Source organism: Aplidium turbinatum, chromosome 16 (genome assembly GCF_918807975.1).
Source record: "Aplidium turbinatum chromosome 16, kaAplTurb1.1, whole genome shotgun sequence".
In the NCBI taxonomy this organism is placed as follows: Eukaryota; Metazoa; Chordata; class Ascidiacea; order Aplousobranchia; family Polyclinidae; genus Aplidium; species Aplidium turbinatum.
In genome coordinates, this window is record NC_137487.1 from 6,322,720 (window position 1) to 6,394,808 (window position 72,089).

The window sequence follows — 72,089 nt, forward strand, 5'->3', positions numbered from 1 at the left end:
TTGAGATTCTTGCTTGATAACGAGAAGCGCGACAACGTCTCCTCACACGATCACGGGACATGGCATCACTTACAAAAAGTGTTGGTGATTTTGTAGGCGCTTTTCATTCCACAGAATTTGCTACTCGGATTCAGTTCAAAGATCACTGCTAAGCGTTTTCATATCTGCTTAAATAAACATTCAGGTGTTGCCAATAATATTTTTATTAATGGCCTGTCAACTTTCCGTATAAATAAACTCGCAGGTGCAATGACGGTTACGTTACCTAAATGTCTAAAGCTTTCACGATCAAAAATAAACAATATTCTGCATCAATGAAAAAAAGTGGCAAAAAAGGATATACGGTAAGTACACCCATTCCCAGACAGTACACATCGTCATTTTTACATCGATTCAACGTCTGCAGGCGTAAGTGACGTGTAAAAATGAACGTGATAATGTAAAAATGACGGATTTTGCTATTTAGGTAGTTTTAAAAAAGTTACTGGTAGGCCTACGTCTAGTTTAAAAATGGCATGTCTATGATCTATTCAAACTGGATTCTTCTGGAATGTTCTAGACTAGAGCAGCTATTTAAGTCCAAATTGAATTCTTTTCGATTAAATAAGCCATGTTGTTGTTTTGCTAGTTCATGTCAAAGACAGCGATTAGGACTAAATTTTCTTTGTGTGTTTCTTTTATTATTCTTGGCTGTCTACACAATTGATTCATGAGGTTTTTCAATTTCTTCCATTGTTAAACTCCGATTAAAAACAGCCCAACAATCGTAATTTGAAATTTGTGACGCACACTAAATAGGCTACCATTAGAATTTCGAAGATTTGTCAAACCAGTTTTAAAAGGAGTTTTAAATCACATTGTAAACCTGTGCCGAAACTTTTTTATAATTATTAACTCGACAACAATTTCTAGAACTGTAAATGCTTTTTCTATCTTTGTTTAAATGTGGACGTGCACTTATTGCAGATTAGATTAAATTTGTTCTTTATCATGCCAATCTACAAAAACAACACTACATTATTTTTAGTGCTACTTCAGTGAATTGACAAACCAATTTATGTTGCGTAGATTTGATGTTCGACAATATAAACTTGTTGCAAAGTTTTCAGCCATTGCAGTTTCAGGTTTTCTTGGCATGCGACGTCGGACTGTTACTTTATTCGTCCGGCTTTTTAGCTGCAGGCGAACCTGATCACGTGACTGCAAGCAGTTTCAAACTAAATTTATAATTCAAAAATCGTTGCAATGTTTTCCCGCGATTTGGAGCTTTTGGTATCAGAATCGCTTTCAAACGAAAAAAAGTTCTCTCGATTGGACGAATTTAAATTATTCTTCATCTTGCACCAAGCTCTCAAACGCAAATGAGCGAAGACTCTGTAGGACCCAGAATACAGATTAAAAAGATGCAGAACTTTGCGTCATTGATATTTCTTTGTCATTTTGGCGTAATCTTTTAAACAAGGCAGCTCAGTTATGAGTTTTCTGATATGTTGAGATTCGGAGGTATTCGTACAGGCATAAAATCAATATTTCATAACATTAATTACTAAATATACATCGCTGTTTTATGCTCATAACTTAAACGAATTAATGCTGAGGTTTGCTTCTAGTAAGATTACAGTAATAGCTCAGAAAACGTCAAAATTTTGTGAAAGATTGTATTGAAATTAAATTTAAGCCGAAACACCATTTGACTGAGAGTGATCTATCCTAAGCGATCGATTAAATTAAACAATACTTAAAATATTGTAAAACTGGAAGTTTTGTCAGCAAACCGTAGTAATAACTCCCAAAGCTACACTGAAACTAAACCAACCTCACCACTTTGAAAAACAGCCGCTAAATGCTATCCATCAGTGAATGGCGATTATAGGCCTAATGATAGCTTATATGTTACATTTGAAATTATAAAACACAAAAAGAATTTCATTTTGGACTGCTGTGGTCGAACTTGCAATGTGGTTATAAGAATGGTTTAATACCCTGACTGCAAAAACTTCGTTGTTTCAACATCAGGTATCGTATGTAGGCTACCGTCTGCTGTAGGTTTACATGTATTTTTGAATCTACCATGACAGGCCCATGTTGGTGTCGGTTTGATGACACCAAGCTGGCAATCTCACGATTCATGCTCTAACTTTAGCAGCACTAACTTAGATTTTATGCATTCATGCAATATTACGCTACGTTGTTATGGGACTATGTTATTTTAGTTCAATATATGTTATTTAACTTTTTTATAGATCAAAATTTTGCAAGCAGAAAAAAAAATATCAATTTACACTTGTTGTTTTTTTCCAAATATTGCACGGTTTTTGACTTTGTCTTTTCAAAGATATATGTTTTTTGGTTCATTTTGAGTAGAGTAAGCTATAGCTTTGTTAATTTGATCATCTGAAAGGCAATTTGATTTTAGTGATAATTTTAGCAAACAAAATGTTTTGAGACCAGTAATTGGGTTACAATAATTTATCCAAGGTGCAAGTTTATCACGAATAAAAACTTTGATATTTTATAATATGGTAAATTACAGCCTACTATTGGTTTTACATTGTTAGTTATTTGCGAAATATTTGTCTGAAATATTTTCACAAGAGCTGAGACAATCAAAACTTTGACGTTTCGGTAGGTTGACATGAATGATAAAATCTTGATTTAACAGCTCAAATAACACAAGATTACATCTTACGAAATTATCACCAACCGAGGACATGTTTACGAGTTAGATTTTAACTGATACAAAGATTGTCTCTGTGAAAAAGCACAAAGCATTTGGTTTGTAAATTCTGCAATTTATTTTTGGACTTTTGATACATTTTTATAAACTAGGCCAGTGGTTCTTAAACTGGGGGGCGTGAAGATTTTCCAAAGGGGGTGCGAAGATTGTAGGCTGTTGCACGAGTATTTTACTGTATTGTACAAGTGGTAAACCGAAATTTCGGTAACACATCTAACCTTGCGTCACAATTATTGACTGGATATGTGTCTCATGTGATCTAGTTTGACTTTATTTTCAATCACTTCTCTCGCAGTTGTTGTTCAATCTATTGTTCGACAACAATGGCTGTTTGTTACGTATATGTATGAAAGTTGCTTTTCTTCACTTGCAAGTGTGAAGTAGGGTTGCCAGATTGGGCGCTTTTACGCCCAATTGGGCTACTTTTGATTTCTCCAGGCGCCAAAAATTCGCGTTGGGCGCGCTTTTTTGGTTGGCGCCCAATTGGGCTACTTTTTTTACAAATATAATATAACTTTTTATGTAAAAATTGTATTATGTTTAGGATTTTTACCTAATTCATAGTTATTTCATTGAGGAGTAGCGTTTTTGGAGGCCTCGGTCAGGCAGGGTTACCAATTTGGTAAGTATAAAGATGCTAATTTTTAAAAATGTGCATGTTTAAGCTTTAATATCTGGCAATCCTGGCAACTTAAAGTGATCCAGATTTTCATGAAAATGCAGTGGACATCAGTTCAGCTTGTTTTTATTTCTGACGATCACAACGAAAAACAATATATTTCAAACATAGCAAGGTCTAGAAAAAGGTAGAAGCAACAAAACACGGACGCTATAACGTGCATGACGCCAAAGCAAGACAATCAGTTATGGCATGGTCGCAACACCTTAATAAAGTTTTTACAAATGTAGAAAGATGAGAAAAGAAAGGCTAGTGAATTTTTTTTAACAATTTATATGAGTAAAAAAAAAGATAGTTTCTATGGTAATCGACCAAGGTGGGTTATCAGAACTGTTGATGGTCTTGAGGGGAACACTCTTGATGCGTTAGCTCATCACAAAAAGCAATTAAACCATTTTTTGTGTTGCTTGGTGTGGAAGTTGGAACCGGTACTTGTTTGTAGCTATTTTAACAAACAAGTTGAGTGAATGCATGGTTGCCAATCTGTCTGAAAGATGTGAAGAACTGGAAAAACACTTATAATTTGGGACTGATGATCAAGCGTTCTTGAAGAATTTTGTATAATAGCCTATTTTTTTGCTTGGGCTCCAATTTGGGCTCTATTTTAGAACCCCAAAAAAAAATTGGGCTACTTTTGGGCTACTTTTTGCATAAGCTTGGGCTCTTTTTTATATTAACCTCTGGCAACCCTAGTGTGAAGACACAAGCTCGAAACAAACTTAACTATGAACGTGGCATGCGATGAGCACTGTCTTCAACTAAGCCACGAAACTGCTGGCTTCGAAAAAGCTGCTACATCTCCATCTCACTAAATGCGAGGAAAAGTAGGCCTACATTGTGATCCACTTGATCTTTTGATTTATGTATGATGGAAAATAAAAAATAAACTTTGTTTGCTTTAAAATCCAAAAATTTATGTATTTTGACTTTGATTTATAACTTAAACAAGCAAGGGGGTACAGCCCAAAAAGTTTAAGAACCTCTAAACTAGGCTGTTCTTGTAGCTTCTTTCAATTATAAATATAGAGTTCTTCCTCAAAATAAGCCAAAGTATCCAATCTCTAAAATTAAATAACTCTGGTTGCAAGTGCAATTTCTAGACTGCTACGCTGTTGAACAGCATTGGCTTGTACATTAAGTTAGTCATAGCTTGTAATCTAGTTTTATGTAACTTATTGCAGGCACAAAATGTGTTTTGATGCAAACTTAACTTTTCTGCCAGTAAAATTTATTTTGTTTGTTGCTCAACTTTACTTTTGTGCAGGTAAGTTACAAAAAGAAATTTAAAAAAAGAAGATTTTTTCAAACTTTGTTGATTTACTGCATTACGTAACGTCTCTTAGTTTTTGTTGAAGACCTAGTTAAAACATTGGTTGACTATTCAAGATAACTGTGATAAAGATAAGATTACTCTACAAGGCGTATATAGTTGCATTGCAGCGAAATCATTAAACTACTCTCTCTACCCAATACAACTTTAGTGTGAATATATATTTTGAAAGCCATTTTTGTAAAAGACTGGAAAAGCACAATGCAGTGACATGACGTTAACCTCTGCTTTTGGTTTCAGGTTTTCAAAAAGAGCGGGATGGCTTTTTCAAATGTTTAAACTCACGAAACACCACTTTAATGAGTGATCAAATATGTGATGGCAAGTTTGATTGCAAGGATCTTTCAGACGAATTTCTTTGCCCAGATAAAAGGCTGAAATACGATTCACGTCTTCAATACGCTCTAGCTAGCCTTCACAGTGGTGAAAACATGCTCAAAAGAGATTCAGCAGTCGAGTTTGTGCATCGCATGTGTATTCCACACTGTGTTGTCCGTTCGCATCTCAAAGCATGCGAATACTGTGATCCCGGTCAATTTCCTTGTTCTCCTTTAGACTCTACCCACCTGAACCAAACTTGCGTGATAAAGCCACAAATTTGTGATGGAACCTTAGATTGTCCGAACGGAGAAGACGAAAACTTTTGTGGACAAGGTATGATTATTCAATCAGTTCTACAATCTTTATGGTGTTTTGTAGGCTTTGATTTACAAAAACTAGTACAACCTGTTTCTGAAAAGTAAGCTAATATTAACAGTAACAGAAGCGTTCACATAAATTATGTTGGTTACTAACTTACTATACAGTAGTAGCCAGTAGACTCTTTAATCTTTAGCATAAGCCAAGGGAGGGCAAAGGATTTCTTACAGCTTAAGGAGCTGATTGACTATTTTTATGCTGAAGGGAGTGATGGCATATTTTCGACATCATCCAGAGCAGCAACCAACAATTAATTTATGAATTATTTTACGTTTGTTTATACGTTACAGACAGAATTTCAGCAATTTTAACGTAAAAACGTTTTCAAATATGGTTCGTTCACTTTGCTTATGGTAGAGACTTTATTGGTAGCCTATCTTCATTTGCTCCACTTTTCTTGTTTTAGGAATGAAATTAGAAAAGAAGCTACGAAAACCTTCAAGAAAAGCGAGTTCCAGTGAAAATAGCTTGACAAACCACACTCAAGAGGCAAGCAATGCAATTCCTTCAGAAGACGGTGATCTTGTAGAAGAAGACATTAAGTTTCTAGCTAACACAAAAATCCGCTGTGACGTGTTAGATAGTTTGACCCCTCCGTTTAGGAAACCAGGGGGCGCAAGAAACTTTAGAAGACAATCAAAGTGGGCAAAGAGTAATCCAGATGCTGTCATAGCAGAAATTATATTTGGAAACACTCCTAATGTTTCTATTCTTCTAAACTGGGTTAGTCATAGCCGTCGTGGCGAACCAGCTCCCTTACAAAAATACGCGAGTAGATTTCTGAAAAGTAATCAACATAACTTATCGGATAGTTTACTTTTCAATCGAGGCAAAAAAATCCCAGATGGAATTGAAGCTGTAAAATTTGATGAGCTGTGTGACGGTGTGATAGGTTGTGGCAGTTTTTCTGACGAGATTTTATGTCCAGGTAAATTCTATTGTGAAAATGGAGATCCTCTTCACATTGATAAATTGCGCGTCATGGATGGAGAAGCTGACTGCTCTGACAGCAGCGATGAATGGCCAATAACCAAAGGTCATCACACGATAGCATCTAGGTATAACTTAATTGGTAACTGGACACTTCAGGTTCTAGTGTGGGTGATGGCAATTACAGCCTTGGTTGGTAATATTGTCGTTATATCTAGCACTTTAGTAGAGTTGATTCGCAATAATCGAGTAGCCACAGCTTCAGCAATTATGCAAAAACGCAAAACCTCTTTCAAAGAATCTCTCACTGGCGCCTTTGTGCGAACCATCTCTGGTGTAGCAACTGCTGGATATTCTGGTGGAAGTAGTCGTTTCCGTTTTAAAGCTGGTTTAGCTGGTCATCGACGACTGGTCAAAACCTGGAATGGTGTTTTGGTATTGAATCTTGCAACTGCTGATCTGCTTATGGGTATATATCTCATGTGGCTTGCCACGATGTCTGCTTTGTATGCAGGTCAGAATGACGTAAAAGAACAGTACTGGACCTTTGAGCGTGAGTGGAGAACCAGCAGCACATGCAATATGTTAGGGACCATTTTGGTGGTGTCTTCGCAAACCTCGGTTTATACATTAGTGGCTCTTACTTCTTTGAGGTTATATACAGTTATAAAACCATTTACCAGCTATCATTTAAAATTTCGATATCTTTTTGGAATTTGCATTTTGACCTGGTTTTTATCTATTTGCTTAGCTGTAGTGCCAATTTTATCAAGCACAGAAGAGTACTTTGTAACGCACGCCTGGGTTCCTTTCCCACAATTTCATCCTCCAAACATCAACAAGACGGTAGCTGACAACCTGGCTCGAGGTATAGCCTACCTTACAAACACAACAATCCCTGGTGACACTCAAGATCAGCAAGAAAATCTCACCTGGAGAAAAATCGTAGATTTCATGAAAATAGTTGCCCCAGATCACAGTGATTGGAAGTTTTATGGATACTACAGTGAAGATGGGGTGTGCATGCCTAAAATGTTTGTTAATCCTGAAGTAGATCCATTTTGGAAACACACTGCTGCAATTGTTAGTCTGAACTTAATTTCCGTGTTATACATTGCAATAGCTTATTTTTTGATTTATTACAAGTCTGCGATAGGACAGATTTCAATTAGCAATCAAAAAACTGCAGCCTGTGACAACGATGACAGTAAACTCCCTAACTTTCCAAGTAAACCTGGTTCCAAGAGAACTTCTGTCAAAACTTGGGATAAAAAGAAAGTCATCACCCACAGAGAGAACAAACCAAGACTAAAAGTTGGGGACAGCTTACGAAAGAAATACCGAGATTCAAAAAAACGACTTCGTAAGCGAGGTAGTGCTCAAAGCTTGAGGCCATCTCGAAACAGCTCAGTTGAAATGCAGCGGCGAATCGCTTTGCTAATAGCTACGGATTGTGCTTGCTGGATACCAATTTGCATTATGGGGTTTATCAGTATGGCAGGTGGAACGATACCAGACACTGCCTATGCAATAACAGCAATCGGTCTTCTTCCTATCAATAGCGCTCTGAATCCTCTTCTTTATTCTCGTTTCATGAGAACTTTGTGGGCTCGTGGTTGGTCATCTGTTCGATCACGTGCTTCGACGTCATTCCTGTCATCAAGCGTCATATCTGAAAGATCAAGCTCCATACAGACTCCAAAGAAAGACAACAACGGTTGTGATGAGATGGATTCTGAAAAAAATAAGAAAGACTCCAACAGTAATGAAAACGCGCCAGTTTCAGAGTAAAGTGATTCAAGGACAGGTCCTAAGATATTCTTGTCAGTTTTTTTTTTCTTTTGCTATGACAGCAATAAAGAAGCTAGCTTTAAAATAAAATTTTCTTTGCTTGGATGTCGTCAAACTGACTACACTATAGGTTATCCCTTTTGTAAGTGGCAGGTGAGGCTAACAATCAAGCAATCTGGTGAAAAATCAACTCTGGACAGCTACCAGAACAAGGTAAAGGCTGCAATGGCTAATACTCATCAAAGCGACAATACTGCAATTGCAATATACTTTCCAAGATAAGTGCTCAGTAACATTCATACCACAAGACGTTGTTAGGTGTGCTGCAGAGAAACTGTAAAGATGAACGGGTCTGGTTAGGCTGTCACTTTTTTACTTGAGCGGAAACATTTTGTTTAGCCTTCTGCCTCTAAAACTATCCAAGGCTTTTAGCAGTATGTTCAGAATAGGTTGAAAAGATATGGTGACAATATACATTATACATCCTTGTTTTTGATGGTCATAGTTAAAAGCAGCATACATTTTTGGTAGTTAAAACTTAAGAGTAAAAAAAATAGATGCACACGAATTACTTTCAGAGTTCCACCAACTAAACCAAACCATTAAAGTGAAAGTTTCGAGAAACTATGAGTTTAAAACTTTCATAATATGATGATTTCAACTTTCGAAACATAATTATGAACTCTTTATCAATTCTATTGACTTGAATGTTTTGATATCGTTTGCACTTTATATTTCTCATTATCTAGCAATGAACACTTGAAAAAGAACAAAAGCTACAAAAATATTTTTCGGTCGACGCTATACAAAATGGCAGCAGCTGATTGTTGTCAATACAAAACTAAGTCGTCGTTGGAAAGATAGTCCCAGATAAGACGTGGGCAAAAAAGACCATGCAAAAAGAAAGACTTAATTTTGAGTAAGAAACAAAATTGGTATTTATTTAGAAAATCAAATAATTGTGAGTTTTGTGTAAATAATTTATATCAGCAAATCATTGTTTGCAGAAGAGCTAAGCCCATCTAACAACAAACTAAATTAATTTTAACACGTCAAAACGAATTACACAAGTGTTGCGTAACAATCCAGCTGGAAAATTAAGCCTTGATTGTTTAATAGTTCATCAATAAAATATATTTCTGTGTTTGAATAGTCTCTGTATTTCATGAGTAGAATTATTTAAGTCATTAGCTTTGTCATTATACTTTTATAACATCACAGCTATCTCAGTATCACAATTAAGAGACCATTGGATTTGTATATTCAGTCTAACTATTGTGTTTATTTGTTTTATAAATTAAATGTCTTTATGTAAATTATAGTTAGCATTTTGACTCTTGATCGCCTCCTAATGACTATATAAATTAGTCTGATCACCACTTTTATTTATGGCCTTCACCTGTAAAGTGTAGCAGATTTGTACAAAATAGGCTATATATTTGTTGGTAAAAAAGAAAGTTTATAGAACTTTTTGGACAGTCACAAAATATCAAACATTAATCACAAAATCTTCGAATTTGCATCAATTTGTTTTTTCAATAACTAAACGCCGTGTTTTCATCACTGACTGTTAGGTCTAACGTTGGCGGTAACTGAAACTGTGCATATAGTGCTATATTACTTTTGATATTGACTTAAAATGTTTTAAATATTTGCACAAGTTTTGTTTTTTCTCATCATGCCATCGTACATAATAAACAAAAATGTCTTTAAATGCTTTTTGTTTTTGTTGTGAGAATAAAGAAGGACTTGGTGATGATGATGTTTGCTGTTTACAAGAGCATCTATTCGACATCTTATGCCTTTCCTTTAAACCGGGATTTGTTAGACTGGCTTATCAACATTGCTGAGAACAAGGATGCAAGTACAGAAAAAGCTAATAACTTAGTTGAGTCAGATCTAAAGTGTAGGCCTACTTTCGTAACAATACTGCCACTTAGGCTTATAGACAATCTTGTCACCAAGTTGCAACGCCAACCATCACTCACAGAAGCCATCTTTGTTTGCATATTCAATAAACAAGACGTTTTTCAATTGAGTGGTAGTCTATTATAATTATGTTGTATTTTGTAAGTTTTGTTTGTTATTGCGCCGACATAAATGTTCTGCACACAGAATGCCTTAATGAAAACTTTTGAAAATGAGTCGTTTGGTTACATTGGATTTCTAAACTGAGTCGCGGTATAAAAAAAAGTTGAAAACCACTGATCTAGTAAGTGAACTTAAATTCTAAAGTGACCTTGATCTATTGATTTTTAGATCAAAATAACACAAAAAAAAAACGTGATCATCATCACTAAAGTCCTATAAGTGATCTTCAGGATCAGATCACGATAATCAGTAATATAGCCTGCTATAGTAGCTTATCCTATTGTATGCAGGATTTTCTTGAAGAGAGGGGCACTTTAGCACATGTCAAGAAAGTTGTCTATTTATTGATATTAGCCAGCACAGTACTGTCAGTTTGTCATGAATCCATTCTTCTACACACTAGTCATAGCCTAAGTTACTAATTTTTGAATTCAAATTGTAGAAATCATAAGTTTTGTTTAGCCTAGCCTATATAGCTTAGTTAGCCTGTCTTTCTATTGCTTTGTAATTATAGCTTTGCATGATTTAAGTTAGTTGTTGAATATCGTGCTTTTAGCCTATTTGTTGAATATTCTTGGGTTAAAAAGCGAGAAAAATATTAACAGACCAAAAGGAGTACTGGCTCCCTAAGCAGCCCTTTCTACCCGGTCTGGGCACCGGAGCGGTAAACATAGCCCTGGGCAGTGGCATAGCCTAGCCTACTGTGACCATTTTATTCAGTTTCACATTTTTCAAAAAGGAATGCTTGATGTGCACAGTAACTTTTTATACATTGGAATATCACATCAGTTTTCTTTGATATGATATGAACTATTGGGCAAACTGCAAGCCTCAAACACAAGCTCCGAGAAAAAACGTAGGCTATAGCCTATCTAGAACTCCTGCAATGTCGATTTCGACATTGTCTTATTTTCCGGAATTCAACAAAAACAGCGTTTTTACCACAAGTCATTTGTAGCATGTGAAACACGACATTTGAAGCAACGCTTGATTGGACAAGTGTTCCATCCAAGAACCAAAGCCAGCCTTTGGGAATCGATCATGCATTACAAAGGCTAGTGTCGAAAGAAAGGTCTGATGACATACTAGTCAGAGGTCTCGGTATAATAGTCCAGTCGTTGAAGGGTTTTACCTTGACTTAATTGGTGTAAAGCTGAAATTTTGCACATTGGTTCTGTTCATTGTGTAGGCTACAATGAACAAAAAAATCCCCGTGAAGATTTTTTGGTGAAAAAAAGTTATCCGCTATTTTCGAAATTCCGCCATTTTTTTCAACATGGCGGATGTACAAATACTGAATTATTCAATTTTTATAAAATTATTGTTAGTGTTGGTGCTCATTTAAAAGTAAATTTCATACTGCAATAATTTCACATTGGCAAAGTTTTGGTCCACCGTGATTGCCGGAGGAAGTTTACGGATACACGGAAAAGGGTTCAGGGGAAAATGCCTGCAAAGAAATTACGATCTGTGACAAGGAAATTCAAGCTTCTGAAGCCTGCAGTATACTGCGTCAAAAGGGTGCTGATGGGATTAATGCTGCCAGTACTAATAGAGGGGACAACACTGTTGCGACAGCTGGTCGAAAAGTACACATAGACTGTCGTAGGCCTAAACGTTACACCAACCCAATCGATATACAGCTTAAGAAGAACAGAGAGGAAAGTGGGTCCTGCGTCACAAAGAAATGAAGTGTTCGAATTATTGATGGCAATTTCGGCAGTAAGACTCATTGTTTGTTTTGTGGGACTCGAGTTCTCACGGACAGACCTGGCTTTAGTTTTGTTAAAACAGATATTTTTGCAAGGACTAGCCTATATTAGAGTGTTATGAGAGACGTTCTGACAATTGGTCATTCGCCGTGAAAGGTCTTATTGAATATTACGGTGGCGATTTGCATGCTGCAGACTGTTTATACCATCATTCTTGTAGTGTTAATTTTATATATGGATTTAACGTAATCTTGTAATGCGGCAGAGTATTGAGGCAAAACGTCGAAAATGTGGGCGACCGAAGGATGAGGAACAGGACCAGGCATCTCTAAAGATGTGTTCACATCTTGAACAGAATGATGAAGAACTGTTAACGATATCAGACCTCAGATCTAAAATGAAGGAGTTTTTAGCAAATGATGATTGCCTTCCTTATGGATCAAAATATCTGAAGACCCAATTATAGAAACAGTATACGGTGAATCTATTTATATAGCTGAAGGTCAGGGCCTTCATGACATTGTCACTATGGGAGAGAAAACATCCAAAATCCTCCGATCTCATTACCTAAAAACAAGGCATGAGGATGATGAAGAGTCACAAAAGAGAGAAATAATTAAAACTGCGGCAAGGCTCATCAAAAATGATGTTCTATCTGTTAATGATTATTATCCAAGCACAGACGCACTCAGTAATAATAATAGTAATCGTGTTTTATGTGCGCCCATTGCGATACATAACATACAGTAACACTGCGATCACAGATGCGATACAACAGACGACAGGAAGCAGCGAAGTGACATATAGTCTTCGAGTCAGCTACTCCCCTTATTTTGGCTTGCCGTGTCTTTGCCGAGACACAGCCGCGTGCTCTGGAGCGGTGTCGAACCCACGTCCTTTCGAACGTCGCGCAGACGTTCTCACCACTCGGCTACGCAACCGACACTCAATCTCGGTCCTGCTCTAATGTAGCCCACTTTCCTGAAACTTTGCGAACACTGTTGGGTTCCTTATTTGTAGGAAAAGACAAAGCAAAAGGTTGCAAGTATTGGCCAAGCTGTCGTTCTCACCACTCGACCGACCAGATCGTCAGACCAGGAGCGGTGATTGCACCCTTGCAAATTGGTCTTGCTGTTCAAGGACATCATTTGTACAGGTCGAGATTTCTTGTTGATACTTTACAGTTTACACAATATGGGATATTGTTCTTCTTACGCAGAAGTCCTCAGGTTTAAAAAGAATGCAGCTGATTGTGTAGCGTCAGAATCCATTGTTCTAGAGAACATAGACCTACCGGAACTCGAAAGTACAATGTTATTTGCAGCTGACAATGTTGATCATAATATTATCACCCTGGATGGGAAGGGGACTTTCCACGGGATGGGAATGATTGCTGCCTTGACACCGGGTCAGAAAGCAAACCATATGATTCTAAGGCACAACATATCACAACTCAACATCACAGAGAAGACTAGGATTGAAATCATGCAACTCCGTTTTGCCAATGAAGCGCAGAAGACATCACTGGCTGGTTAGGTAGGCTACCTTTTTCTCAAGATCAAACCCTGAGGAATATTGTGAATGGTGTTGTGGCCGAGGATAACGTTAATGTACATGAACAAACAAAAAAATGATCGACCTAATCGATCAGTAAAACACTTCGGGGTAGTCTAAAGGCTGCGAAGTGATCAATGCCCCAAGAAATGATGATGTTCCGATTGTGAAGGCTGCTGTTCTTAATGCAGTGTCACACTCGACAACGTTGATTGGAGAAGACACAGATCTGTTGGTCCTGCTTCTTCCTTGTGCCCAACAAGTAGGCTAAACAAAGATCTATATTTCCGTTCCGACAAGGAAAATGCTGACAAAGTATATCATATAAACGAACTGAAGGTGGTGATGGGTGAAGGATTATGTTCCCAGTTACTTTTTCTACATGCCTACACTGGATGTGACACAACATCAAGAATCTTTGGTGTGGGTAAGAAAATCTGTCTTTCACAAGCTGGTAAAGGGTAATGCTACTATGAAAGACTGTGCCAATTACTTCCTTCTTCCAAAGCAGACAGAAGCATCCATTGTGAACAAAGATTGTCAAGCGATGGCTGTGTTTTTGGGGGCACGCGGACGGATTTTCTCTCGTCATTGCACTACAGAGTAGCCTACTAAGAAAAAAAGTACTCTCTTCCCAATCATTTGTGACGCCAGAACGCCTACCACCTACTGAGTCATCAACAAAATTTCACTGTTTAAAGGTTTACTACGAAATAATGGTCTGGCTAGGACAGGAGAGTGATATGGAAACTTGCGGGTGGGGTTGGAAACTGGAAGGCAGTCAGTTTGTGACAACAGAGTCGGACATGAATGCGGACTCAGATTCCCTCTTATAGATTATCCACTGCAACTGCACAACTGCCTGTAGCAATGCCAGGTGTAGCTGTAGGCAGAATAATCTACCCTGTAGGCTACCTCAGCATGTGGACAGTGCAACTTGATGCTTGTGATAATACGTACAATCAGTCATTACTGGATGAAGATGATGACCAGGACTTATAAGCAACTGAATGTAAATAACTTAATAAGCGGTCTGCGATTCTTGTACTGCCAGTGTTTCACTATTGATTTTGTTTCATATAGGCTAAGTCTTTCCATTAAACTAATTAGTTAATTTCATTTTGAATTGTTTTAATGAATTCCTTACCACCTTAAACCTAGGGATTGACGCCAGAATTAGAGCCCTAGCATGAATATTAAGTGAATTATTGTCATTATAGGCCAACTGTTTTGGCGGCCATCTTGAAAATGACAACTTTCTGGTGCTCTGATTCTCCTAGATTTTAATATATTATTCTTGATGACAAATACTAGAAAAAACCGTTGGAAAACCTTTTGTAAGAATTTTTTTGGGTCAAACCATATATTGACCTGACTATAAGTGAACAAAATTATCGTTTTTGGAACTATTATAGGCAACATTAGCGTAGACCATTATATAATATTTTGTTAATGTCACTTCGTTTAAAGTCAAATATAGTTGTTACTGAGTACCTACTTGCTTATTAATTGTGACAATGGTAATATCATATTTTAAAGAAGCCGTAGTATGACGATACTGTACTTCGGAAAAATATTCAAATTTTGTTTATCCGCCAATTTGAGAAAAAAATGGCGGATTTTCAAAAAAGGCAGATAACATTTTTTCACCTGTGGCGCCCGAGAGCTAATTTTCTCTGACGCAAAGCGCGTCACCGTGACGTCATGTCGAATTCCAGAATCTTCCAGTCCCATTAACAAATACCGCGTACTTTCGAAATACAGTCTTGTAATCAATCTTTGCATTGTGCCTGAATCGCAGTACCACTGTATTTCATCGACTAGTGAATCCACCGTTGTATTACGTTAGATGATCGCACGTAGAATTGGCAATGCCTGTGGATCAAGGATGCCAGAGCTTGGTTTTTCCACCTAGATCTGGGGTTTTTTGACCACATCTGGGTTTTAAGTTTTTTTATTTCAAATTTAGGCAAATCTAGGTTTTTTTGGTTTTTAACTTTGTACAAAGCTTGCACGGTATTAAGACACTGGGATCTTCAATAAATGGTCCATACTGCAACACAAAAATGATGGTTGTTTGTGGTATTCAGGCTTAGGCTACACCTGGTGGTTGAAGATTTGGCGGTGTCGAACCGGCGCTCTTTCGATTGCCGTTTCAGGGCCCTCACCACTCGACTATGCAGCCGACACAAAAATGATAAGGTACCGGTAATGTTTTTTGCATCAGCTACTGCAGTTAGTGAGGCACATGATGGAAGGAAGGAAGAAATGATCCAACTTTATGAAAATGTGGATGACTAATATTGGAGTAGTATTTGTTTAGGTTTTTTTAACCGCTTTACTACATATTTTCTGGACCTGGGTTTTTTTGCCTCATCTGGGTTTTTTTTAGCACACAATCTAAGTTTATTGGAAATTTGTCGCTGGCATCCCTGCTGCTCACTGCTATTCAACTATACTATACTATTCTATTTGAATACAAGTTGGTTGTTTGATTTATGCGGCTTCTAGAATGTTAAATGGTAAAATGTAATATGCAGAATTTTGTTCTCTGGAAGGTGCAGTCGTAGACGCCGTTTCCTTTACCCAAAGTTGAAGTTCTTTTTGTTATTTAAAAAAAGGGGCGATTACTTTAAACCCGTATCAACGTAAAGTCAATCGGGGATCCGCGTAAAGCAGATACAAAAGCATCAAAAATTTAAGAAAAATCTTTTTGTTATGATGGAGTTTCTATTTGTAATCAAGTCAAGTACGCCAGCATGCTAGTATTTTGGTAGTGGGATTGTCAATAGTTCGGTGTTCTCCTTTCGCTATATTTGGATTCTGTTCTTCTGAAACTAGCAGTCAAGTTAATAAACAACGCAGTCGTAAAGAATTCTATCTCGTGGTCAAATTCTGTTCCGTCAAGCCAGTCGATAGCTAAGACAGTGAAGAAGACTATCGTGTCCTGGTCATTCCTCGCCAGTTCTGATCTCGGTTCTGCCCATGAATGTCGCCGTCAGTTCGGACGGCTGTATATGAGCGCGCGAGCTAAACTTCCGCGTCCGCTACACACCAAAAGATTTTCACGGGGATTTTTTTTTGGTCAATGTACATAATCAACTGAAACAATGTGCAAAGTTTCAGCTTTACACCAATTAAGTCAAGGTTCGGCCCTTTTTTTCGCTTCAACGACTGGACTATAGCCTAATTTATTCCAGGTCAATACGTTTTACGCTTAGACTATAAGTCAAAATGAATTTTGCTAAAAACATTTTCTTTTTAATGATTGTACTGAAAACTTCACAAAAATTTATTCGAAAGCGCAAAATCTAAAATTCGTGAGCGAACAGCAACGGTCAAAAATAACGAATTAAACTTGGAAAAATGTTGAAATCGACACTGTTGAAGTTCTAATATTAAAACAAGAAGCCTCCTGAAAAAAGGTAAATACCTCAAAAAAATGGTCACCGTACGCAGAACCGTTGAGAAGATATTTTGGGCCCATACTAATGAGATCTTTGGGCCCCAAATCAAGATATTTGCAAGAAAAACGCACTGCATCCAAAGAACACCTGTAGTCTTTTCCTGTTTCCGAACCCCTTGAAAAGGTGCCAGACCTCTAAAATTATTTCGGTTCCAGGTCCAAAAGTTAAACCTGTTAACGCTACCGACCGTACGACACTGGCCTTGACCGTGTCCAGCATACCCGTTTAAAAAGCACTAACTCTTTTTCCATTCTTTATCAGTAGCCTACAGTATTTTAGATAATATGAAACTAAGGAACTTTTAGAAATAATTAATTAAACTACCATTCAACGTTTCATAGGCCTATAAAACGTTGAATGGTAGTTTAATTAATTACAGTATTTTAATTTCGCAATGGAAGCACTGCAGAAAAAGCAAATTCAAATCAAAAATTTGATAAAATCGCATAAAATGAGATTGGTGGCTTAGCCTGACTGCTCTGTGAGTCTGTGGTTTTAACTTTTAACAACACCGCCTTTGGTCCTGAGGAGAAAAAAACATTTATTGGAATGAATGGTACAAATCTATATGTTTATAAAGCAACAGCTTCAAGTGAACATTTACTCCAATGTATGCATGTCATCTGTGGGAAAATTATCATCAACGTGACATTAATCGTCTGCGTGTTGCCTTCAATAATGCGTTTAGAATTATACATAATTTGCCTAAACACTATAGCGTACGTGAACATCAAGTCTTGTGTAACATCATAACATTTGATGCATTACTTCGTAAATATGTTTTTTCTTTTGTTGGAAGATGCGAAGTATCGTCTAACTCTATTGTTGCCTCCCTGATGAGGTCTGATTGCCATCGTATATCAAATTACCGTCTTCATTATAATAATTCTATGTATGCTATTAACTAGTTTTGATGGCTGCCATGTCATCTGATTGTTTTTATCGTTCTCAATACTTTCAGTTCTAACTTGTAACGCTACCGTACCATTGTCTGTAAACTTGTAACAGTAGATAGCCTATTTATTGAGATTTTGTGCATTTGCAGTTTGTGTATTATTTTGTTATTTTTTGATGTTATTTCGTTGTTGTTGTTCGTTATTTGTGCATTTGCAGTTTGTGTATTATTTTGTTGTTTTGTTTTGGATATGGACAGCTTTGTCTGATGCAAATAAATTATTATTATTAAGAGAAGCTGTTGAGATTTGCTTTTTCCAAACAGCCTACCGTAATTTTCATTTGAATTATGCGGTACCAGTACTAGTTAAAATGTATTTTTATTTAAATTTTGTAGTGTTCTACAAACCCCAGGGTATCTCAACACCACAAAGTTAATGTTATTCTAATCTTTGGGCAAGCTTTATTTCAAAAACCAGGAAGAAATATAGCAACATTGTGGTAGTGATGCAGAACATAATCACACCTTTCCATTTTGTGCTGGTTTATGAACGTTGTTACTTGTTAGTTTGATAAACCTGCTGCTAAACTGGATATATAGTGAGACTATGAGGTAGGCTATCTCATTTTAAAATAATGTGAATTTTTTTTGTGACTTTATGTTTCGCTTGGCTACCCAAAATTGTAAACGTGATAAGAAATTAAACTCTCTCTCGTTTGACTTGTAGTAGCTTAGATTGGCAATGCCTCATCGTGCAGCCATGATACGGTAGTTGGGTCCAGTTTTTGAATGCCAATGATTCCACTTGGGGGCCGTAAGATGGGGCATTCGTGGAGTATGTGTTGCATTGTTTGTTCTACCGCTCCGCAGACACATATTGGCGTATTATGCAACCCCCACCTAAATAGATTAGCTCCAGTGCAGCCAACGGCACATCTGATCCTGTTCAATGTGACCAATGCCTTTCTTGAGAGGTCTGCTCCAGGAGGGATGGAGAGTGCTGGTATAACTGAAAACTGGGGAGGGATATGTGGCAGCTCGTTCCATTCCTGGGCCCATGTCTCCATGCAGCTGAAGTTCTTATCCACAAGCTGTGTAGCATATCGATGGAATGGGCCCCTTGATGACAGGCGTTGGGGTCTGACTGGTCCATATCTTTGGGAGTGACTGTGGAGAAGGTGTTGAGGATCGAGTTTTGCATGCAAAGCCAGTTTGTGAGAGGCTTCTTCCCTACGGACATGAGCAGGAACAATGCCAGCCAAAGTTGGCAGATAAGCAGTAGGTGTGGGGCGGAGACAGCCAGTGATGATGCGCAAGGTGTCGTTAATGCATACATCCATCTTTTTTGTGTGTCTGCTACGGTTCCACACAGCTGTGGCATATTCGGCTGAGCTGTAGACCAAGGCTAGTGCACTTGTACGCAAGGTTGATGCTCGGGCTCCCCATCCTGTTCCTGCAAGGCTTCTCAAGAGGTTATTTCTTGAGGTAACTTTGGCACGGAGTGACTCGATGTGGGGTTTGTAGGTCAACTGTCGGTCAAGTTTTACTCCAAGGTAAGTTGGGTTTGCAGTGTATGGTAAAGGATTTCCTTTTAGCGATACAGACAGTTGACACTGAGAGACTTGTCGGTTTGTTGTCATCAGTCGAATCCAGGGCTCACCACGTGGAGGTTGACAACTTGAGCCCCAGAAATTAAAATGTGGTATAGTCAAACCTTCCTTTTTCACTTTTCAATAAATATTTTTTCATTTCTATCAAAGGGCTGTGTTTAAAAACTCCAATTGAAACAGCTTTTCTTTACAGCATTGTGTGTATAGTAATGCTGGAATTAATGTGTATCTAAAAATATCGTACAGTGAATATTTGACCATGACTGGAATTAACCCAAATCCTTCAGTATTTTTACTGATGGCAACTGGACAAATAGAAAGTGCTGTTGTAAGTACCATATACAATTATACATGCATTGGATTTCAGATATAAAATGTTTTAGCTATAAGTTCATGGTGTTGGTACAAGCATGTCCAAATGTTTTACCTGCTACAGTAGGCTACCATTATTTGGTTTCAAGCATGGATTAATGTTTGCACTTTTTCACTTCTAACTTTTTCTAGACTTCTACTGTGTTGGCATGTATTGTTTGCAGTACGATGAAATAAAAACCAATTGAAGTGATATTCTGTAGTTAGCAGTTGAAGAGAACTGTTTTCTGGAATAAAAATATTTATTACCACAGTGAACTCACAGCATCAGGCTAAAACAGGTCATTAATATCTACATTGGAAAATAAAATATTTAGTTTGACAGTTTTTAATCTAACCTTCTCATATGTTTATTCAGTTTCCTGATTTTGATGAGCTTTACTGCAAGTTTTCGTATGTGCATGGCCAGGATTGGGTAGTGACCAATGGGTTAGAAGAAGGGATTTCACAAATCACACATAGGAGTCGAGATGAGAGACAGCTTTTTGTTTGGAATTTTCCATTGGAAATTACTTACAAAAGCACCAATCCGTTTGGCTGTAAGTTTACTTGGCTTGGTGATTGAAGATTTGAATAAACAAGATGGCAAAGTTCTAAGCCAATTTCATGTCCACTCCTAAAGATAGCATTAATTGATTTGCCAAGACACAGCCTGTTAAATCATTACCTTTCTGTTGGTGAATATTTTCACCATACATGCAGTTAACGCTCACCCAGCATCAGACTTTTGACAATCATAGGCAAGTTTAAGAGTGCACAATGATTAGTTTTACATGTGATTATGCCATCTCCGAAAGCACAAATCACTTATAATGAAATCTGTGTGACTCTTTACATTCAGCATTGATTTGCTCTGTATTTACAGCAGTCACCAAAGTATAGTCAAAGTAGTCACCAAAGCAGCTGACTTTGGTGACCTTTTGGTCTTTCGCTGCCATTCTTGTTGTGCGATTTATTTGTGTTTATTGTGTACGGTATTGTTGTTTTTTTCTTTCTTTTTCACCAACAAAACAAAAATAAACTGAACTGAACTTTATGATAAAGAATCATTTACTACACAGAGAACACAAACTCAATAAAAATTACAGTAACCACAAATGTCCAGTGGCTAATTTTGCTACAAATTGACATTGTTTAAACTGAGCTGTGATTAGTTTTTGAAAGTCCAAATTTCAACTTTGCAAGCCTGATACTTTTTTTTTGATACCAACATTGAATTTACAGGGCCTCAAATTGTGGTCAGCTGCTATGGACCAGATTCAATTGGAAATGACGTTGTACGGGGATATGGGGCAGTTCATATACCAATGACTGCAGGGAAGCACACTATGGATGTCCCTATGTTTGTCCCAGTTTCTACTTCAAAGTTACAGAAATTCACAAGGTATCACATTATTTCTGTGCTTAAATTGAACTCACAGTAAAGTCATACAATCATTCGTAATTAATTGTTTTTATTTCACTGTTTGTTAAAGTTGATAAAATTAGATATACATATGTACCTTATTAAATTAAACGTGGTTTAGAAAGTAATGCAGCTGATTTAATTTTCTCCAGCATACATTTAAATAATAGCTAATTCTTTTACAGATCATAGCTTGGTTCGGCAACTAAGCTTTACAGATTTTGTTCACAGTAAATAAGGAAAGTTTTAACTTCTGCAAGTCAAGGTTTAGGCTACCTCTTTTTGTCTTCTTCGTTAGAAAGTAAAACTGGCATGATTGCCCCAAAGCAATATGGACAGAGCAAAGAATTTTTTATGTCGAAGGGTGGAACAGCTCTTAACATAAGCAGAAGGCTAGAATAAGTGCATGGTGATGATGCAGTACAGCACAGTGACCTCAGGGTGGCTTCGGACGTCAGTGGAGTACATAGTGGAAGAATTGTGCAAGACTTGAACATCTGCTGGTACCTTGGTGGAAAAATATTCGAACCAAACTACCTTAAGTTTACCGAAGCAAACTTCTCGAAAACAAAAACCTTTATTTTGACTTTTTAAGTACCTTCTTACTATGATCGTTTCAAACGTTTCCTTGCTTATTTAGTTGGATGTTGGGCCGGCGACCGGAGTTCGTTGACCCGAAAGTTGTCGCTCAATCAGAAGGCCGTGAAGTAACAAGAGTGAGGTCACAAGGTCACATCAAGGTGGGGTGATAAATGACTTGCAAGAAAATCAAACTTAAACGTAGTGTTTTTGTATTTGATTTTATTTAGTTTGCACAATGCACATTTGTTTTCCTGCTTTACTTTCTACATAAGCGCAGACGATCTATTGGCTCGTTTTTTGGTAACTACGTTTACCTTGCTATGTGACTACTCAGATTTCATATTTCAACAACTTGTTTGTACATCGAAAGAAATAAGTGTCGTCCGTGTGCGTAAGTTTCAGGACACCATAGGATGGGATGTGGCGTTTTACAAGATTATATTAGCGCTGACAGTTTGTCAAGCATCTACTTCTAGCCAATCCAGTTGTTTTTTTAGTTTAGCCAGTCTAGTTTTTATTCATGAATTAAAAAACTCGTGATAATATTGGCTACATACATATCTTTTTTGCGAACAATCGATAATTAATCTGAAAACCTTTTATTTAAGAGCAGCTGAGTCGTAAAATCTGTTGTTTGACTGTTAATATGATATCTAGTGAGTTGTAGGAAACTTACTCGAAATCCAATCTTAAACTACACATCATCACGTAGTTCGTTTTCCTTCGCTAAATGTCAGAAACTGCATTTCTAGATCACTTTCAACGTTGTGACAAAGGATTTGAAGAAACTCGGATATGATTTGACACCGTCCGATGTCACAGCTTTACCCGTCTCCTCTGCGCTAAGTTGAAAGGATTTGAAGAGCAAAGTTTTCGACAAATGCTCAAAGTAGCGCTAAAAATGGTAGCAGCTGTGTCGCACTGTTTTTTTTTTTGTTTTTTTTATTAAGCGGGCAAAGTAACCTCCAGTCTTGTTGAGAGTATTATGACACTGTTGTTTTGAACTTTGTAGAATAATGTAATTGTTGTACGCTTCATGCCGGCATATTGTGTAACTGTAGGTCTTGGTAACATCACGGCTGTTACTGCTCTAATAGTGATGAAGCTGCAAAAATTATCCTTGTGTTACGCCTTCACAAACTATCACGACTAACAACAGATGCATGCTATTTTGCTATGTTTTGACGAAGATAAGACAAGGCGAATTCTTCATTATCTTTTCACTCAATCGCACGCTTTCTAACTACAGTAAAACATCGAAAGAAGTCAGAAGCTTGTCAAAGAGTATTATTAATTTTCTTTATCCTGATCTATTGAAATTCAATTCTGTAATAGCACGAAGATTTTCATTTTACAAGTTGCAATTATTGTATTTGATGTGAGCGAAGATTGTGAAAGTAGATTTGACAACATAATGTCTTCAACCAACTGTACAGTTTTGATTTTTCAACTCATGTTTTCATGAAAAGTTTTAATTTTGTGCTTATTTTTGTGGTTTATTTTTTTAAATAATATATATACATATAGTTTATATATACCTTGAGGCTGCTAGTGCTAGTTTTTACGCAGTACCTTCTCAGCATAGCGATCTATCGGTCGTTCGGCATGCTTTTCACCTAGGATTGTAGATCTTTATCAAAACAAGATAACTCTAATTGGCGAAAAACAGACATTTCTTATGCCGACCTGTAGAACTCTAAACCGTAAATGGCCGCATCAGGAAAAATATTATTCGTGGGCCGCGTGCTAACGTTATTGTAATGTTTATTTGAGTAGTCGAGTAGGCTACGACATGTTGTCAAAATGGAAAAAAAAAAAATCAGCGTTAAGCTATGTTTTGTAAATACCAGCCTAACAATGTGTACCCATTGCGTTTGCAGTCACCAAGATGTTTGCATTCTAAAGAAAAAATGTAAGCTAATGAAGCTCTGATTGTTTTTGCAAATTGCAGTGGTAATGGTCAGTGAAATAGTGTAAAACACTCCCAAGTTTGTGCTTATTTTAAATTGAAGTAATAAATCAAAATCGCGGGCCGTATGCTGCACAGACTTGTCTTATGCACATAGCCATGTAACGGAAACAAATTATTTTCTTGTCGGCTCAAGTAGACCATCGACCAGTCTCTGCGAAGAGTGCTCGAAGAAGACATTAACCGATTTGTAACTTAACCATGAAAAAAGGTTAGTGACAAATAGTCTACAGCAGAAAAAGATCGGTCTGCCTTAACTGATGTTAGCCTAATCCTCAGCAGCGGATTGTAAATATCCTTTAGAAAAGTCGAAATTTTTTGTGCAAAAAAGCCGCTGATCGCTCGGATCTCGGATTTACTTAGGGAACGTTCATATATTACGTAACGCCTTCGAGGGGGAGGGGGGGTTTATGCAAAGCGTTACGTTAGCGTCACATCGGGGGAGAGGGGGTTCAAGCAAAACGTTACGTAACGCTTTCGAGTACGGAATGGTAGTTTTTTGTGCTGAATTCGTAGTGAAAAAGCGTTACATGGGGGAGGAGGGGGGTCAAAAATTCGGAAAAAAAAGCGTTACGTAATATTTGAACGTTCCCTTAGTTGACGGCGGCTTTCTAATTGGGACATGAAAGAGCGATTTCAAATAGACCCAGTGACGTAGCTGGAAAGAAAACTTTAAGGGGGCAAAAGCAACTGTTGAATCAAGCGTTATTCAACATACATTGCATGACCACAATGCAATAAAGTGAGTTAAGTTCTCGTTTTGCAATCACTGATAAAGTTGGTACCGGTGTAGCAGTCCAAGAGTTACTGCAGGCCAAAAGTTACAAGAGTTGCCAAATATTTCATTTAACTTTGTTTTGAAAAAGAATTAAATTTTTAACCTCTCAAAAGGTCAGATTAACAATTATAGGTATTTTGTAATGTTAACTGAAAAGCTTGCATTAGTTTGAGAGCAATGAATTCATTACACTTAGTTAAAACAATTTTCGCTTTTCTATCGTTTGCGAAAACGCCGGGCACCCGTGGTAACTTCTGGACTGACAGGAACTTCCAGACTGCAACGCTGCAGAAGCAGTCCAAAAGTTACTGCTATTGTAAGTGGGTGTACTTTTTCGAAATTCGTTTGGGAAAACTTGTAAATGGACTCAAAATTTTGCAGTTAAAACTGTTTTTTAACTGCAGTATAAATTTCACTTGGTCAATAGATTAAACCCTCTGCAAGTATGGGAAAGATGAATCCTAAGGATAAATATTCTCACCAGGAAACCATTATTCTTGACTTTGTTTCGTGCCACGTGTTTTCGATGGGAGTCCAACTAGTCCGGGGGCAGTGATGGTTGAACCTGCATTGTTGTATTAATTTTTTTTGCTGTTGATTTTGGTAGTCAAGGGTCCCTATTTTCAGAAACTGCTTGATGACATGTTGTCACCTTTCGGCAATTTGAGAAATTCAAGAAGGCCGCCATTACCTCTAAATGACCATAACTCACTATACATTCACCTAAGGAATGTGATTTTTGTCTCTATACCTAGGTTGTAGGGGTCAAGCTATCAATTAGAACTAAGTAGGCTATTATCTTAATATCGTATTACATCAACGTAATTTCCAAGATGGCCGACATTACATATAAATGACCATAACTCCCTACCCATTCACCTTAGGAATGTGATTTATGTCTCTATACCCAGAGATGGGCAAGATCACCAGTATTGGTGATCTTGAAGATCAAGATCACCAAGAATAGGTGATCTTGAAGATCAAGATCACCAAACTATGTGATCTTGAAGATCAAGATCACCAAACTATGTGATCTTGAAGATCAAGATAGTGATCTTGAAGATCAAGATCACTTTTTGTGTACTTGAAAAAAAAATTAAGTTTTTGATCAATGATGTTGCAAAAAATAATAACTATAAGCAATCTGGGTAAAGGTATATAGTTGGTATTGCTAACTTTTACTTTTAACTACTCGATCGCTGGCCTAAGAATTGTAATAAGTTAGTGACTGTTGCTATTATAGGCCTATCAATTGTTGACGTAGTTTGCTTAGAATCGCAACGTCACCCCCAAGGCAGAGGTTAATTACAGTAGTTCTGAAAAGTCGCAAAATTTGCAATTAGTTTTATACTTTTTATTTATAATAAATAAATAAAAATAAAGTTTAAACCGCATCATTTTTTACCAAATTTTTGTCTGGTTCATGTGGGAGTTTTTATTCGTGTTACTAAGTAGTTTTAACTTTCACTGCATTATGTAAATGTTTATTGCACCATTTATCCACCTGGCAACTTTGATACTGTTGTCTGCTATCAAAAAAGTTCAGAGGTTTGCGGTCCGACAAACCGCTCCATACTCAGACCCTAAACAAGTCTTGGTCTGGTTGATTTGCTGCAATAAACCACTTTACATGACTAAAGTCGGCTAGAATCCAGATTTTTTAACACCGCCATTCTAGACTTTTGAAACATCTAAAATTGGGTCAATAAAAGCAAACATTTCTTTAAAATTCACATTAAATCATTTTTTATTATACGCATAGCCGTACGAGCCAGGGGGGCAGCCGCCCCCCCTGTTGTTTCAAAACGTCGTGAATTCGGGCAAAATCTTGCAATTATTAGGGCAAAAATTGCTATATGAAAAGCTACAAAATTGCATGAATTAAGAACTATAAATTAATATCTTTTACCTATCAAACTAAGTACAGCCTCTTATTTGCACAAGAAATGTGCCGCAAAATCTTCATTTGGCCACACAATATTGATTTATTGAATTGCATGGTGATCAAACTGTAGTACGAAATGCATTTAACCAACAGCATCATGCCAATTTGGGCAGCCACCAAAATATGTCTCTAATACTTTTGTGAAACTGCCCAAATCAAAACGCAAAATTTGCTATATATATAGCTAATTTTATTAATTTTCACAAATGCATCGTGTTGATTTGGGCAGCTCAAAACATGAAATTATTTGATAAAACTGATTAGTCTGTTTATGCAACTGCCGAAATTAGCGTGAGGCAGTTTCCCCAAAATGAACAAATTCATTAATTTAAGGCAGTGGCTTTTTCGTGAACAACCACAGTAATGTAGGTTATATATGATATCGGTCATATAGTGTTTCAGATTGAAAGACTGGAGCCGGTTAAATAGTGTTTCAGATTAAAAGACCGGAGCCGGTTAAATAGTATTTCAGATTAAAAGGCCGGCGCCGGTCAAATAGCCACAGCCTTAATTTTTCCCATTTACATAACTGTATCGTCTAGATTTGGGCAACAAAAAAAATATGAAATTATCTGATCATAGTCTATTTATAAAACTGCCCACTTGGCATGATACAGTTGCCTCGCATCAAAATTTACAAAGTCTTTAATTTTTTTCATAATATCCATAAATGCATCATCTTGATTTGGGCGACTACAAAATATGAATTTATATGAATCTGGTGAACACTTTTATAAAACAATTCGGGTGGAGAGGTTACAGTACTTTTTCAACCATAAACAGACATAGCTATTAGCTAAGCAACACCACAACATTTAACAAAAAAATGTTATAGCCTACCTGTTAAAAGTAATGTTAAGGTGTAGCTTAGCTTTGTTTGGTTACTTTAATAAAAGGGTCTGCTACTATTCGGCGATTTTTTGAAAATCCAACGACGCCTTCTGCAAATCCGACGATTGAATATTATTCAATATTCAGACATTGAAAATGTAAATACGAACTGTTAGACTAATTGGGTTCTTTGAATCCTACGTCACCGTCTGTATGCAACCTTGGAATATATTAGTTAATTTTTGTCATCAAATTACCTAGCCTACCGTAGTCCGTAACTATCTTTTTAGAAGTAGTGCTGCCAGACCTTTTTATTTTTTGTACTAAAATTTGTATCATCAAAACTACTTTAATTGATTTCAGAACAAAGTTTATTTGAACAGAAGTAGTATGTCTGTGTTTTATTACATTTAATTAAATTTCTCTATTGTTATGTACTTTTTTCTGAATCCGTATGGTCACACTGAGCAGGTTTCCTGCAATGTTTATTTTTCTGGGTCTTTTATGACATCACAACTGAATATTTAAGTGGGGTTGTTTTTTATTTGTGGTGTGCAAAACAATATTTGTTACTCCTATCTACCATGCCAAAGTGCAGAAGCATCGAGCAATGCACATGCACAGGCAAGGTATCTTCAAAGAGGAATTCAGTTCTTCTATCTTGATTCCTTTGGTAAGAAATTCTAGGTAGCTGGTGGCGTAGCCAAGGGGGGGAGGGGTTTGGGGGTTGCACCCCCCTTTGGCACGTGTGTGACGTCACGATATTGAGAATGATGCTTTCAGTCTATGCCTCTAAAACAAAGTTTGCCTAATTTTAAATGAAATATGCAAAGAGCGAGTTTTGCCATTACCAAACATTCAAATATCTCAGCCAGGAATTAGCAACAAGAAAACATAGAGACTTGTAGCTTTATTTCCGAAAAATGCCGAAGAAAACATGATCTTATCCTTTTGCTATGCCACCGGACAGCACCATTTTACAGGAATATTCATACCCACATTTTTGTTGAAAATATTTTCAGAATGCACCAAATTCAAAGTAATTTTTCAAAATTTTCTGGAGGAGGCCCCCCAGACCCCCCGCCGACGGGTGTCGCCACAAGCGAAACACGTCATCAAACCCCCTCCCCCTTTCAAAATTCCTGGCTACGCCACTGCTGGTGATCTATGTCAGTTTTTCACTGTTATCATGCACCGCATACATTATAGCCTATTTGGGCAATTTCTATAAAAGCGTGCACATTTGGGCAAATTTACGTTCTGCCCCCCCAAAATGGTTTGGTCTCGTACGGCTATGATTATACGTCAACATAAAGTACACGGAAGTTGACTTCTTCATTATGACCAACACAGAAAACTTTTTCAATTTTGAAATGGCAACACTGACCAGATTTGATGGAGACTTTAAATCGTCTTTTGTTGGACACATATCATATTAACAGTGGCTTAATGTTAGTAGTTGCCACTAACTGCTTTGTACAGTACGAGTTCTAAAAAAATGCCCCTATGTAGAAAGTAAAATTCAATTTTAAAGTGATCTTGATCTTATTGTTCTTCAAGATCAAGATCACACAAAAAAAAGTGATCTTAGATCAAGATCAAGATCACCAAAAAAAAAGTGATCTTCAGGATCAAGATCACGCCCATCTCTGTCTATACCTAGGTTGTAGGGGTCAAGCAATCCATTAAAACGAAGTAGTATCTTAATATCGTATTACACACATAATGATAATTTCCAAGATGGCCGCCATTACATATAAATGACCATAACTCCCTACCCAGTACCCATTCACGTTGGGAAGGTGATTTTTGTCTCTATACCTAGGTTGTAGGGGTCAAGCAATCCATTAAAACTAAGTATTATCTTAATATTGAATTACATATACATTTTCCAAGATGGCAGCCATTACATATAAATGACCATAACTCCCTACCCATTCACCCCGGCATTCACCATGTGAAGGTGATTTTTGTCTCTATACCTAGGTTGTAGGGGTCAAGCATGTTAATATCGTATTACATAATGGTAATTTCCAAGATGGCCGTCGTAACACTATATTATCTTAAATAGCCTACTATTTAATCTTGGAGGAAAATATGAAAAGGAAAACGACAACAGGTGTTAGCCTATATTATAACAAATGTTCTTTATTTGCAAATCTGAATTCTCACACAGACTACCAAAAGTATGTTATACAATTCATAACTGAGGATAACTGCCACTTTACCAAGTAATCTACACTGTTCTCTAAGCAGACACAGACGTCTAAAAAACGGCGTCCAACAGGGATCGGTCCTGGCTCCACTTCTTTTTAACATCTACACCCACGACCTGCCAACTACGGTCTCCGCAAAATACGCTTATGCAGACGACCTGGCAATTCTCCACTCCAAAAAGTCGTGAGAAAGTCTAGAAGACACCTTGAGCCAGGAAATGAAAACCCTCTCAACTTATCTCCAGAACTGGCGACTGAAACTCAGCGAAACCAAAAGTGTGGCAGCAACTTTCCACCTCCACAATCGGGAAGCTGATCGTGAGCCACACGTCCAGAACAACGGAAAATCTCTGTCCTTCTGCCCCGAACCAAGGTATCTTGGGGTGACACTGGACAGATCGCTCACATACTTCCACCATTTGGTGTCACTGCTCAAGAAACTGACATCCTGCGCTGCGCTACTCAAGCGCCTGGCAGGCTCTAGCTGGGGGGCGAGGGCTGACACTTTGCGTAGGTATAGCAACCTTAGCTCTTGTCTACCCTTCAGCAGAGTACTGTGCACCTGTTTGGTGCCGCAGTGCTCACTGCCATAACATTGACACTGTTATAAACTGCGCACAGTGACGGGATGCATGCGTCCCACACCATTGGACAATCTCCCCATTCTCGCTGGCATCCAACCCGCTGAGCTTCGTCGCGAAGAAGCCACTTTGAACCTCAGTCGATGGGCACTGGAGCCTGACCACCTTCTCCACCGCGGGATATTTGCTCTCCCAAACGAGCACCCCGTCGACTGAAATCAAGACACCCATTCGTGCTAGCCGCTCAACTTCTGATCAACGCAGCTGATGAACGGGACATCTTTGCGGCTGCTTGGGCGGACCATGGATGGAATTCTGAGAGGAGGTCGGGCACCACCAGACTCTATTCCTTCATCTCCGACGCGAGTGGAAGGTCTGAGTGTCATGGATGATGAACCCAAACACTGGCTGTTCTCTAGTAGCCTTCCAGTGTAGTCCGGGAACATCGTGAACGTGGGGTGGTAAAAGAATAGACCCTCAGCCCCAGACGCTCACACGACGACGTCGTATAGTTTGCTTGAGTGATTTCTTGCCACCTGCGCTGCCTATTTCCGACATGAATATGCTGGTCGCCAACGTTTTGGGTGTTTCGGATCTTTTTGAAGCACACAAGTTTCACCACAAAACAAACAATGTACTTTGAAGATAAACCCTGGTAATGATGACCGTCTCATGGTCTTAGGCGGAATGTAAGACGAGTATTCTGGATTCTTCCTTTTGTGCCTCTGAACCTGGCTTGAAGTGTACGGTCCGACTAAAAAGAAACGAGACTGGTGAATTTTAAAGTTTATTAAAACCCATAGCAAGTGAAGTTCACTTTGAATACGAAGTACAACTATAATGTGACCTCTAACGGTCACCTTCAAAATATTCGCCATCGGCTTCCATACACTTTGTCATTCTTCTTGACCATGCCCTGAAGCATTCTTCAAATTCCCTTTTTTCTACTGATTTGATGTGTGCTGATTGGTGAATTCACAGTTTTCCATTGCCGGCTTTGTCTTTTTGTTTCAGGATCGTATTGAAAAATCCACGATTCGTCTCCTGTGATGACCCTTTCTAATATTGTTTCATCTGCATCAATTTGTTCAAGGATGTCTTGACACACGTTCAGACGACGAGCTTTCTACTCTTGTGTCAAGAGCCGTGGAACCATTTTGGCACACACTTTTCGCATGCCCAACTTTTCTACCAAAATGCTTCGGACTGTTTCTTTGTCAAGTCCAAGTTCGCCAGCCATAATTCGAATAGTGAGCCGGCGGTCACTGCGAACCAACTGACGAACTTTTTCGATGTTTGCATCTGTCTTGGAAGTGGAAGGCCTTCCTGATTTGAGATCATCATCCACATCCTCCCTTCCCTCCACAAATCGCTTGTGTCATTCAAACACTCTTGCTCTCGACATGCAAGAATCACCATAAGCCTCACGCAGCATCTTCAAAGTCTCTGTTGCTGTTTTTCCAAGTTTAACACAGAATTTGATGTTGATTATTTGTTCAGTTGTCATTTTGCAAAATTGAAAACAAAATCACTTTATTCAATAAAAAAGTATAATGGAAATTGTTAACAGATACTTTACCACCTTCACTTAACTCTCCCTGAAAACAAACGCAACAATGTCATTGTGACAACACATCTGTCGAACACTCAACAGATGTTATGAAACTCTGTGAAAGCATTGATTCGAGTGAGACTTTTGTATTACGCAGTCTGTGGTGTCAGTCTCGTTTCTTTTTAGCCGGACCTCGTATGTTGAAGCACAGTTTTTGTGACGTTTAACTGTGCATTCAGGATTTTTACTAACTTTTTCTTCAAGAAGTTCATGATACCTGTCCCCATAGATTTTTCTATGCTTGATAAAGTTTTGAATACTGTCAAGACAAGTGTCTTTCAACGGTTCAGTCTTATTCTCACATCCAAATTTGGACACGAAAAAGCACTGTTCTCTTCTCCATTCATGTTTCACTATTGGTGATCGTCATGCTATACTTTAGGCTACGGGCAACACCCAAAAAGACAACAGTGAATTATTAGTGCCGTCTACTACAATATGATATTTACATGGGATTTGCAGGGAGTTATGGTCATTTGTAGGTAATGGCGGCCATCTCGGAAATTATCATTATGTATGTAATACGATATTAAGATAATATAGTTTTAATGGATAGCTTGACCCCTACAACCTAGGTAGGCCTATAGAGACAAAAATCACATTCCTAAGGTGAATGGGTAGGGAGTTATGGTCATTTATATGTAATGGCGGCCTTCTTGGACGCCATCTTGAATTTCTCAAATTGCCCAAAGGTGACAACATGTCATCAAGCAGTTTCTGAAAATAGAGACCCTTGGCTACCAAAATCAACAGTAAAAAAAACTTAATACAGCAATGCAAGGTTAAGGGGTAAAATGGCATTTGGCTCCCAGACTAAACGGAAATTCATTGGAATCTCAAAGTGCTCAACACTTTCGTAAAAGTTAAAGTCTTACCCGCGTGTGAGAATGTGATACTCACTGCAGGTTGATCGTTGGCCTACATGTAGATGATGTAGCCTAAGTTACTTTATATTTCTTCAAAACGGTAGTTATGAAAAACCAGACCAAAAATAGGCTCAGTGCTTTATTCACTGGAAAACTTTGATTTTAACTCATGAAATAGGCTACATAAAATATAGTCAAAGACTATGTTCGTCAACTACAACTCAAGACAAGACAAGCGGCTAACAAGTCAGCCTTCAAATGCAAACTTTGCACGATGTATTAAGGCCTGTAGCCTATGAAATGCCACCGATTCACGTATAGCCACCATTCAAACTTTGAAATGTTTGGAGCGATGATCAATTAAATTATTTGTTTCAACAGCGCCATATAGCCTACAACGAGTCAATAAAACACTCATAACACTACATTGTGAATCGTAGGTTGCACTTGCATCATAGCACAATCAGGATGACAGGCAGCAAAAGACTATAGGCAAAGTGGTCATCTAGTCAATCACCTCCCCATGCAAATTTATTTGCTAACGCACGGACACAACTTCAAATGGTATAATACAAACAAATCAGGTTAAAATGATAGCCTACGTAAATTGTTGGGCTACAAATTAAAATTTCATTCCAATACAGCAACAATTTCTGGTACAAAACTCATCTTTTAACTTTCATCTTATTTTCGCTTCATTCCCAATTGCGTTTCTGCTGTAAACCATGTTGTTAAGATGCAATGGTGGATAAGTCTTCAAGTTCAACGTTTTCAATGCTAAAATCATTTATACAAATCTGTTGCAAGCGTCAAATCTGACAACCCTGTTTTAGTAACTTCTGGACTGGCACTAACTTTCAGACTGCGTATACGCGGTCCAGAAGTTGCAGTGGCCGAGTGGTTAGCGCGTTGGGCTCACAGTCGAGAGCCTGCGTGTTTGACTCCAGCCACCCGCACCTGCTGTTGTTTCTCTGGGCAAGAAACTTTACGACAATTGCCTCTACCCAGTGATCGATTTCGAGTAATGGGTAGTTCCAAATTAAAGTCATAAGCAGAGTAGACAACCGGAAACAGACATTGTCGTCGGCTGCAGCGTGGGTCAGGTGTACGTCGGAAGGCGTACACCGATGCATAGCGCTCAAGTCCGCTTTCCCGCAATGCAGGATAAAGATAAACAAACAAACAAAGTTACGGTAACTTTCAGACCACAGTAACTCCTGGACCGTTACACCGGTAAGGCGTAAAAATATCGCCAAATGGAAGACCTCACACGGATTTTTTGAAGACTCACTATTAAGCGTCCGTTTCACAGGCTAATGACAAGTATAGGCTATCTATCGGTTGTATCCCAGCACTTCAACGAGTGAAATTTTTAACTGGTTGATTGTATGCATTACTGTATCGCCCAAATAGCTCAGTTGGTTATGCGCCTGATTTTCTGCACGAAGAAACTACAAGATCAAGCTGCGCTGGTTCGACTCTCGGGGTGTGCACTTCAGCCACGCATTTTCAAGGACTGTCTTCTGTTCATTAGTGGGTGGTATAATTTTCAGAAAGCAACACTTTGACAATCGGAAACTTCACTCTGTCAATCTCGGTAACCGGGCATGCGTCAGTAGTTCAAAGCTTCCACAAGTATGCGAAACCTATCAGAGGCTTGCTATTATGAGAAGATTAAAAACAAACTAACAATGAAGCTACAATCACTTCCAATAACTGATCATTGTACTGAAACTCATTTAAGAAATACACTTCGATGCAAAAATTGATATATTTTTATTGCGATGGAAGTAAACAAAACACAAATAGGAACTACGCAACGCGTTTTGTGCAGATAAAACCACGTCATTTTTCCAACAAAATATTTAGGCAGCGAAGAAAGTTAGACTAATCATGGCAGGGCACTCAAAGGCATGCCTGAATTCTTTGAGTGTCCTGCCGTAGACGCAGCTACAAACACGCTCTAGACTAGAGCGTTGTCGACTTGTCGTAGCGGTGACCGTTCGAGTGCCGTACTTGGGATTTCACCACTCGGCTATGCAGTGGACGGGGATGCTTGATCTGACTCAGCGGTTTTTCAAGGATGAAAGCGCATATACAAGTGTGAAGCGCAGAGAAGTTGTCACATTGAAACACTGGCGGTGTGTTGAAAAAGTGGACTTGAGTATTTGCGTGAATACGGGCTGATACCTCTGGATAGAAAAGGGCTTTACACATGTGGAATAGAAAAACGACGGGATAAATCACAAATGACCACAGAAAACGTGAGAAGATACAGCAAAAGGTGAGTTGAGAAAAATGAAGCGGGCAATTGACGAGGATGGATGGAGTCGATTCAAACATGCGGCCAACCCTGATGATTTCGAGACCAAGCTTCTATGATGCAAAGTGCGATGGTTATTGATTATACCGCCGCGGCTACCGTTGAAACAACATACCGTAGTCCGTACTTAAGCAACAGCGTAAGAGAAGAGGATAATTACGCAAAAGCAAATCATACTCCCTTTAAAAATGCTTGGAACTTTTCAAAAAGGAAAATTAACAGTAAATTTGAAAACAATTGGTAAGCACTCTGTCAATGCAGCAGTAACAATTACATGTTTATGCGAAGTTTGTGAATGCTTTTTGTACTTATTCATACCAAGCGAAAAGCAATAGTATACAGGAGGAACTTTGACAACGACAGAATGCAAGCACATTTTTAAAACTAAAAAACTTTTAACAGTAAATAAAAAACGATAACAATTTGTTTCCATTTAATAATGTTCAGCGAAAGTATTGTATGCAACAGAAAGGCACAGTCAAAGAATATGTTACACTTGCTAAGATTGTATTACTACGACAGCAAACGCTGCCTAGGCGGGATAGTCACTCAGCAAGGTTAATTAATGAACAAAAGAAAGACCTACAGCCCAAGCAAAAGGAAGCTATTTTGTAATACAGTGTATCAAAATATTTCGCCATTGGTGAAAAGAAAATAACACTCCCCATTGTACATGGTTCACAGAAATAAAATTGGCAGTTTAATATGCAACAACTAGTAGCACTAAATTGTAAAAATCATAAGCCGATGAAAATATTACACATATTCATATCTTTATCTATATTAGGTCATTGGCAAAATGAGCATGACTGCGCAAAACCGCTATAGCATGACTCAGCAACAACCGCTAGCTCCACTACAGCATGACTCAGCATTATCTACAACACCATCGTCGCGGTTGATCAGTTTTTGAAATGGATCTTCAGCTTTAATCTAAAACAACGTCAAAAACATAGATTAGCAATGTTGCAAAGATAAAAATCAATGAGTATAGCATTCCATTGTATAACCTGGCACCAGAAGCACAAATTGTAATATCAAAACAATTTCAGGTGATTGCATCTAATGTGCGGAAAGAGGAAGCAAAATGTTTCGAGAAAAATAAAGATGACAAACCTCTGTATACTTGGCACAACACGGAGCTTTCTTGAACATGAAGTCTTCCTTAAACCTGGACGCCTTGAGGATGGCAGAAGTGCTTCCATCCAACGTCACAGGTTGTCCTTGTTTGAAGGTGTGATGGCAATCAAACTAAAACATGATGCAAATTAGCAACAAGGGAATTAATTAACGCTTTCCTAATTGAACCATAGGCATACGAAGCCGAGCAACGTGATCAAGTTTAACATCTTCAAGTTTATTACATTTACATAAACATAAAACTACGCAACAAATTAAGTATCGAACGTTTTCGACATCACAAGATGTCCTCTTCAGGAATATTATACATACAACTTAACTACAACAACTTAAGTTGACTTAACTACAACTAAGTTGACTACAACTTAACTTAACTACAACTTAAGTTGTATGTATATTATTCCTGAAGAGGACATCTTGTGATGTCGAAAACGTTCGATACTTAATATGTTGCGTAGTTTTATGTTTATGTAAATGTAATAAACTTGAAGATGTTAAACTTGATCACGTTGCTCGGCTTCGTATGCCTACGGTTCAACAAGACAAACTCTCTACCGAAGCTCTAGCTTTCCTAATTGATTTTGGTAATGAAAGATCTCCAGTGTGTTTACAAAACAAGCGAAGGGTTTCATAGATGTTAATGAGGCAGTTTTGCCAGGGAATTTTCACAATACGTTAAAAAAGATCAAATTGCGTCATTTTGGTATTAAACATGATAATAATCGCACTTCGGCAACACAACCTGTTGATGTTTCTTTTGAAACTAGTGGCCTCATATACATTATTATCCATCGTTGATAATTCAAATTAACTCGGTATATAATACCTATTCACCTTCACTTGCTCTTCGCAACCAGTTATTGAGCCATTGTAGATAACTTCACATGCTGTTCTGTCAGCATCGTTTGGAAGCTTGAACAATCGGTACACCACCGATGCAAATTTAGCGTCGCCTGCAACATACCAGTTTTTGTCCAGTCATCATGACTCATGAAATTTTGCGCTAAACGCCTGGTGACGGAAAGACTGAGTAAATATGATGATCTCCGTTGTATATCCTATGCACAACTCTTAAAACAAGTTTAAACATAAGTTTAATGCTTAATCAGAAAGTTTAAATCAACATTGTTCCGGCTAAACTAAATCAAAATTTTAAAAATCATAGAGTTTCTCACAGAATAAGAATAAGCACAGTAGATACTCTCATACATGTTTGTTTATATAAGCACTTGCATTTTTCAGCCCTACAATGAAAAAACTAAAGTATACAACAATACATTGAATCTCAACATTGTATTTTCTGTTTTCAGAATTTAGAAGTACACAGTAATCAAAATGACATTAAAATTCAATAACACTAATCGAACTCCACTACATACAGCTGAGAACTAAGAACAGCTGAAACATCACTTGAGAACTTCATTGGTTTGTCGGTGTGATGCCACTCTTTGACTTACATACAATTGGTAGCTAAGGCAGTAGAAAACCTCATACAAATCCTTGCATTACAGATACAAAACTTTCATACCAACTACTTCTTTGAGGTCTGGCTTGTTGATGTCAAAAGAGCTTAAGGTCACAGTTCGCGGGATTTCGAATCCCACTTCTTCGGCAATGTCGAACAGCTGCTTCCAATACAAAGCTCCACTGACGCATTCGCCTTGAAACAAAAACAACTTGCCAATAAACGACCAGACCTTGTCATGACGTAACAACATCTTAGAAAATGCAAATACAGGGTCCACGTCTTTTAGGCGCTGACAGTTAGGCGCTGGTCTAATAGGCGCGCACACTGTGGCGTCTGGATATTTAGGTGCGGAGCACTGTGGCGCCCGTTCATTTAGGTGCTATTCCTACTAAAGTCTGTAGATTGTATCAGCTTGGCAGGTAGGGGCGTAGGGCATTGCTTTTCATACAAAATATTATATTGAACGGGAAAATATATTGTTTTGTTAATGCGTGTGCGTTGTTGGTCATGGCTTCAGTGAGTGAAGCTGCCTAAACTGGCAATGCTTTCTCACACAAAATGTTATATTACACAGAAAAATATATGGGTGAAGCTGCTTGAACCGGAAATGCTTTTCACACAAAATGTTATATTGAACAGAAAAATATGTTATGGCTTCCGTGAGTGAAGCTGCTTAAACCGGCAATGATTTTCACATAAAATGTTATATTGAACAGAAAAATATGTTGTTTTTTTAATGCGCGTGTTCAGCATTTATTTGTTGTTAGTCCAGGTTTGCGCCGGCGAAAGCTTTATCAATAAATTATTCAAGTTTCCGAAAATGTATGAGATTGAGTTCACTTTTAGTTAGGTCAAATAATAACTAAACATCAGTAAAAAATGTACCGTAGGCTGTACTCAAGCGGGCGGTAGGCTTGAGTGAAGAGTAACTTAGTTTTCCGTCAAAACCCGGACTAGGTTGAATAACGAACGAAGTCTCACCATTATGCTTGCAACTTGTAGCCAAGGTGTAGCCTATATGCCCTGTAGAAATGTATTCATGTGAACAGTAGTAGAGCGTCTTACGCGTTCTCGTCACATGGCCAATCCATCCCGAACAGAAGTAATTTATATTTAATCTAAATTACCAGACATTTTTCACACAAATCTGTTGTATTTACGCGGTAAAAACATGTCATGTGATTGACGTGGACGCACAATCTTGACATCAAATGAAAGCATACCTCTTCAGCTATCCGAAGATGCAAAGCTTTGCAATAAAATTTAAAACATTCTATGTACAACTAGCAACTTTCCAAAAGGTATTTTTTCTAATTTTTTAAAAAATTAAAAATTGGCAGAAAAGTGTACTTCATTATAATTTTTACTACCCAAGCATGATACAATAATATGAAAATATATGTAGTTTAATCGAATGCCAAAACAATTCTGCACATGAGAAAAAATTTACTTCGTTTCTGCGCGCAATGCTTTAGGAGGTACAGCAGAATGATTATGGAAAAATTTGGAAAATTTTAAGCAAAAAGTTTACGTAATTTAGCCTACAGTGTTTTTGATCGAGAAATTCCAAAGTAAGGGGTTGCCTAGCCAGTTTTGACTGCCAATTCCAATGAGTAAAAGAAAAAAAAATTCACTGTGTCGCCATCTTTAAGAAGTCCTCATCTGATATCTGCACCGCCAAAATATTTTTTTTTAATTAGCCAAAAAAGGACAGGCAAAGACTATGGATCTGCCATCATTTACATTATTTTTTTGCTTGAAATAGGCTACCTTTTAACCTTGGACGTAGGGATACTTCCTTGGTCATCATGGCAAAAATCCCAACACGTGTGTATACGTCCGTGGTCGCGAAAGAGTTAACTAAAAATGAACTCAATAATGTTCGGAAGCTTCAATAATTTATTGATAAAGCTTTCACCAAAGCAAACCTGGACTAACAACAAATAAAACAATCATAAATCAATAAAACAACAATATATTTTTCTGTTCAATGTAACATTTTGTGTGAAAAGCATTGCCGGTTTTAGCAGCTTCACTCACTGAAGCCATGATATAATTTTCTGGCAAGCTGCCAAGCTAATACAATCTACAGACTTTACTAGGAATAGCACCTAAATGACCGGGCGCCACAGTGCTCCGCACCTAAATATCCAGACGCCACAGTGTGCGCGCCTATTAGACCAGTGCCTAACTGTCTGCGCCTAAAAGACTTGCTCCCCAAATACAGTAGCGAGTGGTTAATCAAGATATTAAATAAAAACACAAGAATTCATACACATAGTTTTTGAGAATAAGTTCTACCATAGTGTTAACATCAGCTTCATATAATTTTCACAGTTTTGTATAACATATAGTCACAACTTTACGTTTGTTACTGAAGTTAATCTAACTTTGTCACTTGGACACCAGTCTGTGTACCCCAAAGAACTTTGTGGTTCCTAACTTCTTCAGAGAGCTCTCTATCTGCATACACATCACTGAAATACACTTCTCCGCCATCTTTCAACACACGAAAAGCTTCACTGAGCACTTCTTTCTTGTCTTTGCAAAGATTAATTACACAATTAGACCTGAAAGAAAATATAGAAATGAACAATCACGGATTTTAAAAAGTTGAAAACAAGCCACATCAAAGCAAAAACAACGTGACTTTTACATAAAAAAAAAAAAATAGAAATTTTGACTCACACAATAATATCTATAGAATTGTCTTTAATTCCAGCGTCTTCAAGCTTTTCGATATAGCCTTTCACAAACTTGACATTGGCTTGATCATAACCAAATGCTTTGGTGTGATAATCAATGTAACGATCGGCAACTTCAAGCTGAAAAATATTGCATTTTATTTCCATTTACTACCAACAATAACTTACATGTTGTTTTGTATGACACTAATTATCCATTTGATTACAAGCCCCAAAAGTTTTCATTTAGCCAATCCTTGCATTGGTGAGCTGTGTGTCTTCCTTGAACATACCAATACAAGATGGTATATCTCTATGGTTTGAGGTGTTGCTTGTTGGACAGATTGGTGCTGCCACCATTCCCCAACGATAAAGGTTGTCTTTTGTTTTAGCTTGATTTATTCTTATAAAATGCAGTTTGCTGTGAACCATATTTTTCTAGTAACTGCAAAACAGGGAAGAGGTTTCGTTGGGTTCTCAGTTAATTTACTAGGAAGGATGTTGCTTTGCCATAAGTTCTGCCACTCTGTTGAAATATTTATTGGGGATGCGTTATCTTGATTTCAGCCATGAAGTTTTTAGTACTCAGTTTGTTTGTTGTACAACACGAAAATTTTGCTGCTTGAGTAAGTATGAAGTCGCTGCCTTTGCATGAACGTGGAGTGGAGAGATATTGTACAATATCATGCTTTTGACATGATCACACTAAGGATGCTTTGATGGCGAAATCGATTTATGATTAAAACGAGGCTGGTAAACTGTTTGTTATGTGAGTAGCAAGGCTTATACTAAATTATGCAAAACATTGAGTACAAAAGCAGATCATTAATGCTGGGGGGAGTCAATTCAGAATAATTCACTATTCCAGAATTATTCCGGAATACTAAATCGAATCTAGAATACCGAATCCTGTTAACTTTCAGGCTCCAGCAACGCAAAAAGTCAAAAAATTCACGCAATGTTTATTTGCAATTTTAGACACAAAAGCAACACAATCAAAGTAGATGTTTGTTGCAGTCCAACACATTAAGGCATTCCAAATGACTGCAAGTCAAACGGGAGCGCAGCTTAGTTGCCATTAAGCCCGTCGAGGTATTTCAGAGCCAATTCCTTCAGCAGGGGCAGGTGCTCAATGTTGTTACGCCACTCAAAGTTCAAACTATCGCACAGTCGCATACGCACGTGGATTGAAAAAAAGCCTTGCACGATTGTAATGTACATGTGTACAAAGCGTGAAGAAAATTGCGCGCTTTGTTTCTTTGATTGCTCATGCGAGCGAGTGACGTAGCGATGCATGCGCCGTGCGTCGTGCACAACGTGTGCAAAATGTTTTTGAAAGTGCGGATGGTCGGTGTCAGTGTCACTGTGTCAGTGCAAAGAAATTGACAGCTTGCAAAGTTGCAAGGCTTGTGCATATCCTTAAAACCGAATCTTATTTCCCGGTTTTATTGCCATTATAGATTCGGATAGTATAGGATTCGAAACCTTCTGGATTCGGTATTTTGAATTGCCCATCCCTATGGAGTGCTTTTTAAAGCATTCACTTTCCCCTACATACTATACCTGTTCATCTGTCATGTCAATTCCAGTAACAAATCCATTTTGTCCAACCAGTTTACTCAATGCATAGCAGTCTCTTCCACTTCCACTGCCAAGATCCAATATTTTCATGTCTTCCAAGCAGTCCGGAACCACCAAGCCACATCCGTAGTATTTAGCCACAACTTCATCATGTACTAATGCCAATACCTCTCGCACATACTTCGGCATTTTCTGAGCCGGTGTAGTACAAGCAGATGTTTTTAAATCCACATTGGTTTTCAATTTTTTACCTGTAACAAATTATTGTCATTTAAAAAAAAAAAAATAATTTGTATACTTTCATTTAAAACAAGACATTTGTATTTGCTAGCCTAATAAATGATTCACTGTGATTGTGAACACAATATAACAAATAACAATGATTTTATAAATGATGACTATTTTTTGACTATTAACGATAAAAATGTCAAATTGTGCATGTCGTTTTGATTACTGAGGTGTGTTTGTGTGTGTTGATAATGACATAGCAATTTATACCATTTATTGCTGCGTTAGGCAACAATCATTCACTATTTTTCGCCATAAACAATTTTGCTTTTTTTTTGACAATTAAGGGAACGTTCAAATATTACATAACGCTTTTTTTCCGAATTTTTGCCCCCCCTCCCCCATGTAACGCCAACGTAACGCTTTTTTCAATCCCCCCTCCCCCATGTAACGCTTTTTCACTACAAGTTCAGCACATAAAACTACCATTTCGTACTCGAAAGCGTTACGTAACGTTTTGCTTGAACCCCCTCTCCCCCCGATGTGACGCTAACGTAACGCTTTGCATAACCCCCCCTCCCCCTCGAAGGCGTTACGTAATATTTGAACGTTCCCTAACTGATTGTTTTCCATCAGTTGGTAGGAATTCTGCTTTTTCCTGATTATTATTATTATTTTACTAGAATATGAAATCTAAGGTAGCCTAGTGCATACCTTGTCTGTGTTAGTGTTTGCTGTAAATGTTGTTGGCTCAGCTTGCCGCATAGTGCACTTTATTTGCAACTGCCGCTTCTTACCTCTGGAATATATACATATATATGTGTTACATCAAATATAGTTCTTATTTTCTAAAACCTCTACAGCCTGTTTCACTCTAAAAGGGGGATCATCAGAAAGTAAGGACTATAGGCAGTAGAGCAGGGCTACTCAACTAGCGTATCGCGATCAGAATCCGGACCTTTTGGGTGTTGATGGTGGACCTTGGGCATCTGGAAGAATAACCTCATTGCCACGTCTCAGGGCCTTTTTAAACAGATTTCTACTTGGAGGAAACATAATGTTCTGTGATTATCTTAGTAGCCAAGCTCCCCAGACCCCTGAACACTTAGTCAAAAATCCAAGTCAAGTTACATTTTACCGAAAAAAATGGTTTGGTACCAGCATTGATAGTTTAGTTTCGTTGTTGCGTATGAAATAATTTATTCACTGGGCCGGTAAAAAACATTCAATTTGTCAACCTGGACCTTTGTTAACATTAGTTGAGTAACCCTGCTGTAGAGGTTTTAGAAAGTAATAACTATATTTGATATCGTTTGGTCTGCTTAGCTTTTTGCTTGATATTGAGCACTTTTTGTAGTAGGCTGTTAATAGTTTTTATTGTTTATAATATATATGTAAATTACAGTCCAAGGATAAATTGTATGAATTGCAAACAAAGTGCTCAGTGCAACTAGCAGAACTCCTGTAATACAATTATAGAAAATTGAAACTGGCACTACCTAAGGTTTCATGCTAAGTGGCCTAACAACCATCAGGTGGAACTCTTATTTATATCGAATATTAGGTACCATCCATAGTGCATAACTTAACCAGTTCAGATTTTGTATTATTGCGTATCTTGCTTAAAACAAAACCAAGCAGAAACAATTAATTAATGTGCTATGGCGATGTTACTGTAAATGCTGGAGCTGCAAAGCCAAATCGTCAAAATTATCTTGTGGCAAATTTACCCCAGCACTTTGTTTGTATACCTGTACACTGTACAGGCCTCGAAATTTGTACTTTTTTCCGGCGGTCAAGCATGTCCTACCGGACTGGCCCTTTCAGCGGACATTTAATATCTCAACCGGACATATTTTTTGCATTAGATTTTGCACAAAGTTACACTACAGTATTGTGTAGTCGTGTTTGTAGAAGAAGATTTTCTACAACAGAATAACTCTGCAATGGTTGATGGCTTAATTAACCGACCCTGAAGTATACTGGAGCAGATTGCTTGCAAATAAATCAGTGCAGATTGCTTGCAAATAAATCGTTAATGACAGTTCTATTTCTATCAGTATCAGCGTGAATAAGGTTGCCACATTCGCCTAAGCAAGTGCAGAACCCAGCTGAGACTTGCTTCTCTGTGACGTTTCTTTTTAACAAACGATCAATGTAACGCAATAATCCTCATTGTTAAAATTAGAATACATATCCTGCCGAAAAGTTCAGACAACTTTATTTCAAGGCAACATTGCAAGGCGTTGAAATGATGCAAAACGGCCACTTTTGCCATCAGCTCGTTAACCACGCCACTCTAATGTGATCTTTAAAGCAATTGCCTGCGCTATTATTGTTTCAGCTCCGTATTTGTTCGAGTTAAACCAGTGGTTCTTAACCTTTTTTCCCTTATTACCCATTTCTGTCCAGATCAAAGTCTCATTACCCAAAATCTAATTTTATCTATCTTGGTATTTTGCCATATTAAAAATATAGAAGAGCGTTATTCAACAAAAACAGCATTTAATGCAAAGAATGACATCAATAGTGTCAGTGAGACATTTGCTCTTGTTTTTTGTGTACAATCGATGCAATATCGGGTGTGATTTTGGATACTGCACAACGCAAATCTGACTCCAGATCTAAAAGCTTGTTTCCGGATTTTTATTTCAAAGCAACAACACTTGAAAATGCTGATTCACAGAGATAAGTGGAAGGGAACATAGTCAACAATGTTAGTGGTTTTTTGCGCAACTTTTAGATATACTTTCCCCATCATTCCCCAGGATTTTCCCAAGCTTTTATCTTCAGAAGAAGCCTTGACAGATGACTCATAAATCATGTCTAAAAACCCTTCTTGGATATCTTCATCTTCTTCACTGGGAAAATTTTCATATTAAAATAAAATATCACTGGTTGTTTTGAACGGACTCAAAACATCAAAAAAAGTGTAAGTAATAAAACAACTTTACCACTTACAGCTGTGACATTGTTTGTTACATCTATAATTCTAAATATTTTGGTTCAGCTGATTACCCACCTGCTATCCTGAAATTACCCACATGTGGGTAATTACCCATAGGTTAAGAACCACTGAGTTAAACAAACAATTGTAACAATTCAAATTTAAAATATGTTTTTGCTGCATTAGCTCTATTTTTGTCAAGAATTTTGCGGCGGTCATTTATGACCGACCAATGAGTCGGCTTCAGCAGACATTCGAAGTCATTCCGAAGGTTATGTCCGCCGAATATTTCGAGGCCTGCCTGTAGAAATAGGCTACTGCATATATGTGCTTCCTTTTTCCTCATAAATCAGAAGCAGGATTTACAGAAAATTACAGAATTATATTTGTTTTGGACAGTAATGGGCAACTTTGTCAATCAGATCAACAAAAAACAACTTACCAGTATTCAACTTCAATATAAGTGTATAAATTGGTAAACTTTTGCGAAACGGGAAACAAGAGATGGAAAGCCATGCACCAACTAACTATGGTTTAAACTCGAATAAATAAAAAAAGTATATGATTGCCACCAGGGCTGCGATTTTTGCCTTTTTCGGTGACGAGGTCACTCGACACGCGCCATCACTATTCGACAAACGCCGTGCCTTACGAAAAAAAAAAACGAAAAAAAAGGAAAAAAAACTGAGAGAGGACTAGACGTCGAGGACTAATCAAACATTTCGCCACACACGTTTTGTGCTATTCGACACAACGGGTTTCTTTTATAGATAAAATAACCGAAGTAGGCTATTTTAATTGTCAACGTGTTTGCAAGTTTGTATTTATGTCTGACTTATGCACTTGTTGTTCCAAGATTGCAGAAATGTTTTGCAATGTGAATAAAGAATAGCAGACAGATAAACACGGTTGCAACTTGACTTCCATCCACTAAAAGGGTTTCTGTGATTACGCAATGGGCGATTTTGCATTTGCATTCACAAAAGCACACAACCCAGCTGGCAAAACCCGTTGTTTTTACATTGATTCAACGTCTGCAGACGTTGAATCGAAAAAACGAGAAGCGAAAAATATACTAGAGTAGTCTATCACGAGTCACGACCACACTGTTTGATTTGTAGTGATGTAATAATACCAAAAGTAGCGATACGCACGCTGATGCGTTAAATAACTCAGGGGGAAAAGTAAGTTAATTTTGGGTTGATTCAACGTTCGAGTCAGCACAAATCTATTTAATTTTTCTGGCGGGTTACATTGCGTACCCAGACAGCAAAAATCATCATTGTTACATTGATTCAACGTCTACAGGCGTGAAGTCAATGCAAAAATAACGAATTTTGCTGCCTGCGTAACAATGCCCAAGAAGAAATTTACGTTTGTTTTACATTAATTCGACATCTAGCGACTTTGAATTATCATAAAATAACGTTAATTGTTTAACCAGGTACCGGTAACAAATTAATATCTCACTGCGAGATGATTGCCTCGATTTACGTTTACACTAACATAATTTCGGCACAATTGAGATACTGCGAGCAAACACGAGTCTGTTTGATAAAGAACTAGCTGTCAGAATCGGAATCATAAGACGCTGTATGGGAGGATGAAGCTGTCACATCGTCACTGGAATACTAGAAGACGCAAAACTGCCCGTTCATGAACGCGCAATGCCATATGATCAGAAGCATCATTTTTCTTTTCTGCCGAAGAACCGTTTATCCAATTTTGTACTACTTTTTTAACTTGACCCCGTAGCTTTTCTAATTCCGATTTGTTTCCGTCATAAAATTCTTTACAAATTTTGCAAAATACCACACTAACTTTTCCGGTGCTCTTCCACAAGACGCCCTGTTGGTCAACCAGACAAAATGATGACGTCATAAAACGTCACACACATTGGAATGGACTATTATGAAGGAGGAAATGCGGGGTGGAAATGCAATGAAACACACCAGAAGGAAATTGTCTCCCATTTATTCATTTGTTGTTCAATTTCAACAGATTTGCTATCGTTGAAAAGCACAAGCATAGATCTAACCAACTAAATTAATACCAAGTCCCAAAATACTACTAGCTCCATCTAGTGGCCACCTAAACTTGATCACATGCAAACCATTGCATTTCAATGGCGAATCGATCGTCTTCCAGTTCACGCCCTGCATGTTCACGATAATTAATTGTCTCCCATTTATTCATTTCATGCTCAATTTCAACAGATTTGCTATCGTTGAAAAGCACAAGCATAGATCTAACCAACTAAATTAATATCAAGTCCCAAAATACTACTAGCTCCATCTGGTGGCCACCTAAACTTGACCAAATTTAAACCATCACCAAAACTTCATTTTAAATGATAAACAATCTAAATCAAATCCAATTAATAGAACATGGTACTGTTTATTGGAGGGCTAACTTTCATTTTTGTATCTTATTTAATATGCGCGTAATCGTTGTTCGAAGACAGCCCCCCAACGAAGCTTTTGCCCAATGCATTTCAATGGCGAATCGATCGTCTTCCAGTTCACGCCCTGCATGTTCACGATAATTAATTGTCTCCCATTTATTCATTTCTTGCTCAATTTCAACAGATTTGCTATCGTTGAAAAGCACAAGCATAGATCTAACCAACTAAATTAATACCAAGTCCCAAAACACTACTAACTCCATCTGGTGGCCACCTAAACTTGACCAAATTCAAACCATCACTAAAACTTCATTTTAAATGATAAACAATCTAAATCAAATCCAATTAATAGAACATGTTACTGTTTATTGGAGGGCTAACTTTCATTTTTGTATCTTATTTAATATGCGCGTAATCGTTGTTCGAAGACAGCCCCCCAACGAAGCTTTTGCCCAATGCATTTCAATGGCGAATCGATCGTCTTCCAGTTCACGCCCTGCATGTTCACGATAATTAATTGTCTCCCATTTATTCATTTCTTGCTCAATTTCAACAGATTTGCTATCGTTAAAAAGCAAAAGCATAGATCTAACCAACTAAATTAATACCAAGTCCCAAAATACTACTAGCTCCATCTAGTGGCCACCTAAACTTGATCACATGCAAACCATTGCATTTCAATGGCGAATCGATCGTCTTCCAGTTCACGCCCTGCATGTTCACGATAATTAATTGTCTCCCATTTATTCATTTCTTGCTCAATTTCAACAGATTTGCTATCGTTGAAAAGCACAAGCATAGATCTAACCAACTAAATTAATATCAGGTCCCAAAATACTACTAACTCCATCTAGTGGCCACCTAAACTTGATCACAAGCAAACCATCACCAAAGCTTCATTTTTAATGATAAACAATCTACATGAAATTCAATTAAAAGAACATGTTACTGTTTATTGAAGTGCTAACTTTCATTGTTATATCTTATTCAATATGCGCGCAATCGTTGTTTGAAGACAGCCCCCCAACGAAGCTTTTGCCCAATGCATTTCAATGGCGAATCGATCGTTTTCCAGTTCACGCCCTGCATGTTCACGATAATTAATTGTCTCCCGTTTATTCATTTCTTGCTCAATTTCAACAGATTTGCTATCGTTGAAAAGCACAAGCATAGATCTAACCAACTAAAGTAATACCAAGTCCCAAAATACTACTAGCTCCATCTGGTGGCCACTTAAACTTGAGCAAATTCAAACCATTATCAAAACTTCATTTTAAATGATAAGAACATTAAACGACAGCCAAATAAAAGAACATGTTACTGTTTATTGAAGTGCTAACTTTCATTGTTATATCTTATTCAATATGCGCGCAATCGTTGTTCGAAGACAGCCCCCCAACGAAGCTTTTGCCCAATGCATTTCAATGGCGAATCGATCGTCTTCCAGTTCACGCTCTGCATGTTCACGATAATTAATTGTCTCCCATTTATTCATTTCTTGCTCAATTTCAACAGATTTGCTATCGTTGAAAAGCACAAGCAAGGATCTAACCAACTAAATTAATACCAAGTCCCAAAATACTACTAGCTCTATCTGGTGGCTACCTAAACTTGAGCAAATTCAAACCATTTCCAAAACTTCATTTTAAATGATAAGAACATTAAAGGACAGCCAAATAAAAGAACACGTTACTGTTTATTGAAGTGCTAACTTTCATTGTTATATCTTATTCAATATGCGCGCAATCGTTGTTCGAAGACAGCCCCCCAACGAAGCGTTTGCCCAATGCATTTCAATGGCGAATCGATCGTCTTCCAGTTCACGCCCTGCATGTTCACGATAATTAATTGTCTCCCATTTATTCATTTCTTGCTCAATTTCAACAGATTTGCTATCGTTGAAAAGCACAAGCATAGATCTAACCAACTAAATTAATACCAAGTCCCAAAATACTACTAGCACCATCTAGTGGCCACCTAAACTTGATCACAAGCAAACCATCACCAAAACTTCATTTTAAATGATAAACAATCTAAATCAAATCCAATTAAAAGAACATGTTACTGTTTATTGAAGTGCTAACTTTCATTGTTATATATTATTCCATATGCGCGCAATCGTTGTTCGAAGACAGCCCCCCAACGAAGCTTTTGCCCAATGCATTTCAATGGCGAATCGATCGTCTTCCAGTTCACGCCCTGCATGTTCACGATAATTAATTGTCTCCCATTTATTCATTTCTTGCTCAATTTCAACAGATTTGCTATCGTTGAAAAGCACAAGCATAGATCTAACCAACTAAATTAATATCAAGTCCCAAAATACTACTAGCTCCATCTGGTGGCCACCTAAACTTGACCACATGCAAACCATCATTTGTCGATTGTTGTAGAAAAATTAAATTTTCGTGTTTCTTAATAGTTGCACTGAGGTCTCCACAGGGCCTCTGAGAAAAATTTTCAGTAATTGTACGAAGAGTCATTCCGGGCCCCCCTCTCACTCCGGGCCCTCTTTGTCTTTGGCAAAGCGCGTGATTTTACTTAGGCGTATTGCACACCATACAACATTTTACTGCAGAATTGGTCATCTGTGCGCAATAATAGCATCAGGCTGCAATAAAACTATTATTTAGTGTTTTGTGTTGTGTATAGCTTATCATGTGATCTGTCCCTCGCCAATTTGCGTAGGCTATCCTGCATTGGATTCGTGTGTCAGTTGTTGATGCCGGTGCTGTTGAGAGGTGTCGCTTGTAGCTTACAGCTTTAATGCAAAATTTTCAAATTCATTCATTTATTTCTCTTAGATGTAGCCTATAATTAGTCCTGATGAGGACACTATGATTTGGTGTCGAAAACGTTGGATTTAGTAGTGTTTCTTGTTTTTTTGTGTGTTTGATAAAAAATGTTAAATCCACTAACGTTACTGAGTGTTATATGTATCTGGTACAACAAGTCAAGCTCTCTACCAAGGCTCAAACATAACATCTTGTCAAAACATCATCAAATTAATCGTCTGACCAATAAGCTTTCTTCATTAACTTTTGTATTCACCACATGCCTAGCAGAGGTGAACGAAGTTACTTTTTTTTGACTCGGTTCCGTTCCTGCTCCGAAAGTATTGACTCCGGCTCTTGCTCCAACTCCGAAATCCATTTTGAAGTGAAATAAGCGTGAAACTACCTTTTTCAAATAATTTTTAAAAAACACAAAAAAGCCCAAAATCACCCGAGCTTTTTAAAAAAGCCCGGGTTTTTCTCAACCCTGCTTTTGCTTCCCTATGTCCTCCCCCCCCCCCCCCCGAACAGGAGAAAAACCAACTTTTACGATTTGATTTTGGGTGCTTTAAAACGAAACATTTTTGCACGTAAAGCATTAAATCACCACTTTGGGCCCCTAATTTGCGTGCAATGCACTCAATTACTTTTCCGGGCCCTTTTGCTACATTACGGGCCCCCAGGACTAGAGGATAACAACTTTTATGCTTGAATTTAGTCGTTTAGGGTGGTTTTAACCATCATTTTTTCGCGTAAAGTATAAAATTACAATTTCGGGCTTCCCAACAATCACAGGCCTGGGCCCTCAAGGGTATGCCGTACCCTCAGTACCCTCTTCTCATAGGCCCTGAGTCTCCAAGCAAAATATTCAAACACAAACGGTTTTGAAACAACAAATATTCGTGCTTGTACGAAAAGCATATTATGTGGCTTCAGGCCACATCATCACTATTGATGAACACGAATATTTGCCATTTGTTGATAACGTACAGATCTGTTCGGAGGATTTGTTGAGGAATCAGCATCAAATCGGTGGACCTGGCCAGTGGCCACATCGTCGCTATCGGTGAGTCCTTGGTGGCCAGACGAAAACGAGGAAATTCACAAGGGCGCCCAGTGCCACAGCAGTGGATCTTCGGCGGGATTGACACCACAACAAAGTAAGTTATATAATATGTGCATGTTTACGCACTACAACTAGGCCTACGCCTAGTCAACTACGTTCGAGCAGGTGAGCAATATCACTTGGGCTTGGGATTTGAAGGAATATTTAACACTTTTATTTAACCCACCCTACTTAGGGCACTTTCTTTTGCTTCTCAATGCCTGTAGATATCCCTAGTAAATTGTGCTATTAGAGAATGCTTCATCGTAATGGTACCGCGGCGGGACAGGGCTACACTGGAGGCAGAAATTCTACGCCACATCGCACAGGAACAGAGATTCATTCCGATGAATGGGATGCATACTCTAATTTGTCTAGTGAGTGTTTCTTGTAGTTCTATTTTAAAATGACATACACTAACATGTAAACACTTAACGTGGATTATGTTAAACATTAAATGGATTAGATGAAGTACATAAAATGCATGTAGATTAAACATTTGTGTATACTAGGTGTACTGAGAGTAAAAATGTGTAGGGGAGATGTGGCACCCATGGGACGAATATGACATTATTTCTAATAAAACGTTATTTTAAAGCAAATCATGAACTAAAGCAATTTTATTGCAAAGTTTAGTCATTGTTTCATAACATGAAATCAAAACAGTGATGACTGTAGGCTAATATTCTTTATTGTTTTTTTTATCATCATTAAAAAGTGTCAGACAACTGTCCCATAGGCTGCTTACACACATGATCAATGAGACAAGGGGCTATGTCCCAGGGGACACTTTGCTAGATAGGCTACATCAATTGATTGTCAAGGGTATGATGGAATGAAAGAGACTCAAGAGAAAAGAAGCAGAACGTGGTTTCTTGGTTTTCATCAATAAATAGACCCGCTTTTCTTTTCAGACATGATAAAATAAGACACTTTAAAGGTTCAATGAATTGAAATCTAAAAAGGTATATACTTTTGCCATGATCTATAGCAAAGTGTAGTGTAATAAGGCTTTTTAAGATTGTACAAAATAAAGCAGTAGCTCTTATCTACATTCCTAGTGAAAAATACTTTTTAAGTGAAAAAAATTCCTTTCAGCCTTAAAATAACGTAGGATTATGTCCCAAAAGTGATTGCTTGCACAGTCCCATTGGTCATTCAAACACCAGTTTGTGTTTAGCTTGTCTGAAGACATATCACAGTACAATGTGTACTTTTCTGTTGTGATAGCATCAGACCCAACCATATGGCTTAAACTGTCATGCCAGGTCCCACTTGATACAACTTATTCATAGTGTAGAAATTGTTAACAAAAGTTAACCATTTAAAGTTACTTTGGGAGCAGAAAAAACAATCAACTGACCTCGCCACTTAACTGCACAGCTCCTTTTCAAAAAGCACGATGGCTCATGTCAAAAGAATTATGCATCCAATAAAAATAAATTTACCAATTTAACATGTTTTTGTTATTTCTATTTGGAAACCGTTGCAGCAAGCATTTTACGCTGAAACTTATTTAAAGTTGCTTTCGTATTTTTTTAGATCTTGGATATCGCCACCAAACGGTCAACCATCACCATCATTATGGTTCGGCCACAGGGGTGTGGCACCACAAGACACATGATACCTGGGTATCTTGATGAATTTATGTGGCGACATCAGTTTCCACGGGGACGACATTTTCCGGAAGTTCTCCGCGTCATAAGGGAGTCCTATCCCTTACTGTAGCCACCACATCGTCCATTTGCCAAAAAAACAGCCCTTTTCAGGACTACCTAATGATAAAAAAGAGTTGCTGCCCACATACTTTGTGATATTTATTCTATAACAAACAAACTAGGCTAACAAAAGTGCAATGTCAGATGAAACAAAATAATTGTTTTAACTTACGGTACGTTTGTAACATGATTTTTGTGTGTCAACGTTTAAGGATTGGACCTATGAATCATTTTGTTTACACGCACGGATGCCTTTGGGAAAAAGACTTAGTGTGGTAATGAAAGAACACGAGAATGCAAGCCCAAGTCATTTCATTACGGTTTCGTTACTTACCTTTGATCCATATTTAAGCCTAGGTTCATTAGGCTTAGCTTATGTGTTCTGAAAAACTTTCTTGGCTAAGCTTTGAACAAAACATAAGCTAAGTATCCGCACCCACTGTCTCGCTGGTTGTTGTTGCTTTTTATTATTTGCAGAGGTTTCTCCATCCAAATAGGAACAATTTTCTGGCTCCTGCACTTGGAGCTGACATCACTTGCTTCCTCAACCGAGCTTTTCCAGTTGATGTCGACTGAGGGCCGAGTGACAAGAATTCTTCCACCACCTCCGAAAGGATCAAAGATCTACACCGCTCTAGAGCACACATCGCTTTCCTATTGATCAGTGTTTGTTACATCACTTGATTCGGACAAGCCATTACACCACCAATTAGGCTATTTGTGTGCCTGATCCTAATCCTTTCTATGACTTTAGCATTTTATCAATATAAATGGGAGACAATTAATTATCGTAATCACGCAATGTGAATCCAGAAAGACGATCGATTCGTCATTGAAATGCATTGTGCAAAAGCTTCGTTGGGAGGCTGTCTTCGAACAACGATTGCTCGTATATTCAATAAGGTATAACAATGAAAGTTGGCACTTCAATAAACAGTAACATGTTCTTTTAATTGGCTGTCGTTTAATGTTCTTATCATTTAAAATGAAGTTTTATTAATGGTTTGAATTTGGTCAAGTTTAGGTGGCCTCCAGATGGAGCTAGTAGTATTTTGGGACTTGGTATTAATTTAGTTGGTTAGATCTATGCTTGTGCTTTTCAACGATAGCAAATCTGTTGAAATTAAGCAAGAAATGAATAAATGGGAGACAATTAATTATCGTGCTCACGCAGGGCGTGAACTGGAAGACGATCAATTCGCTATTGAAATGCATTGGGCAAAAGCTTCGTTGGGGGGCTGTCTTCGAACAACGATTGCGCGCATATTGAATAAGATATAACAATGAAAGTTAGCACTTCAATAAACAGTAACATGTTCTTTTAATTGGATTTAATTTAGATTGTTTATCATTTAAAATGAAGTTTTGGTGATGGTTTGCATGTGATCAAGTTTAGGTGGCCACTAGATGGAGCTAGTAGTATTTTGGGACTTGATATTAATTTAGTTGGTTAGATCTATGCTTGTGCTTTTCAACGATAGCAAATCTGTTGAAATTGAGCAAGAAATGAATAAATGGGAGACAATTAATTATCGTGAACATGCAGGGCGTGAACTGGAAGACGATCGATTCGCCATTGAAATGCATTGGGCAAAAGCTTCGTTGGGGGGCTGTCTTCGAACAACGATTGCGCGCATATTGAATAAGATATAACAATGAAAGTTAGCACTTCAATAAACAGTAACATGTTCTTTTATTTGGCTGTCGTTTAATGTTCTTATCATTTAAAATGAAGTTTTGATAATGGTTTGAATTTGCTCAAGTTTAGGTGGCCACCAGATGGAGCTAGTAGTATTTTGGGACTTGATATTAATTTAGTTGGTTAGATCTATGCTTGTGCTTTTCAACGATAGCAAATCTGTTGAAATTGAGCAAGAAATGAATAAATGGGAGACAATTAATTATCGTGAACATGCAGGGCGTGAACTGGAAGACGATCGATTCGCCATTGAAATGCATTGGGCAAACGCTTCGTTGGGGGGCTGTCTTCGAACAACGATTACGCGCATATTAAATAAGATACAAAAATGAAAGTTAGCCCTCCAATAAACAGTAACATGTTCTTTTAAGTGAATTTAATTTAGATTGTTTATCATTTAAAATGAAGATTTGGTAATGGTTTGAATTTGCTCAAGTTTAGGTGGCCACCAGATGGAGCTAGTAGTATTTTGGGACTTGGTATTAATTTAGTTGGTTAGATCTATGCTTGTGCTTTTCAACGATAGCAAATCTGTTGAAATTGAGCAAGAAATGAATAAATGGGAGACAATTAATTATCGTGAACATGCAGGGCGTGAACTGGAAGACGATCGATTCGCCATTGAAATGCATTGGGCAAAAGCTTCGTTGGGGGGCTGTCTTCGAACAACGATTACGCGCATATTAAATAAGATACAAAAATGAAAGTTAGCCCTCCAATAAACAGTAACATGTTATTGAATTTGATTTAGATTGTTTATCATTTAAAATGAAGTTTTGGTGATGGTTTGAATTTGGTCAAGTTTAGGTAGCCACCAGATGGAGCTAGTAGTATTTTGGGACTTGATATTAATTTAGTTGGTTAGATCTATGCTTGTGCTTTTCAACGATAGCAAATCTGTTGAAATTGAGCAAGAAATGAATAAATGGGAGACAATTAATTATCGTGAACATGCAGGGCGTGAACTGGAAGACGATCGATTCGCCATTGAAATGCATTGAGCAAAAGCTTCGTTGGGGGGCTGTCTTCGAACAACGATTGCGCGCATATTAAATAAGATATAACAATGAAAGTTAGCACTTCAATAAACAGTAACATGTTCTTTTATTTGGCTGTCGTTTAATGTTCTTATCATTTAAAATAAAGTTTTGATAATGGTTTGAATTTGGTCAAGTTTAGGTGGCCTCCAGATGGAGCTAGTAGTATTTTGGGACTTGGTATTAATTTAGTTGGTTAGATCTATGCTTGTGCTTTTCAACGATAGCAAATCTGTTGAAATTGAGCAAGAAATGAATAAATGGGAGACAATTAATTATCGTGAACATGCAGGGCGTGAACTGGAAGACGATCAATTCGCCATTGAAATGCATTGGGCAAAAGCTTCGTTGGGGGGCTGTCTTCGAACAACGATTGCGCGCATATGGAATAAGATACAAAAATGAAAGTTAGCACTTCAATAAACAGTAACATGTTCTTTTAATTGGATTTGATTTAGATTGTTTATCATTTAAAATGAAGTTTTGGTGATGGTTTGCATGTGATCAAGTTTAGGTGGCCACTAGATGGAGCTAGTAGTATTTTGGGACTTGATATTAATTTAGTTGGTTAGATCTATGCTTGTGCTTTTCAACGATAGCAAATCTGTTGAAATTGAGCATGAAATGAATAAATGGGAGACAATTAATTATCGTGAACATGCAGGGCGTGAACTGGAAGACGATCGATTCGCCATTGAAATGCATTGGGCAAAAGCTTCGTTGGGGGGCTGTCTTCGAACAACGATTGCGCGCATATTGAATAAGATATAACAATGAAAGTTGGCACTTCAATAAACAGTAACATGTTCTTTTATTTGGCTGTCGTTTGATGTTCTTATCATTTAAAATGAAGTTTTGATAATGGTTTGAATTTGCTCAAGTTTAGGTGGCCACCAGATGGAGCTAGTAGTATTTTGGGACTTGGTATTAATTTAGTTGGTTAGATCTATGCTTGTGCTTTTCAACGATAGCAAATCTGTTGAAATTGAGCAAGAAATGAATAAATGGAAGACAATTAATTATCGTGAACATGCAGGGCGTGAACTGGAAGACGATCGATTCGCCATTGAAATGCATTGGGCAAAAGCTTCGTTGGGGGGCTGTCTTCGAACAACGATTACGCGCATATAAAATAAGATACAAAAATGAAAGTTAGCCCTCCAATAAACAGTAACATGTTCTTTTAATTGGATTTAATTTAGATTGTTTATCATTTAAAATAAAGTTTTGGTGATGGTTTGAATTTGGTCAAGTTTAGGTGGCCACCAGATGGAGCTAGTAGTATTTTGGGACTTGGTATTAATTTAGTTGGTTAGATCTATGCTTGTGCTTTTCAACGATAGCAAATCTGTTGAAATTGAGCAAGAAATGAATAAATGGGAGACAATTAATTATCGTGAACATGCAGGGCGTGAACTGGAAGACGATCGATTCGCCATTGAAATGCATTGGGCAAAAGCTTCGTTGGGGGGCTGTCTTCGAACAACGATTGCGCGCATATTGAATAAGATATAACAATGAAAGTTAGCACTTCAATAAACAGTAACATGTTCTTTTATTTGGCTGTCGTTTGATGTTCTTATCATTTAAAATGAAGTTTTGATAATGGTTTGAATTTGCTCAAGTTTAGGTGGCCACCAGATGGAGCTAGTAGTATTTTGGGACTTGGTATTAATTTAGTTGGTTAGATCTATGCTTGTGCTTTTCAACGATAGCAAATCTGTTGAAATTGAGCAAGAAATGAATAAATGGGAGACAATTAATTATCGTGAACATGCAGGGCGTGAACTGGAAGACGATCGATTCGCCATTGAAATGCATTGGGCAAAAGCTTCGTTGGGGGGCTGTCTTCGAACAACGATTACGCGCATATTAAATAAGATACAAAAATGAAAGTTAGCCCTCCAATAAACAGTAACATGTTATTGAATTTGATTTAGATTGTTTATCATTTAAAATGAAGTTTTGGTGATGGTTTGAATTTGGTCAAGTTTAGGTAGCCACCAGATGGAGCTAGTAGTATTTTGGGACTTGATATTAATTTAGTTGGTTAGATCTATGCTTGTGCTTTTCAACGATAGCAAAAATCTGTTGAAATTGAGCAAGAAATGAATAAATGGGAGACAATTAATTATCGTGAACATGCAGGGCGTGAACTGGAAGACGATCGATTCGCCATTGAAATGCATTGGGCAAAAGCTTCGTTGGGGGGCTGTCTTCGAACAACGATTACGCGCATATTAAATAAGATACAAAAATGAAAGTTAGCCCTCCAATAAACAGTAACATGTTCTTTTAATTGGATTTGATTTAGATTGTTTATCATTTAAAATGAAGTTTTGGTGATGGTTTGAATTTGGTCAAGTTTAGGTGGCCACCAGATGGAGCTAGTAATATTTTGGGACTTGGTATTAATTTAGTTGGTTAGATCTATGCTTGTGCTTTTCAACGATAGCAAATCTGTTGAAATTGAGCAAGAAATGAATAAATGGGAGACAATTAATTATCGTGAACATGCAGGGTGTGAACTGGAAGACGATCGATTCGCCATTGAAATGCATTGGGCAAAAGCTTCGTTGGGGGGCTGTCTTCGAACAACGATTGCGCGCATATTAAATAAGATATAACAATGAAAGTTAGCACTTCAATAAACAGTAACATGTTCTTTTATTTGGCTGTCGTTTAATGTTCTTATCATTTAAAATAAAGTTTTGATAATGGTTTGAATTTGGTCAAGTTTAGGTGGCCTCCAGATGGAGCTAGTAGTATTTTGGGACTTGGTATTAATTTAGTTGGTTAGATCTATGCTTGTGCTTTTCAACGATAGCAAATCTGTTGAAATTGAGCAAGAAATGAATAAATGGGAGACAATTAATTATCGTGAACATGCAGGGCGTGAACTGGAAGACGATCAATTCGCCATTGAAATGCATTGGGCAAAAGCTTCGTTGGGGGGCTGTCTTCGAACAACGATTGCGCGCATATGGAATAAGATACAAAAATGAAAGTTAGCACTTCAATAAACAGTAACATGTTCTTTTAATTGGATTTGATTTAGATTGTTTATCATTTAAAATGAAGTTTTGGTGATGATTTGCTTGTGATCAAGTTTAGGTGGCCACTAGATGGAGCTAGTAGTATTTTGGGACTTGATATTAATTTAGTTGGTTAGATCTATGCTTGTGCTTTTCAACGATAGCAAATCTGTTGAAATTGAGCAAGAAATGAATAAATGGGAGACAATTAATTATCGTGAATATGCAGGGCGTGAACTGGAAGACGATCGATTCGCCATTGAAATGCATTGGGCAAAAGCTTCGTTGGGGGGCTGTCTTCGAACAACGATTGCGCGCATATTGAATAAGATATAACAATGAAAGTTAGCACTTCAATAAACAGTAACATGTTCTTTTATTTGGCTGTCGTTTGATGTTCTTATCATTTAAAATGAAGTTTTGATAATGGTTTGAATTTGCTCAAGTTTAGGTGGCCACTAGATGGAGCTAGTAGTATTTTGGGACTTGGTATTATTTTAGTTGGTTAGATCTATGCTTGTGCTTTTCAACGATAGCAAATCTGTTGAAATTGAGCAAGAAATGAATAAATGGGAGACAATTAATTATCGTGAACATGCAGGGCGTGAACTGGAAGACGATCGATTCGCCATTGAAATGCATTGGGCAAAAGCTTTGTTGGGGGGCTGTCTTCGAACAACGATTACGCGCATATTAAATAAGATACAAAAATGAAAGTTAGCCCTCCAATAAACAGTAACATGAATTTGGTCAAGTTTAGGTGGCCACTAGATGGAGCTAGTAGTATTTTGGGACTTGGTATTAATTTATTTGGTTAGATCTATGCTTGTGCTTTTCAACGATAGCAAGTCTGTTGAAATTGAACAACAAATGAATAAATGGGAGACAATTTCCTTCTGGTGTGTTTTATTGCATTTCCACCCCGCATTTCCTCCTTCATAATAGTCCATTCCAATGTGTGTGACGTATTATGACGTCATCATTTTGTCTGGTTGACCAACAGGGCGTCTTGTGGAAGAGCACCACTTTTCCTTCTGTTTGATAATCTATAGCAGGTAAATTCCACTTTTTAACTGTATCTTCTTTCACCATGATTTATATTCGCAACGACACCGGTAAACAATAAGCATTCGATGAAAGAATAACTTTTGCGTAACAATAAGCCGGTATTCATAAGGTTGCAAACTTTTTACAGTTCACAAGAGCATTGTCAGCGCATAAAATAGCTTGCGTGATGCTCTGGGCTACCGCCGTGTGACACGCGATGAAGAAGCGCATAAAATTTCGTTTGATTAAACAGCATACGGCAATTGTCGCAGCAATCCAAGGTGTGCTGATTTGGCGACGGCAATGTTTTTGCCGTCGTAGATGGAATCACTCAACCAGCGTGCGATTGAAAACTTAAAGTTTACAAGTGACTCTGATACCAACAAACTTGTGCGGTAACTCGCGGCCAAACGCTTATATTCTGACTCTTGTGACATCATATTACTATTCGACAAACAAGCGTAGAATTTTTGGTTGTTCGACAAGAAAGAAAAAATCGCAGCCCTGATTGCCACATAATAACATAAATAGCAATTGGGAAGGAAAGCAATGATAAAAAAAATTGACAAAATACTTAACAAAATAAACTTACCATAGTAGTCTTTTACATCTTCAATGATGTCGTTTGGAGCACCATTTGCACAAGACATAATTTTATATAATATTTTGGAGTTATGTCAACACCTACAGTCCTACACGATATGAACTAACCTATCTAAAATAGGATAATTTATTTGTAGAAATGTTGGTTAACAGATCATCAAGCAATTGCACAGATGACTTTGATGCAGTTGTATAGACCTCTGATGAACTGTTGTTGTTTACAACTTTTCATAATGTTTTCCTTCATAAATATTTGTGTTCTTTAAAAACTCATGTGTTGTGTGTAGAAATGATCTGGTTGATCATTCACTTTCCACTCAGTAGCCCACAGAAGCTTTCTCAGGCGATTTTGTTAAATAAGACTGATGGGCTCAATTTTAGCAAACATTAAATGTCATATGGTAAATTTACTAAAAACAACTGATACAAATATGTTGGTTTTAAGTTATTGTACTGTAACCATTATCTAACATGGCCTCAATGCACCCTACGATGAAATGTTAGAATGGGTTTACAAAGCTGTTGCTCTAAAGTTGTAAGTATGTTGTAGAGATCTTTGAATTTTAAATTACCGAACGGTTATCAGCCTTTTTTTAAAATCTGGAAGTCCTTTACATACCTCCACACAAACAAGTTTTATCCATTTAGGTAGGATATTATCTTTGGCATTACTATTTCTAAATTCAAAGTTAGCCTACTAGTACGGCGCTACATTATTCAAAAATTTGCGATCAAAATTCTTAAATTCTGCCATTTAAACTCCTGAATAAAACAATTACTTGAGAGACTCGTAGTCTAATTCTGTGTCAATCGTTATCAGCGATTCTACTGTTCTCAGGCCTCAGGGTGTATTAAATCATCCTCTCATAAAAACTCAGAACTCCTGCATTGGGTAGGCCTAATTAAACATTTAAAAAAAGGCAGTGGCTATTTGACCGGCGCTGGTCTTTGAATCTGAAACACTATTTAACCGGTCATGACATCACTATATAGGCACTTTTTTTCTTTTTCTCTTTCAAAGCAAAAGACGAGAAGCGCCTATATAAGTTCTAAATTCGACAACTTTATTCAACTCGATCCGTGGCGCGTATGATATTTCTCGAGTTGCTATTCCAGAGGGAATGAGTTCGATACTACCCGGAAGCGTTCCTTTTTTTAATTTTTTTTAAACTAAATTTTGACCCGAAGTGCATTTTTTTAGTCAATTTTTAATTTGAGTTGCCTACAGCCCTATTTTTTATGTTTTTTTAAAAGAAGCATTGTATATTTCTAACTTGTTGAGAGCAAAAATGTAATGCGTTGTTCGGCAAACACGGTCACAATCACATCCTCTCTTATGACGAACGCAAAATTACCGTACCCAGAGAAAATCTCAAATTGCAGCAAATTAAGAAAACTCTAACTTTATTACTCACATTTGAAGCGCCCATACTAACCTTGTCGATGTGCTAATCAACAACTGCCTGCGAACTGTCACAGGTTGCCTTCGTTCAACTCCAACTGACTGCTTGCCTGTCTTTGTAAACATTGAGCCAGCTGCACTACGGCGCCAACGTGCTGTTCTTTCCCTGAGCCGTAAGGCCCTAAACCCCGGCCATCTGCTACACGCAACCACGCTGAGATGTCCACCAAAGCAGCGGCTAAAATCAAGAAAGCCATTTGTATGTGCTGCACAAGACCTTCTGACAGCCTCTGGTGGAAGCCCTAGCAAACAGTGGTGCCACGCGGCGTGGAGTGAACAATGGTCAAGCAGCACATCCCCACTTCGCCAAGTATTCAGATCCCCACCCGAGAACCAGCTGGGCCATGGCCTCTCTAGACTTGCCTCATCAAGGCGTAACCGTTTGCTCACTGGTGTTGGATTGCCTGCTATACATTATCAAGGATTGCCTGCTATACAGACCACCTCATGGTATGGAAGGCCTAGTTTCTATAGATGACGACACCAGGCAGTGGCTAACCAACGGATGCCCTGACATATAGCGACAACACGAGAGAAGAAGATGACTGGTTAAATAGTGTTTCAGATTCAAAGACCGGCGCCGGTCAAATAAACACTGCCTTAAAAAAATCATAATAATATGTACCCTGCAATCATAGCCGTACAAGCCAGGGGAGGCAGCCGCCCCCCCTTGTTGTTTCAAAACGTCACGAATTTGGGCAAAATCTTGCAATTATTAGGGCAAAAATTGCTATATGAAAGCTACAGAATTGCATGAAGTAAGAAAAACTATATAAATTAATATCTTTTACCTATCAAACTAAGTACAGCCTCTTATTTGCACAAAAAATGTGCTGCAAAATTTTCATTTGGCACACTCGTATTGATGTATTGTATTGCATGGTGATCAAACTGTAGTACGAAATGCATTTTACCAACTGCATCATGCCAATTTGGGCAACCACCAAAATATGTCTCTGATACTTTTGTGAAACTGCCCAAATCAAAACGCAAAATTTGCTATATAGCTAATTTTATTAATTTTCTCAAATGCATCGTGTTGATTTGGGCAGCTGAAAACATGAAATTATCTCATGAAACTGATTAGTCTGTTTATGCAACTGCCCAAATTAGCGTGAGGCAGTTTCCCAAAAATGAACAAATTCATTAATTTTTCACATTTACATAACTGTATCGTTTAGATTTGGGCAACAAAAAATATGAAATTATCTGATCATAGTCTATTTATAAAACTGCCCAAATTGGCATGATGCAGTTGCCTTGGCATCAAAATTTACAAAGTCTTTAATTTTTTTCATAATATCCATAAATGCATCATCTTGATTTGGGCAACTCCAAAATATGAATTTAGCCTATATAAATCTGGTGAATACTTTTATAAAACAATTCGGGTGGAGAGGTCACAGTACTAAGTTTTCAACCATAAACGGACATAGCTAAGCAACACCACAATTAACAAAAAAATGTTATGTATACCTGTTAAATGTAATGTTAATGTTGTGTTGTTGCTTAGCTTTGTTTGGTTACTTATAAAACTACCAAAATTAAAAAGATGCAGTTGCGCCCCAAAATAAAATGTTGGCAATTAAGCTGCATGCATAAAAAGTGTTTCTTGTGATGATGTAGAAAGCATATTTTTATAGTTTTTAGCTCAAGCATTCAACAGTTACTGCTGCACAATGGCATGCATTGGTTATAATCAGGGCTGGATTTCAGCCGGAGCGGTCCGGAGCGCCGCTCCGGAAGCTCGATCAAAAAATTGACTTTTCTGGAACGGCGTTCCGGAAGCTCAAATATTTTATACTCTTATTATGCTTTGCCCTGTTCAGTAAAAGTATATCCATAATTCTTGATGAGTCGAACACGTTAAATCGGGTATTCACTCTGATAATACAGACGAAATCGGTTAATAGTATACTGCTTAAACGTATCAATCGTTTATTTGAATCAAAACCTGAAATCCCAAACCAAATCCAATCTGATGCTAAGTAAAAACATCGGTTAAGCGCATACCGCTTAAAAGAATAAGTCGGATAAAAGCATCAGGATTTGCTTCTAGTTTGCATACTTCATTCATTTAATCGTACCGTTAGCGAAAAAAGAATGTCTCTTTTTTGCTTCGCATTATTGTCTGCAATGTTCAAAGGCGAAATGAAGCAAAGGTGAGACAGAGGCATGCGCTCAAAACAAAGACAAGTGTCTGTAATCCCAGGCCATAATCTTATGTGCTAGACATCGCACTACAAAGAACCAATTTTCGCTCAGCTGGGCTTCATTAAAACAGAAGAGCACACAAATGGAATAATCACACTAAAGAAGTTTAAATGCTTTTGATGTCATCCGTCGGCGACTGGCCTTCCAAGGAATGGACATGGACAAAATATTTCGGCTTATGAGGGAAGTGTTGGAAAGCATGTCCAAAAGTTTTTACCAGAAAACTTTGGAGTTTTTTTTAAATTGCTGAAAAAAAGTAGCCTACTGTTGTGAAATGCAGTGCATAATTTCATTTGTGCAGTTTCGTTCAGTTGAAGAACATTGCAAATTAATTATTTTACCAGACAGCACAAAAGACTTGAAAAAAAAACTTTGCGATTTCAAAACAATGAGTGTGAGCCGTGTTTTTCTGCCATACCACTATTTTCGTAGGCCACATTCCATACTCAAAACTACACAGCTGGTACGAGCTAAAATAGCACGCTTGAATCAAAAACGTCAACGTCAAAGTTCGCATTGTGACGCCACAGAGATCGGTGAGATTAAACGAAGTCTGATTGCCGCAGTTTGCAGAAAAATGCTTTGATCAATGATCATACCTGCTCAGCCAAGTCAGCAAAGCTGGTATTTTTTACATTGTTTCAACGTCTGCTTATGATAAATTAATGTAAAAAGGACCAGTTTTGCTGGCTGGAACATACAGCATAGTGTTATGTAACACAGAACTAGTAAACTCTTTAAAGTTTAACCAGAATTGTAAACAGTTGTAGGAAGCATCAGTTGTAATGTGCGTTGCAGCCTAGTCACCACAGACATCTTCCCAACAATTACGCCCATTCACAATAAACCTTTTTTTTAGTAAATTGGTTAAACGAATTAATCGTATCAAAACGTCTGGCAAATAGGTGATTTGATTAACCGATTTCGTCTGTATATCTTCGTACCAGTCTTGACGGAAGCGAACCTGTAAATGTATTTGTCTTGTTGAGTTCGCTATTCTTACGGCGAATGGCATCTTTGATTCCCTAAAGAGCTGACTAAAATCATATGGAATGTCTACAACATTTTTATCTTCTTGTTTGATTAGTGTTGTATGTGATGGCGTGGCTGTGATGATAGGTCGCAAAAATGGTGTAGCAAAATGGCTTCGTGATTAACTTCCAGACATTGTGGTGTGGTATTGTGCAACCATGGATGGGAACTATTGGTTCGTCATGCAAATAAAATCAGTCAGTAATTTGAATCGATTTCGATCTTTTATGGACAATTGCTATAGCCTTTACCACGCTTCTAACAATAACAGGGAATTGGGTGAATGTGCAGCGGCTGTTGAAGTGCAGTTGTTGAAAATCGGAAGGGTAGGCCTACTGGACACACGATGGGTAGCCTCGAGTTTCCACACAGTTAGTGCCGTCTGGAATAATTTCCCAGCACTTTTCGAATTTTTCAAAAAGGGGGCTATTAGCGACACAAGAGATTCTCGGGAACGTGCGAAATATCAAGGACTCTTGTCGAAGATAACATCCACGGATTTCTTGTTGGACTTGGCTTTGATGTACAAGTACTCGCAAGAATTATCCGAAATAACCTAAGCCTTGAACTGTAAAACAGAGCATGTAGGCTATTATTTGAGATAGCCTACAGATAACAAAATTAATAATTTTGCAAAATTATTTGAAACAAGAAGGAACGAACCCGGACGACATTATGGCATTGCTAAGGATGCTGAAGAAAACTTAGAGTTCAAAGGTGTAGAATTACATGTAAACAATTGCAGAAATAGCCCGCTAATCAATCCCCACATCTTCTCCACTGTAAATCAAAACTTGTAGTTTAACCACTTCTAGGGGTGGTTTAAAAACTCCACTTCTACTTTTTCATTCCCACCCCATAGCCTATTGGGAAAGATGGTCATTTCCACCCTACCAAAGGGTGGTACTTTCCACCCAACAGAGAAGGGTGTATAATCACTTAGGAAATTCCATCCAAGATCGCTTGTTGAATTCAACAGACTTGTCATTTATTAACAGCTGAAAAATACTTGATTCAACTATTTGGCCAGAGGACACAGTAATGACACACGGAGAAAACGAAATCATTGAAGTGGCAAAGAGATTGCGCTTAGATGAACGCGAAGCTGCCGTGAGAGGACTTTGTGAATATAGAACTACGAAAAGAAGATCCCAGAGTCTTCAAAATTTGATAACGTCATTATAATCCCTTCCAATTTCATCGAGCGAGTGTGAGCGCGGATTTTCACAAATGAACCTCATACTGACATCTGACCGTGCTTCTCTACACACTGTAACTGTTTCAAGTTTACTCTTTATACGAATGATCCGTCTTCCACTGAGAAATTTTTAACCAGCGAAGTATGTTGGATCCTGATTACGCCATGGACGTAACCCGGCAATTGAGACCCGAAGTCGCCAGAGGTTTTATGATTTTGAATACGATAAGTGTCTTAAAAATTGTAGGCTATAACTTGAAAAATCAAAAATGGAAAAAACTGAAAACATTTTTTTTATTTTCTTTCCTAGGCTATAACTTGTATTTTTTTGTATTAATGTTTCACTAAAATATGAATATTTGCATTGAACAACGCTATCCTACCATCTATAAACCATGATACTTACTTTAAAACGTTTTAGGTACATTAAGTGTGTTGTTTCGAAGTCTTATAAAGACATATTTCTGAATTTCTTCCACGGCACCTAGCGCATTTGGAAAGTAAAAAACTAGCGCTCCGGAAGCTAATCTTCTGGAAATCCACCACTGGTTATAATAATGTAGCCTACCATACTATAGTTTACTGCAGATGTATTGTATAATGTATAGCTCTTGGTTCTGATGTCAGCAGTTAGCAAGCGCCTACAATACTGCAGAAATTGGACTATGAGAGCAACATACCTTAAACTTTATATCTGGATGTGTATGCCTATCTTAATTTTGATATTACCGGTACCTCATTGGCATAGACATTAGGCTATACAATTTGGAGAATTAATTAAAGCACTTAAATGCATACTCAATGAGGTGTTTTAACACAGATAAGTTATTTTTAATTCTCAATTTCTCCAGTAATTCTCATTAAAGGATTCTTGTATGTATTCCTGCAGTAAATACAAATAACAATACAGTACATTTTGGTAAGTACAAATATATGTCCTGTTGCTGTTTTCCTGATATGATTTGTGCAATCATATAGCTGCAGACAGGCTCCATTGTTTCAACTTCAAGGTTTATTAATCAGTGCACTTGGTCTATATAGGTCTAATTTTAACCAGTAGCCTACCTTATACTTTTTATAGCCTACAGAATATTTAAGTGGGGTTGTTTTTTTTGTGGTGTGTAAAACAATATTTGTTACTCCTACCTACCATGCCAAAGTGCAGAAGCATCAAATAATGCACAAGCAGGGTATCTTCAAAGATGAATTCGGTGTCCGACGTTTTTTTCGTAAACAGTTGTTCGTAAAACAATTGTTTGTAAAATTAATTCTTTGTAAAACGGCAATTCTTCATAAAGCATTTCTTCGTGCATGCAATTGAGAATTGATGTATACATTATATTTGGGCAATTTCTATAAAAGTGTGCAGATTTGGGCAAATTTACGTTCTGCCCCCCAAAATGGTTTGGTCTAGTACGGCTATGCCTGCAATAATCGTGTTTTTATTTGAGCCCATTGCCATAGCATACAGTACGATGACAGATGCGACACAACAGACGACAGAAAGCAGCGAAGTGACATAAAGTCTTCGAGTCAGCTGCTCCCCTTATTTTGGCGGTATCGAACCAACCTCCTTTCGAACGTCGCGCAGCGGCGCAGGCATCCACGTCACCTACGGTCGCCACTGGGCTACGCAGCCCACAACAGTGTTACCAGACGCTGACGGCTGAATTCTACACAGCCGTTACTCAACTTATCCAATCGTAACTTCTTCTCCCAAGCAATTTTTACCAACTTTTCGACATTGCCAAGCTGGCAAGATACTTTTGATAAGTTTGACCTCTAAAAAAAGCTTTCTACCTGAACCTTTGCTGTGTTGACGTGTTGTGATGGTCAGAAATAAAAGTCAAGGAAATGAAATATCTTCTGACAGGTGTCAAACCCACAACAATGTTTGATGTGAACGACTCGGTTGTCTTGTAATACAAACAAATTTATTTTCACACGAGTCAGTTCAATCATAAACAGCTAAAAATCGATTTCGATCAGCTAGATCATGAGCTTTGGGCTTGGACGGACAAGAGCTCGGACTGACAAAGCTTTGATAGGATATTCCTGGTAGTTTCGCATACCGTACTTTTAAAGGCTTTTGATGCAGGGCTGTTACCGAGTTTGACAGAGTGAAGTTGTTGATTGTTGAAGCAGAGCCACTATATACAGTTGAAGTGTTGTTGCTGGGGAATTATTCCATACATTAGGTGCCACTGAATGGAGAACAGTAGGCTACTTAGAATGCGTTGCTCAAGCGCACACTCAATCCACTCCTGCTGCAAATATTGGTGGTTGGTTTTGAATCTTTATCCTCGCACTGACAAAGTTTTGATATGTCATTCTGGTAGTTTTGCATGGCCTACTTGTAGAGGCTTTTGACGCAGGGCCAGTTGCCGAGATTGACAGAGTGAAGTTTTCCGATTATTGAAGTGTCATTGCCAGGGAATTCCATTCATTAGGAGCCGCTAAAATTTTTTTGTCTGTTATGAAAGTTGTATGTCTACGGTACTAGAATATTCAGTGCGAGAAAAAACAAGCACCATGAAAACTAAATTCCACAACAGACAAAAAGCAGAGAAAGATTATATCAATCATCAAGTCGGCTGCATTAGGAAGAAACAGTAGCCTAACATGGTAAAGTAAACACGAGAGAGCAAGCTTGCTTTAGCAAAACACACAAAAGCAGCCGCACTTCAGGCTCCGTCTCCGTCAATCTAAAGAACATTACGATGACACAACTGAAGGCATTGAAAAACCACAAGGTTATCTAAATCAGATGCTTCTGCAGTTTAAAAAAACTTAGCTGTAGCTTGACCCAGGTCAAAATTACCGGTACTCCTATGCATTTTAACGCCGTCAGGCTCCCTGCACAATTGTCTTATTTTATTTTTTCATTCCCTTCCCAATTTTCATTCTTGCCCGTACAACTTTCATAACAGAAGAAATAAATAACTCTAAATTGCACTGCGACTCCAGATGTAAGCGAAATGATTGTACGCTAAAAGTATCTACTGGTAAAAAATTAGACTCATGTTTTTGCCAAGAATTTAAAACTACGGTGCCGCTCCGGCTCCGGCCGAAACTCGAGACCTCGACTCGTGTTTTGACAATTACATTTACTCTGATTGTTTTTTAGTATATGGCACTGTTGAAACAAAATAAATTGACTTGACTCCAGGGGTGGGAACCCGCTACTTTTAAAGTAGCGCTACCGCTACCGCTACTTGGACCAAAATAGCGCGCGCTACCGCTACCCGCTACCAATTTACAAAAGTAGCGCGCTACCCGCTACCGCTACTCGGACCAAAGTAGCGCGCGCTACCGCTACTTTTTCCGCTACTTTTGTCTAAAATGACAGTAGGAAACAGTCTTCAAGTCCCTAGTGACGCAAAAGTGACCTTGAAAACGAATGGTATCATTCGTTTACACTGTCATTTTAACGTCATTATAGAAAACACATTCTAAGGGAAATTTATTGTTACGCATCTTTCAAAAACACAAGCATGTCAAAATGAGATTCACTAAGTCCTGCCCGCTTTGGCTTTAAGCACATCTTTTCCAACAGAGAAAAGTCTCTCCACCGCAGCACTGGAAGGAATGGGGGTGTTGTATTTAATGAACAGATGTTTTAACTCGGTAGCCTATTCGAAAAGCTCAAGGACTTGCTTCTTTCCGAAAAAAAAGGCGTCAACAATTGCTATTTCCTTCTGCACCGACGTTTCACGGGATGGCGCCAATACAGCAAAAAATTCATCCTCCGAGTCGTGACTATAGTGTTGGTGTCACTCTTCTCGGTATCAACCTGGCTTGATGTCTCGCGCAACAGTCAAAATACATCTGTCTTGACTTTTTCTCGCAGTGCGTCAGCATCATCCGTGGAAACGTAGGCTAGCGCATAAATAGTAGCCACGACGTCTTGAAGGAGGGATGACGACATGATGCCGTAACGCATTTCATTTCGTTGAATCGTTTCTTCACCTCTTCAAGGACTTTCACTCTCAACTCCTCACAGGTCACAAGATCACTGATCTCGTCAACTTCTTCGCGCAAATTGTAATGGTTGGAAGCAAGACTCCGTAATACGCTTTGGACTTGCCGATCACACGGAGATATTCGTCGAAGAAGTTGACTTTAGCTAGAAATAAATGAGCTGTTTAGAAGTAAGATAAACTATGTTGTAACTTCTAAGTTTTAAGCAAAACAAAATTGCCCTGTAATGATTTCTTTTAACAAAAACCATCGTGTAAGAAAATTTTATCAGCAACAAATATCTTAACTAATCATTTGTCAACAGTTTTACTTTAACCAATGCGATAAAACCTTATTTTTGGACATCTTAGCATAGGTGATGACTGATGAGGCAATGCTCCCTGCATGTAGTCTATACGGTATTCTATAAACCATATACAACTTTACTTCGGCTATTATTAAAATTAAAATGAACATTATCGATTTCATACCTTGATCGCAGGATCGCAGCTCCACACCAGAAAACGAGATTCCCAAAAGATCGAAACTTTGCAACTAAACCGATTATATAGGCTTTATAATATAACTGCTTGACCACGCCAACGTTGCGAAAAAAACGAGTATTTTTTTCACTTTAAATTTTATTTATTTATTTATTTATTTATTTGGATTTTGTTTCAGACACAAGTAGAATTGGTCCATAGGATACAAACACACAAAGAAAACGAAATACAACACCACACAGAAATCGAGTAGGCCTAGCAGCTATCGGTACTACACAAATATTAAGCACAAGTTTCAGGCTGGAGAGCACGATCACGATGCTGGAAGAAAGCAGATTGATGATAACACGCGGAATTCATCAAATCAAATGCCAAATTAAAGTAGCGGGTAGCGGGAGTGCGACTGATAAAAAGTAGCGCCTCTCCCGCTACCGTTACTTTGCAAAAAAAATAGCGCCACTACTGCAGCCGCTACTCGAACTAAAAAGTAGCGCCGCTACCGCTACTTTTACCGAAGAAGTAGCGCCGCTACAAAAGTCGCGCGCTACTGCCCACCTCTGCTTGACTCCAAATAAAACTCTGGCTCCTAACAATGGTGGAATATTGATTTTCAAATGGCTTCCGTATTCGGAAAGGCTTTAATCTGGCAACGCTAAACATTTGAACAAAGGGCAGGCTGTCTCAAACTCAGAATCTCAGACAGAGACAGACCCACGGAGCACACAGACTCCAGTCCTTGTCCATGCAGAATTGCAGATTGCCAGAAGTGGTCACTGATGGGTATGCTAACATCTGGTAGTGTGGATACATAACCACTCGGAATTTTCTCGTATTTTAAAAACGTTTGCTACATAATATTTTGTTATTGTCTTTAGTTCAATGACACTTAGACAAGCTGGCTGTTTTGTGTTACTTTTGCATTATGTACCGTATATTACTTGCATAATTCAAACATGTACTATGACTGTGTTCGGGTTAGATATTGGTTTTAAAAAAACGCTTCTGGGTAGTATCAAACTCATATCCTAGGGAGCACCAGCCTGACAAATATTGCACACGCCACTGATTCAGTTGAAAAAAAATCTTGAATTTAGAAGTTATACCGGTACTGTATACACACTTTTTCTTATTTGTTCTCTCGTCTTTTGCTTTGAAAGAGAAGGTGAAAGAAAAAAGTATGTCAAGCCGGTCAAATAGTGTTTTTAAATTAAAAGACCGGAGCCAGTTAAATAGCCACTGCCATAAAATTTCCCACATCACAAGGTTTTGTTTTCA

General features: G+C 37.9%; 3 protein-coding genes across 3 annotated transcripts; 2 read left to right on the forward strand and 1 right to left on the reverse strand.

The window, feature by feature from the left end:
- The first annotated feature begins 4,653 nt into the window (after nucleotides 1–4,653).
- LOC145785862 (uncharacterized) lies at nucleotides 4,654–8,178 on the forward strand. Its single transcript, XM_082597571.1, has 3 exons — nucleotides 4,654–4,680; nucleotides 4,987–5,400; nucleotides 5,852–8,178. The coding sequence occupies exons 2-3, from the start codon at nucleotides 5,046–5,048 to the stop codon at nucleotides 8,164–8,166; spliced, it is 2,670 nt and encodes an 889-aa protein (XP_082453697.1). The 5' UTR covers nucleotides 4,654–4,680; nucleotides 4,987–5,045; the 3' UTR covers nucleotides 8,167–8,178.
- An 11,279-nt stretch (nucleotides 8,179–19,457) lies between these two features.
- LOC145785399 (B9 domain-containing protein 1-like) lies at nucleotides 19,458–23,703 on the forward strand. Its single transcript, XM_082597055.1, has 5 exons — nucleotides 19,458–19,823; nucleotides 20,226–20,406; nucleotides 21,092–21,251; nucleotides 21,913–22,012; nucleotides 22,607–23,703. The coding sequence occupies exons 1-5, from the start codon at nucleotides 19,755–19,757 to the stop codon at nucleotides 22,703–22,705; spliced, it is 609 nt and encodes a 202-aa protein (XP_082453181.1). The 5' UTR covers nucleotides 19,458–19,754; the 3' UTR covers nucleotides 22,706–23,703.
- A 10,708-nt stretch (nucleotides 23,704–34,411) lies between these two features.
- LOC145785421 (arsenite methyltransferase-like) lies at nucleotides 34,412–60,559 on the reverse strand. The gene is made up of 8 exons (XM_082597078.1): nucleotides 60,435–60,559; nucleotides 41,831–42,099; nucleotides 40,272–40,408; nucleotides 40,002–40,153; nucleotides 37,644–37,775; nucleotides 36,950–37,068; nucleotides 36,092–36,226; nucleotides 34,412–35,908 (listed from the first exon to the last, which is right to left on the reverse strand). Exons 1-8 carry the CDS (start codon nucleotides 60,490–60,492, stop codon nucleotides 35,810–35,812), a joined length of 1,101 nt encoding a protein of 366 aa, XP_082453204.1. The 5' UTR covers nucleotides 60,493–60,559; the 3' UTR covers nucleotides 34,412–35,809.
- Nucleotides 60,560–72,089: the final 11,530 nt, after the last annotated feature.

What these genes read in the sequence shown, in the direction of transcription:
- LOC145785862 (XM_082597571.1), top strand. Translation starts at nt 5,046, where the DNA reads ATGAGTGATCAAATATGTGATGGCAAGTTTGATTGCAAGGATCTTTCA. An exon ending in CGAAAACTTTTGTGGACAAG is followed by an intron (nt 5,401 to 5,851) that starts GTATGATTATTC and finishes TTCTTGTTTTAG; the next exon opens with GAATGAAATTAGAAAAGAAG.
- LOC145785399 (XM_082597055.1), top strand. Translation starts at nt 19,755, where the DNA reads ATGACTGGAATTAACCCAAATCCTTCAGTATTTTTACTGATGGCAACT. An exon ending in AAGCACCAATCCGTTTGGCT is followed by an intron (nt 20,407 to 21,091) that starts GTAAGTTTACTT and finishes TTGAATTTACAG; the next exon opens with GGCCTCAAATTGTGGTCAGC. An exon ending in AAGTTACAGAAATTCACAAG is followed by an intron (nt 21,252 to 21,912) that starts GTATCACATTAT and finishes TTGCTTATTTAG; the next exon opens with TTGGATGTTGGGCCGGCGAC.
- LOC145785421 (XM_082597078.1), bottom strand. Translation starts at nt 60,492, where the DNA reads ATGTCTTGTGCAAATGGTGCTCCAAACGACATCATTGAAGATGTAAAA. An exon ending in AGATGTAAAAGACTACTATG is followed by an intron (nt 42,100 to 60,434) that starts GTAAGTTTATTT and finishes AATTTGTTACAG; the next exon opens with GTAAAAAATTGAAAACCAAT. An exon ending in TTGACATGACAGATGAACAG is followed by an intron (nt 40,409 to 41,830) that starts GTATAGTATGTA and finishes AATATTTTTCAG; the next exon opens with CTTGAAGTTGCCGATCGTTA.